Here is a 72089-nt window from a genome sequence, read left to right on the forward strand (position 1 = left end):
TCATCTTAGGAGGGAGGAGTTCCCATTGTAGCTCAGTGGGTTAGGGACCCAACATTGTCTCTCTGAGGATGTGGTTTCAATCCCTGCCCTCATTCATTGCTTTAAGGATCTGGTGTTGCTTCAAGCTGTGGCACATGATGCAGATGTGGCACAGTTCAAACACTAGCCTGGGAACTTCCATATTACAAAGGTGCTGCCATTTAAAAAAAAAGAAGAAAAAACTGCCTTCTTTTTCAAGGTACTCAGAATGAGTAGAAAACTAGCACGGTCATTGAATTAGTAACTGCTCTAGCCACAATTCTCTCCTTCATCAATAATGAAATCTTTGCTCCTATGACTCTACTGTTCCTCCCTCTCTTTAGTTAGACAAATAGGCAGAACCTCAAGAAGAACTATTTCAGGATTTGAAGGAGTATTCCTGCTCAGGTAACTGTCCACACTCATATACTTGCAGCCCTTTAGTTTGCCAATGGCTTTCATAGGCCTTCAATGTCATTCAATGCATCAACACTTATTTGTGTCAGGGAAGTAAGGGGAGTGAATTTGTCCTTCATTTTACTAACAAGAGCAGTGAAATTGCTTAAACAGTCTCACACATGCATTGCATAGTGGAACCCTGGTCTCAAACATTGATTTTCTGATCATCTTTTCACTAGAGAGAGAATCCACCCATTTCATTTTATGGGGGTTAGAGAGGCTAAGTTCAAATGTTAAACATGAAAAGTTAAAGTTAAATGTTTAAGTATACTTGGGATAGGAACTTAACATTGTGTAAGAATCTGTCAGTAGACACTTTATCCAGACCAGGGAGTTGCTTGGGGTTATTAACTGACTCAGTTCATGGGGCACATGGAGGGACTAGGCACTCAACCCTCCTGTTAAGCACTGGCTTCTCACTGAAACCTGCTAAGTCAGACTTAGCCCAGTATCTCACAGATATCCTGCAGGAGAACTAGAGCTCCTAATGACACCCAGGAGCTGCAATGTAAACAGAAGGAAACAGTGTGGTTCTTTGATGTGGTACTTTGATTCCATCAGCACCATGTGCAGAGAGGTGGTTGGGAAATTGCTCAGCAGTGAGGAGGGGAAGATGGGTGTGACCTGGGTGTGAGGTGTTGAGTGACAGACTATGGATGGGGCTGCTTTTCCTCTATTCATACCAAATACACAATCAGGACATGGAGAGTCAGGTGCTTTGATCTTCAAGACCCAATTTGCTAGAATTGCTAAGTGATTACAATATGCTTGGCTTCTTAATCACCTCACAGACAAGATCTGTCAACAATTAGCATGATCCCATGTAAGAGCAATGGATGCTGAGAATCACCACAGCCAGTCCCAAGGCCATCAAGCTCTTAGGTGGGGTAAACACAAAGACTGAGTGTCGAAGTACATGATTCCAGAAGTGAGCATTTCATTTCTAGACTGTTTTGCTAAAAGTGAAGCAGAGTGTCAAAAACGATGAGATTACACTGGCCCTGCTGGAGTAGTCAAATCACAGAAAAAATAGATGGCAGTAGTTCTGCAAAGTCAGTTTCCTGTGGAGCCACCTGTGTGGACTCTGGTCTCAGGCACGTGGAGAGTAAAAAATGTGATAATGTCAAACACACATACACACACACAGATATTTATTTCTTCTGTGTGAAGGAAGTCAAGGTGTGGGTTTGTTACACAAAATTGTTCACACACTATCACAGGCACACACTTGCTGAATGGAGATTTATAGGTTTATCTGGTTTATACTCTAACTAGATAAATATAGTCAGGGTGTGAATCAACTTCACACAAATACATGCAAAATTCACAAACAAAATACACATGCACAGCACAGCTACACACCAGAACTGTCAAGCATCCTAGACCAGAGTCGTTGTGTTCATAAGAAGTCCTTCATATGCAAATCAGAAGCAATTCTCAAGATTTTACACACAGCAAATAAGCAGCAGATGCAAATAGAATAAACAAACACTGAGGAAATGTCCAGGCTTCTCTGACCTCTGTATATCCTAGTAAGTGTCATTCAGTGTGTTTTCACATGCACATAGATTCATACAACACAACCCCCACACACACAAATACACATAACTTCTCTTATGATTACACCAACTCTGACACACACACATGCACAACCATAGAGGTTTCTGGGCTCATTCTGAGCTATACCTGTGCTCTGAGTTCAAATACCTTCTGCTTCATTCTGTTACCTGAATCCTCACTTTCTGTCCAGAAGACTCAGGATCCAAAGAAAAAGATCAAACCTTGGAGGCCTGAGGATCTTTATAGATTCTCCTGTCAGTTCTCCAGGTTCAAAAAGGTGCAAAAATAGATCTGCCTTTCTCCATCTGAAAGAGACCCCAGAGGGAATACACCCCAGGCCCCAATAGAGAAGCGGTCCACTGGGGCAACTGCACACCTCCCTTCTGGCCCCTGGGAAGCAGGATGATTAGGGTCCACAGGGGCTGGGCTGCCCCTGGTTTCACAGGAGAAAGTTTCCTTGATATCAGTTGTACCTTGGATTTCTGGTCAAGTCTATGATGGGAAGCATGAGTTGCCTCATTGCCCATGGCCTCTGCATCATGAGCACAGTTTCTCTCAACAGCAGTCTAAGGGCTTTTGCATGTTTCTGAAGCCTCCCCAACACTCACACAGGCTTTCATTAGGATACAAAGCCCCTTAAAATGCACAGATCTCAGAGTTCCCATTGTGGCTCAGCACATTAATAACCTGACATAGTGTCCATGACAACACAGGTTCAATCCCTGTCATCACTCAGTGGGTTAAGGATCCCATGTTGCTGCCAGCTGCAGTGTAGCTGGCAGATGTGGCCCTGATCCAGTATGGCTGTGGCTTTGGCATACACTTGCTGCTACAGCTCTGAATTAACTCCTAGCCCAGGAACTTCCATGTTTATGCCAGGTGTGGCCATAAAAAAAAATGCTAAAGTCTACCCACTCCACTGGAAGTTTTGGAGGGTACATTCTGTGCTTCATTCAGGAGAAGGGGGATTGAACCTAAAACTCTGGAAAAAAAGACTCTGGGATCTTCCCCTACTAAGAGAGCATACTTGAACAACTTATCCAGGACAACTGAGACTCAGTTACTTCAAAGTGGAAATAATAATTGTTCTCTTCAAATGAATCTGTAGGATGGTTCAATGAGCACCTAATGAAAATTTACTAAATGCCAATGTTTATTATCAATGTCTTTGTATCACTAGAGGTAAGCTATGGTTCACAACAGACAATTGTGACTGGTAACTGTTGAATGAATTCATCTGTTCATTCATTCATTCATTCATTCATTCACTTAAATAATCATTAAGATTCCCACTAAAGTAGTAATGATATATCCTCTAGAGACATAGTAGAGAATAATATACAGAAATCCCTCTGTGAGAACACACATCTAAGTGGAGGTTGCTGCAAAAAAAAGTTATTAAGACAAAATGAGTGGTAGGTAAATGGTGAAAAGTGCTGGGATAGGATAAAAATCAGGCATGGAGCCAGGAATACCTTAGAAATTTAGGGAGTTCTCCAGTGGCCTAGTGGTTAAGGATGTGGAGTTTTCGCTGCTGTTATGCAGGTTGGATCCCTGGACTGGGAAATTTTGCATGCCACAAGTGTAGCCAAAAATATTTTTTTCAAAATGTATCCAATGTAATAAGATTCTTGTACAAGAAACCCAGACATCCCTCCAATCAAGTATAGTGAAGATACTGCAGAACTGGAACTTGCATATCATATACCTAGTATATGACTAGGTATTTAGGCAAAGGAAAAGAAAATATATAGTTATACATAGACTTGTACAAGAGTGTACAAAACAGCTTTATTTAATATCCATAAACTACAAACAGAGCAGAAGTTCATCTGCTTATGTGGACTTACTGTGTAGTGCAGGGAACAATACTCAGTATTTTGTAAAAACCAATCAGGGAAAAGAACCTAAGAATATATATGCATGTGTGTGAGTGTGTGATTGTATTCGTGTGTGTGTATAACTGAATCACTTCACTGCAGACTTGAAACTAACACAAGATGGTAAGTGAACTACACTTCATTAAAAAATAAAATTTAAGGAAGTTATAAAAACAAAAAAATAGGAAAATTTTAAAAATTAAAATGCATAAATAAAATTTTTAAAATAATTTTAAAAATTAAAACAATTTTGAGATGAATATACTCAACAGCTGTAGTATATCCATACAATGGAATACTACTCAGCAATAAAAAGAATGAGGTATTGACAAATACTACAACATGAATGAATCTCAAAATGTTCATGCTGAGTAAAAGAAGGCAGCAAGAAGAGAATTGACACCATATGGTTCCACTTAAATAAGCTTCTAGGAGATGCAAAAAATCCATGAGACAGAAACATACTAGTGTTTCCCCTGAGGACAGATGGGAGGAGCAAAGAGAGGGCAGGAGGATAGACATCACAGAAATTCATGATCTTGATGACTGTGATGATAGTTTCATGGGTCTACACATATATCAAAAGTAGTTTATTATACTTTAGTTATATGAATTTTATACTATGTCACTTACACCTCAAAAAATCTGACTGTTTTTAGAGAAATAATAACAAAATCAAGTATGGTCATGTTATTCTTCTATTGAATCCCTTCCAGTGGGTTCCCAAATCAGACAGAAAACCAAAAATTCTATCATAATGGTTAATTATATGTGTCAATGTGACTAAGCTACAATCCCCAGATATTTGGTCAAACACAATTCTAGATGTTTCCATGAAGGTATTTTTGTGGATGAGATTAACATTGCATTATCAGACTGTGAATAAAACAGATTGTTCTCCACAATGTTTGTGGGCCTCATCTAATCAGTTGAAAGCCTTAAGAAAAAGAATTATCTCTGGCAAAGAAGAAGCACTTCTGTCACCATGCTGCCTTCAGACTCAAACTACAACTTTTCCCTGGGTTTCCAACCTGACAATCTACCCTACAGACTACACTTGCCAGCCTCCACAATTAGCCAATTCTTTGAAATATATCAATCTCTCTCTCTCTCCTTCTCTTGAACTATCTTTTCCTTCTTTCTTGCCCACCCCTGTGGCTTATGGAAGTTCCCAGGTCTGGGGTCAGGTCCAAGCCACAGTTTCAACCTATGCCACAGTGGTGGCAATGCAGGAACATTTAAACCACTACAGAGATGGTGCCAACTATTTTGCATCACAATAGGATGTCCACAAATCTCTCTCTCTTGTACCCCTATTCCTCACCCACACATACATCCAATTGGTTCTATTTCTCTGGAGAAACTTGACTAATGCACCATCTATGACCTTCAGTGCCCTACAAACCTGGTCCTCTGATATTTCTAAAACTTTTCACCTACCACCCCTCTCCTAATCAGCACTGTCCAGCTGAAAGGCCCTATTAATGTCCCTGGAATAACTAGGTACCTTCTCATCTCAGAGTATTTCTATGTGCTGATCTCTATGCTTTTGCCCAGGTATCACCATGACTTGCTTACCTGTCCTCACTAATGTCTTCATTTGTCTTCATTGGAGCTTCCCAATGAGCTCTACCTGGACCACATGATGTTAAATTATGAACCCAAACCCAGTACTCATGCTCCCCCCTTTTTATGCATCCTTCATTCATAACATTTTTTACCTGCAAAAATCTCAGAATTTATTTCAGGCATAGAAACCCACCTTGCATAGAACTTTCATCCCAGTAAAGAAACAATGACATTTTAAAAATAAGTAAAGCTTATAGTATGTTAGAATGTTAAAACCTGCTATGGAAAAAAAAGGAGCAGGATGAGCTGAATCAGGAGTGCTGGAATGTAAACTCTACAAAGGGAAATTTTTTTTTAACATGTATTCCTAGAATGTAGAAAATTGTATGGCTCACAACAGTCATGCAGTAAAGATTTTTGTGTGCATAATTGTAAAGTCATGCATTTATATTTTTTTCACATTAGAAGTGATATCTCTGGGGGAAATACAACACACATTTTCCCAGATTACAATTAATCTGGTAGCTGTAGACTGTTTTTGACACAAAAATCCAATTATTGGGGGGAAAATCAGTATTCCTAGAATGAGGAAATATGCTAATTGAATTGTTCCTCTCTGCTTCCCTACTGTAACAAAAACAATCAAATTAAATTTATTTAAGTTTCAGCAAATCATCAAAGATACTTTATTAAGATACTGCACTGGAAAGATAAGCATTCTGAACTTTACTAAGACTAAATATTAGAAACTTACTGCTTATAGCTCTTGAAGAGAAGGAGCCAAGACATGGAAGCAACCTAAATGTCCGTCAATTGAGGATTGAATAAAGAACTCATGGTACATATATATATATACAATGGAATATTACTCAGACAAAAATCAGAATAAAATAATGTCATTTGCAGCAACATGGATGGATACAGACATTGTCATATTAAGTAAAGTAATCCAGACAGAGAAAGGCAAATATCATATGATATCACTTATATGTGGAATCTAAAAAAAAAGATACAAATGAACATATGTGCAAAACAGAAATACAATCACAGACATAAAAAAATTTATGTTTACTAAATTGGAAAGAAGGAAGGACATTGGGAGTTTGGAATTAACAGGTACACACTGCTATATATAAAATACATACCTAACAAGGACCATTTGTATAGCATAGGAAAATATACTCAATATTTTGTGATAACATATAAGGGAAAAGAATCTGAAAAAAATGTATACAAATGAATCACTTTTCTATATACTGGAAATTAACACAGCATTGTAAGTCAACTACAGATAAATAATATTCTCAAAATGTGGTGTATATATACAATGGAATACTACTCTTCCATATAAAAGGACAAAATAATGCCATTTGCAGCAATGTGCATGGAACTAGAGATTCATACTGAATGAAATAAGTCAGAAAGAGAATGACAAATACCATATGATATCACATATCTAGAATCTAAAATATAGCACAAATGAACTTTCCACAGAAAAGAAAATTATGGACTTGGAGAATAGACTTGTGGTTGCCAAGGGGGAGGAGGAGGGAGTGGGAGAAATTGGGAGCTTGTGGGTAAAGATGCAGACTATTGAATTTGGAACAGATTAGCAATGAGATCCTGCTGTGTAGCACTGGGAACTATGTGTAGTCACTTATAATGGAGTATGATTATGTGAGAGAAAAGAATCTATACATGTATGTGTAACTGGGTCACAAGGCTGTACAGTAGAAAATTGGCAGAACACTGTAAGCCAGTTATAATGGAAGAAAAAATCATTGTATAAAAAAATTAAAAAACCATTTCTCAAGAATAGATGACTATAATAAAACTACATATATACACATATATACATTTCAAAAAAGCTAAAAAAATCCAAACATAATAACATAACTCATCCAGAAAAAAAATTTAAACATATCTACATATACACACAGAGAAGTATGGTGATTTGAAGACCACAAGTTGAATGTGTATTGTGGGTAATATGTATTTAGGGTTATGAAAGAATAAATGGAGAAGAAATAGGACTAAAAGGAAAGGGATTGATCCATAACATAATGACCTTTTAAAAGACAGTTAGAAAATTTCTAGAGACATGGGTGACCAACACACAAACTTTTAAACATTTCTGACAAGGTCAGTGAGAGAAATAAGAACATGGTTATGTGATTCTCATTTGGCTAAAAGTTTACTGTCTCTGTAAAGTATCCCCATAGCCAAAGTCATGTCTCTGTTTCTCAGGCTATAGATGAAAGGGTTCAGCATGGGGGTGACCACTGTGTACATCATGGAAGCAATGATGTCTTTGTCATGGGACTGGCCTGATGAGGAGGAAATGTACACTGCCATTATTGTCCCATAGAATAGAGACACCACAGAGAGGTGGGAGCCACAGGTGGACAAGGCTTTGCAGAGCCCTTTAGTAGAGGGGACCCTCAGGATGGAAACCCCAATGTGGCCATAAGAGACCAGGATGCCACACAATGGAAGAAAGACAACTGCAGCCCCTGCAGTGAATATGATAAGCTCATTGAGAGAGGTATATGAGCAGGACAGCTTCAGCAGGGCAGCAAGATCACAGAAGAAGTGGGGGATGATGTTGTCAGCACAGAAGGACAGTTGAACCAGGAGAAAGGTGTGGGTCAGGACATTGGCACAGGAGAGGAGACAGGATCCAGCCAACAGACATATGCACAACTCCTTCCTCATGATGATGGTATAGTGTAGAGGGTGACAAATGGCCACATACCTGTCATAGGCCATCACTGAAAGAATAAGGTTATCAATGCAAGCAAAAAATATAAAAAAATACATTTGTGTTACACACCCTGCATAGGAGATGGATTGATCCTGAGTCTGCATGTTGATCAGCATTTTAGGGACAGTGACTGATGAAAAGGAGACATCCGTGAGGGCCAAGTGGCTGAGGAAAAAGTACATGGGGGTGTGGAGGCGAGGGTCCAGCCTGATGAGCAGGATGATGAGCAGGTTCCCCAGCACTGTGGTCAGGTACATGCCCAGGAAAAGGGCAAAAAACATACCCTGCTGCTCTGGCCAGATGGGGAGCCCCAGGAGGAGGAACTCAGACACGTTGCTCTGGTTCTCTCTCCTCATGGTGCTTTTCTCTCTTCTGGGAATGAAGAATGCTTGAAAATATTAAGTTCTCTGATTAATCAATTTTAGCAGTCAGAAAAAAAATATATATATGTTTTCTTTTGGAAAGTTGGAAACAATCTGTTTCTCATATATTCCTTAAACAGTTAACACGTAAATGATTTAGAAAAATTATCAATGAGTCTCCTTTTCTTGGTTCAGTGACAAAATAGAATTTTTGCATCTGTGTTGCTGAGTACTAGTGCATGGAAATGATGTCTTAGCCTGGTTTTGCCCCAAGAATGTTTAGTTGTTCAAATTCCAAATCATCAACCGCTGCACAGAAACTTGTAGAAAATGTGAACTCAACATCCACTGTTACATTTCAGATGGGAGGCAGACTTTTCAAAGAAAAGAATGCAAAATATGGTATTGTATTTTTTAAAGAACACTCATTGATATACATACACTTTGTTGTTTTTAATTCAGAGAGGGTCCTTAAGAAACTTGAAATTATGCTAACCCATTCTCCCTACTGCAGACAAAGAGGGATTTTAAAAAATATTCCTCTTTTAAAAGACTAAACAACTTTTCCTATTTAAAAGCGCTCAAATTATTCCCACTGACATCACAATGAAGTTTAAGGCCTTAATATGGCTTATAGACCCTGAGCAGACTGTGTCTCTGCTACTTTTCCAATCTTTTCCTCCACCACCACTGCACCAACTTTTGCTTATGTCTCCATTCCAACTTCCCTGGAAAAGTACCTTTCCATTTGATATTGTTTAGATGCCCTCCCCTTTGGTGTCTGTAGTTTCCCTGAGATGCTATGTCATGTTGGGAAAGCAAAGACCAATATGCCTCCCAGCAAATATTTTATGGGAATTTATTTATGGCTTATTTTCTACTGTTGACACATCGAAGGTTAAATGATAACAACATCTTAAACTATCTATTCAAAGTGTATTTTTAATACATTTCCTTTCCTCCGTATGCCACATAATAAACCCCATAACATTAACAAACTATGATTAAAAATGCCAAAATAAGTGAGATTTAGCTGTATCCCAAGTTTTCATGTCCCTATCAGGTGATCCTGCCATTTTTTAAACACTTGCTGGTTAGTTATATTAAACAGAAGTAATGACCCATGAAGATGTCCATGTCCTAATGCACAGAACATGTGGATCTGGTCTGGTACCTGGCAAGGGAGAATTAAGGTGCAGGTGGAATTAAGGTGCAAATTAACTGAATTAAATATGAATTATCCTAGATTATCTGTGTGAACCTCAGGTAATCACAGGCATCCCTAATTGTAGTAGAAAGAAGAAGAGTCAATTAGAGAGAGATTTTATGAAGTTATATTCCTGGCATAGAAGATGGAGAAAAGGGACACAAACATTGAATTCAGGCTACCTCAGGTGGTCTCTAGAAGCTGGAAAAGGAACAGAGACAATCCACCTTGAGAGGATTCAGAGGAAATACTAAAAAAAAAAGAATTCTGACCTCCAGAAGTGTAAGATAAATAAATTTGTGGGTTTTTTAAACCCTTATATTTGCAGTAATTTGTTAGACCAGCAATAAAAACTGATATGCCAGTAATAGGAAGATTTCAGGTATATTAAAATAATCTGGTTATTTGGGCACCAGTGAGCAGCAAAATCCTCGTGTCCATCCCCAAATTACACCTTGCATACAACAAAAAAATATGGCTTGGCTGAGCTAACTCCTACCTAAAATGGAAGGAAATGAGGATATTATCTCATTAGAAGTGTTTGCCATTGATCATAAATGTGACTCAAAAACAACCTCTCTTCTATATTCAGTAACTGGAATATGTAAGGATCTAAAGCAAGTGAAATTCCTCCTGAAAATATTTGCTTCCCTGTGTCTCTATTTTATCTCTTTTTTTCTTTTTTTCTCTTTTTCGTTTATCCCTTCTCTTTGTCATTCCTTCTCTCATTTTCTCCTTCCTCCTCTCTTAGTTCTCATTCTCTCTGCCACTACATCTTCATTCTTTGTCACTCCATGTCTTGAAATCTGCTCCCCACCCTCTCTCATTTTCTCTGGATTTTGTATTCTCTCTTCTCTTCCATGTCAAATTCAGCTTTCTTACATTTCCTCTTCTAGACTCACATATAAGCCCATATGTTGCTGAGAAACAATGTCCCATTCCATCCCCAATACTGACCTTGTTTGCATTTATGTTCCAGTGTGTGGTGGGTAAATATTCCCTGAGTTTTCTTTAAGGGACCTGAATTTTAGCTTCCAAGGTCCGCAACATCTCTTGATCATCAAAAAGAAAAGCAACAAGCGCAGACTCTCCAGATTCTCACTCCTGTCTACCACCCCAGATCTATGAATTGAGGATTATGAGTAGACAAGGAGAAAGCCCAAGGGGGCAGGGGATAGAACTTGTAATTTCCAGTTCAAGACATCCATAAGAACTGGATTTATTTCTTCATTTCCCCCTTGGTTCCACTAGAAAAATGTGTCCCACAGGAGAGCAGTTTTTGCTGAGAACCTTAGAGAATGAACCCATGGAGGAAAAACCTCAGGCATCATCACTTTTCCTTCTTTTCTGGGCTCTGTTTCCCAGCCTATTTCACCATTCAGCATAAATAAGATAAACTCCAGAGAGTTAAAAAAGAAGAATTATTACATCCAATGAGATCCAAATAGCCAAAGGACCAAATGACTTCTGAGAATTTGGCAGAAGAGTATCCTACTCAAAAGGATCTTATTGGGCCATACCCACAGGTGACCCAAAGGAAATGATCTCTTTTTCCTTCTTACTGGTCATCATTAGGAAATGCAAAGTGACAAGAGACAAGGATTATCACTTTATTTCTTTGGACTATCTTAGTTTTGGTTACATCAAAATACATACATACATACATACACACATACATACATACATACATACATATATACATACATAAATAACACTGAATAAAAATAGTTTAAAAGAAGGAAAGACAGGAAGAATAAATGAATAAATAAAAAATGATGAAAAATAACCCATAAAGGAAACATACTTGCACTAGGGGATAAAATGCTGAGGCACAAACTACCCAGAAAATTTGACTCAACTTTTAAAACTTCAAGCTCTTTAAAATTAACCTTTGGAAGAATGCTATTATTTGTTGTGGTATTAGTAATGCTTAGGTGTGAGATATACAGAACAAAGAAATATTGATAGCTTGAGATCATCTTTGAGGGATTATTTTGCCCTTTTTGAATTCTGAGTTTAAAAGATGGTAGGTAGAGCAAAGCTTTACCTGGGAAGCTTCTTTCCAGCTGTGATGACCCTGGGTTACTGACACAATGTCATGTATATCAGAGCAGAAGGACTGGAGAGACTCTCAACTCAGAATTGTTGAAGTCCAACAACAGTTTAGATACAAGCCAGAGAAGAAAGTTACCAGAATATTGGCCAGTAGCAGCTTTGCAAAATCAAAGTGGACAAATCTGAGCTGTGCTGGAGTCGAGTGTTTCCTCAGTGGAATTAGCTTCAGTTACCTGGGTGATGATTCTTTTCTATCTGTCATTTGTCTGTAGCCTTATTCTCCCAATATTCCTTTCCCACTCTCCTCTTGCTGCTTTCTTCAATCCCAAAATATAATCCTTGTCCTTAATTCTTAGTTCAGAATTGGCTCCTGGAGGAATGCAAGTTAATCAATCTTCTATGGCTTGGTGATTTTTATCATGGACTGATGAGAGTCAGCATTTCTATCTTCACTATGATTCAGGAAGCACTTTTAAATGTGGATCTTTTAGTGCTGCTTTAGGATAATACCCTTAGATGGTGCTATACACTCTGGTATTTTATGTTCTGTTCAATCTAGTTTATGTTTTTAAAAGCATAATTTTGACCTAGAAAAATGAATTATACATCTGCAAAAACACTATTCCAGATAAACTGACACATGGAGAACCTCCTAAATCCTACACACTCTGCTAAGCCAGATGAGAAAACCGAGACTGAGAAGGATCAACAACCATGCCCAAGGCCTCACAGTGGTGGATGTAAAGGGCTGAGGCCAGGATCTATGTGCAGGTGTTCACGATCTTCTATCAGGGCCTCACATATTAACATTTTACTGCACTGTTTGGCTTTTGCTGAGGCTCTGTGGAAATACAAATATAAAAAATAAGGGAAAAACACTGTAGGAGGATGGAGTGAGATGCAAAATAAGCAAATTCCCCCCACCCAAAAAAAATATGGTGGTATCTCATGGTACTTTTGATTTGCATTTCACTAATAATCAATGATGTTGAGCATTTTTTCATGTGATTATTGGCCATCTATATATCTTCCTTGGAGAAATGTCTTTTCTGTTGAGCAGTATAAGTTGTTTCTATATTTTAGAGTTGCAGCCTTTGAAATTTTTATCACCAATTCTGTAAGTTGTCTTTTTGTTTTCCTTTTGGTTTCCTTTGCTGTGCAAAAGCTTTTCAGTTTGATGAGGTCCCATTGGTTTATGTTTGCTTATATTTCTGTTGCTTTGGGAGACTGACATGAGAAAACATTTGTATGGTTGATGTCAGAGAATGCTTTGCCTATGTTCTCTTCTAGGAGTTTGATGGTGTCTTGTTTTATATTTAAGTCTTTCAGCCATTTTGAGTTTATTTTCATGCATGGTGTGAGGGTGTGTTCTTGTTTCATTGATTTTCATGCAGCTTCCCAGGTTTTCCAGAAATACTTGCTGAAAAGACTGCCTTTTTCCCATTTTATATTCCTGCCTCCTTTGTCAAAGATTAATTGACCATAGCTGTCTGGATTTATTTCTGGGTTCTATATTCTGGTCCATTGGTTGGAATATCAGTTTTGGTACCAGTACCACACTGTCTTGAGGAATGTGGCTTTGTAATATTGCCTGAAGTCTGGGAGAGTTATGCCCCCTGCTTAGTTTTTGTTCCTCAGAATTGCTATGGAAATTCTGGGTCTTTTGTGGTTCCATATAAATATTACAACTTATACAACTCAACAGGAAAAAAGCCAACAACCCAATGGAAAAATGGACAAAAGTTCTGAAAAGACATTTTTCTAAAAAATATATACTGTCGGCCAACTAGCACATGAAAAAATGCTCAGCATCATTGATTATTAGAGAAATGCAAATCAAAATTACCATGAGATACCACCTCACACCAGTCAGAATGGCCATCAATAATAAGCCCACAAATAAATCCTAGTGGGGGTGTGGAGAAAAGGGAAAACTCCTGCACTGTTGGTGGGAATGGCAGCTGGTACAACCACTATGGAAAACAGGATGGAAATACCTTAGAAAACTATACATAGAACTACCATATTACCAAGCAATGTCACTCTTGGGCATATATATGGACAAAACTTTCCTTAAAAATGCACATGCACCAACATGTTCATTGTAGCACTATTCACAATAGCCAGGACATGGAAACAACTCAAATGTTCATCGACAGATGGTTGGATTTGAAGATGTGCTATATATACACAATGGAATACTACTCAGCCATAAAAAAGAACAAAATAATGCCATTTACAGTAACATGGATGGAACTAGAGATTCTCATCCTGAGTGAAGTAAGTCAGAAAGAGATAGTCAAATACCATATGATAACACATATCTGCAATCTAATATATGGCACAAAGGAACTTTTTCACAGAAAAGAAAATCATTGATTTGGAGAATAGAATTCTGGTTTCCAAGGGAAGGGGCAGGGAGTGGGAGAATTTGGGAGCTTTGGGTTAATAGATGCAGATTATTGCCTTTGGAATGGATTAGCAATGAGAAACTGCTGTGCAGCACTGGGAAGTATGTCTAGTCACTTATGATGGAGCATTATAATGTGAGAAAAACAATGTATACATGTATTTGTAACTGGGTCACTATGCTGTACAGTAACAAAAATAATGTATTGGTGAATTAAAAAAAATAAAAAACAAAAACAAACAAAAATGTGGGTCTCTACATGTCTGATACTAACAGATAAAAATCCAGGGATAAATTAGACAAAGATCTTGCTTTCTCTCTCTCTGCACATGTATTTAGAAAGGTTGAGGGCCCAAAAGGCAGCAGAATACAAACAGTTTGCTAGCAGCAATAAGCATTTGCTTATTGGCTGCAAGTTATTTTTAGGAGAGGGACTCTTTCCTGAGGCTCAAGGAACTTGTCTTTTGACGGTTTCATACCTTGATGCTCAGGGTCCTATCTGAGTGGATGGGGGTGAGAAGCAGAGCCATCAGACACAGCAATGGTGCCTATTAGGATTGGCTTCCTTCTGTTTCTTACCATTTGTCAATCCATAGACTTCTCTTTCTGGATCAACTCTTTCCTGTGAAATTCACAAAACTACACAATATTTTCATTATTTACAAAAGAAAGGCATGATTACATAAATATTAGGGTTGGGAAATATTTTAATGTATAAATGTCTCCACTCCCAACAACACAATACTTTAACATTTTGGAGCACAGCCTTCTAGGTTTTAAGAAAATATTCTATATTTTGGCAAATGGTCATAAACATGCAAATTTTCTATTCTGCCTTTCAAAAATAACATCAAAACTTTTCATAAACATTTTAATGGTGTTGTAATATTCCTGGGCTGTGTACTATAGCTGCCTTAACCCCTCCCCTCATTGATGGAAACTAGGCTGTAACTACTTATTCTCTTTTAAAGTTATACCACAATGACATCTTTCCAAGTCTAGTTCTAATTGTAATTTTTTATAGTTGATTTACAATGTTCTGCCAATTCTAATTCTAACTCTAATGAAAGCTTTTTTCACTACTGAACAAAGGGTAGAAACTGTCCTATGTTGAAGCCAAGCCACCAACTACCAAACTCCACTGGCTCATATTTTGTTACAGATTTTGGCACTTGGATCAGTTTTCTTCTCTACAAATTAACTATCAGCTTGGGTGCATGCAACATCTGCATGTGTGAACCACTCAATATGTGGCATATATATCCTCTGATCTCATCTTCAGTCATTCGACCTCCATTGCACTTTAGTCATCTATTCTCATGGTTATATTAGGAGGACTGAGATTGCTTTACATATTAAATTTAAACTTTAAGGACGCTATTCTTGCATTCCCCTCTACTCATTCATTACACAGAATCTTTGGCCTCATAAATTGATCCAGTCTCTGATCCTGTCCATTTCCCCAAAATTAGTTTTCCTCTCCACTACAGATCTCATGGTTTCTCACTCTCTTACCTATTGCCAAAGTCTTTGCTCCAATGACCTCCACCCCACCCATCTAGCAAAACTTCCATGTTGGATCAATCCAACTCTTCACCTTCTACACTTCCTTGCTTTGCATTTATTCCTCTATCTGCTCGTCTAGATTCTAGTCTCACCACTCACTGACGTCGTTCCTGGTTACATCACCAAAATTCTCCTTATTACCAAATTCAGTGGGTCTTTTTCATCCCTTAACCTTCTCCTTCCCTATGTTCCCATGGTCCCATGCTTTTTTATTTTCCTTCCATATCTCTCATTCTCTGATACCTTTTGGGGATGATCTTTCTCTGTCATTTCCTTATTTGCCAGTGTTCTCTCTGCTCTGTGTTCATCTCTGTTCACCTCTCTTTCTCTTTGGTCTTTCTTTCCCTCCTTTCTTCCCCTATTTTTCTTCTTTCCACATTCATCCTCTTTTCTGAATATTTTTTATTCATCTCATTTCTTTTTACAATTTCACCCTCTTCTATAATAGTGGGCCATGAATATCAATCTGGATCCAAAATATATTCACCTACTTCCTGAATGTCTTGTGAATGAGCTGCAGGTACTTCTTATGTGGTGTGTTAGAAACTTCTCAAATCTGTTTCTCCTATGTCCCCTATATCAGTAAGTGGCACAAGCATACACTCAGCCTTTCAACCATAAATTTAGAGAAGTTTTTAATGCCTTCACTTTCCAGAGTCTCATAAAAGTCAGCTCCCTCCCAAATTATGCATCCTTTAAATTCTGATTCTGAAGGAAACTTAAATCCATAGAGTTCTCTCCACCTCCACTGCCTCAGACAGACTTCCATAATCTCTTACCTGAGCAATTGCGACCACTTCCAAACTGGTCTCCCTGCTACTGGTCTTATATCCCATCCCTCCATCCTTGCCCTGCCAACATTCCCTCCATCTACTGAAAATACCTGCTTATTACACATTCTTCACTTATAGACATACATTTGATCAAAACACTGTCAGTCTTTGACCAAATCCTTCTAGAGTTCTCCCTTTCCTTTGGAAAAAAGTGCAAATTGTTCAACATCCTCTTCGAGATTCTGCACCATTCATTCCTGCTAGTTTCTTTGGCCTCATCCTGAACCTCTTCCCCTGTTGATGTGGATATTTCACCTATTCTAATTTTCATGATAACTAATTCCTGTTTCCCTAATTTATCACCTTTTCTCTTCTCCATGTGTTTTCCTGTTATTCTCCCTTCCAAATGATGTCTCTGCACTGCCCACATCAACTTTTATTGTTTGGATTTTCTTGGGTCTGTGCTTACTTGTGACTTCCTGAAACATACTTTTCTTGACTCTGAAAATTTGGATTTATACCCTATCCTCACTGCTCCCATACAACTCAGCCCTTGCCTTCATTACATCATTTGACACACACTGTTATGTCTATTCTGCTCACTAGATTGGGAGATGTTTTAGAGAAAAAAAAGTGTTTTCAAATCTTAATTAACAGCATTTCACAAGATTCTTGATACCTGGTAGTTAGAAAATATTTTTATGAATGAGTAAATAGATGAATTTTTGAAAAGAATAATAAAATTCTATCTCTTGCACTTGATTCTGTGTCTTTATTTCTGTCAGTCTGAATGGAGTAGATTTCTTAAGTCTTCTCACACCCATTATTATGGTTAAAGAATATATTTTGAGCCCTATCACAACTATTATTATACATCATAATTTAAAAAAAACCTATATGCATTCAGGTGTATCTGTAAGAAGAAAAAAAAACTCTATTTCTTAGAAACATAAGCCAATCATTGCTGGCAAAATACTTTTATTCCCCAGGGATTAGTAGCAACTCTCCTCCCACTTCTGCACTGAATATAGAATGAAGGGGTCCACAGGAACCAGAGCCTGCTGCTGCAGGAGAGCCATTTGCTGCAACAGAACCAGGCTCTAGATGTGAAGTTAATGTGTTTTTGTTTGAAACCCCATCCTTTGCCCTTTTTCTTTTGAGCCAGTCTCAATGCAAAGAAATAGAATAAGTTCTATCTCCCACAGGAATGATTAGGAGCATTAAATGAGCTTTTATCAATGTGAACATTCTCTAAATGAATCTGCAAATAGTGAGTCCTCATTTATATACCCAAAGGAGTTGACTATATTTAGTATCTGGCAAACACACACCTCCACAGGGAATAGTTAAGGCAAGTTCATTTATCACTCCCAAATTGTCCCTCAACAGAATTTATTGAGCTTGGTCCCCTAGGTCCCATGCTGGCTGTTAAAAATGAATACATTTGTAATTGCTTTGGATCCAGTTAAAAAGAGAGTGTACCACCTCCTCACTTAATGGTTTCTCCACATTCTATATCAGTTTTTGGGGAGAAAATGAAAATTAGTTCATGCCCTGGAGCTAACATCTTTTGAATTGATGGAATCTAGGTAAGGAAAATGCTTTTAGACCTCACTCAGAAGTGTGTGTGTGCATGCACATTTGTGAATGGTCTATTACAAAATCTTGCAGATAATTAAAATTCTGCCAAGTAATTTTATAATTTTGTTGTATCATCTCAAGTAACTTAGGTAGACAATAATTATAATTCCTTGGGGTTTTTACTTTTCCTTTTAAGATGTTCTTTCACAGTTTTGCTGAGTATATGGCATGTATGCAAGCTGTGAACAAAACCTTCCAGGTTTAGGAGTTCCCATCATGGCGCAGTGGAAATGAATCTGACTAGGAACCATGAGGTTGCAGGTTCAATCCCTGGCCTTGCCCAGGGGGTTAGGTACCCAGCAGTGCTGTGAGCTGTGGTGTAGTTTGCAGATGCAGCTCAGATCTGGCATTGCTGTGGCTGTGGTGTAGGCTGGCGACTACAGTTCCAATTGGACCCCTAGCCTGGGAACCTCTATATGCCAAGGGTGTAGCCCTAAAAAGACAAAAAATAAATAAAAATAAAAAATTAAAAACATTACAGGTTTAAAAATAATGAACATGATGATGATGATGATGATATAATCTGCACTGCTTTTGCAAATAGTTGTAAACATGCCTGTATAAAATTTTCTATTATGTTTCTTCAAAAACTACATCAGAAACTTCATGAATTCATTTTACTAGCTATATGATGTTACTTCCAGTAGATGTGTATCATAATTGCCTTAACCTTTCACCTATTGATAGACATTAAGTAGATTTTGAAAACATTGACCAGGATTTTGTCTTGGAGCCCTGAGAAATTCATTTTATAAGCAGCTGTCTTTGTAAATCCAGTAGCTGGTCTCCTAGTCTCTCTAGTCACTTCTGGTCATCTGATTAAGGACTGAGGCAATACATCCACCCAAAAGCTTTGGGGAAATGACGCACCCCATCTTCTTCTCTTTAATGAGGGACACATACCCAGATGACTATTATCTGTTAAATCTTGCTCTAAGGGAATCAATGTATCATGGTGGTTAGAAACATTGGATTGAATGACCTGTCCATCATTTACATGATGAGTGATCTATAGCAAATTACTTTTGCTCTTAAGGCTGAGTTCCCAAAGGGTTAAGTGTGAATAATGCCTTTATTGTGGCACTGTTAGGCTGATATAAAGTACATATTACTGAAAGTAGCCTATATTATCCACACAGTAAACATTATTAATGATGATCATTATTATAATATTGTTATTGTGATTATTGATATTACCTTCTATGCACATATCTTGAGCCACAGATTTTTCACTCACCCTTGAACTTCCTGATTTACTTCCCCAAATTCTTTTTTTTAATTTTTTTTTTTTGGCTGCACTTGTGGTGTGTGGAAATTCCCAGACTAGGGGTTGAATCAGATCCACAGCTGTTGGCTACCTCCACAGCCACAGCAATGCTAGATCCAAGAAGAATCTGTGGGCTACACTACAGCTCACAGTAATGCTGGATCCTTAACCAGCACTAAGTGAGGCCAGGGATAGAACCTGAATCCTCATGGATATTAGTCGGGTCACTACTGCTGATCCAGGATGGGAACTCCCAATAATACATTATTTGTTGTAACAACATAGTTTTATAATAATCTTTGATAGGTTATCTGAATCTCCACCTTCTTTAAAAAAGATATAGACTAACGGTGTGTCATATGCATTCTGTGGTATATGGAATGATTGGCAATGGGAAACTGTTGTATAGCACAGGGAATTCTACCCAATATTTTGTGATTTTCTGTGTGGGAAAAGAATCTGAAGAAGAATGGATGAGTGAGTATGTATAACTGAATCACATTGTTGTACAGCAGAAATTATCACAATATTGTAGATCAACTATATGTCAATAAAACTTTTTAAAATACTTCAAAAGATAAAGATAAAAAATAAATTAAAAATACATATAAATTTTAAGAAATATTGTTTTATATTGGAAATAAATCTCTCATGGGCTACATTAGAGACTCTGAAAATATTAGAATTATTTTTATAGGGGGTTACATTTGGCTTTGGGGTTATATTTCTTTGAATGTGCAAACAAGTGACATGGGGACTTAGGATTACTAAGATTAAACCTGGGTCTTGAACAAGACCTAATGTAAGTTTCTTAAAGAGGTTGTCATGATGAATTGAATTGGATGTGACATCTTTTTTTTGATTCACAAATTTATATTGTGTGTGCATGAATCACCTTTGATAGACTCTGGGTCTACAACCAATGAACAAATTAGAAATGATCAAGGAATGTTGAGAGAAGAAGAGGATGCAGGATGGATTCAATAGATCATTACACACAAAATTACAAAGGACAAAGAGATTTATGATGTCAAATAATTTTTTTTGTTTCCAAAAAAACAAACTCTGGATGAAAATGCTTGGATCCAAATCCCAGCATCTCTTCTCACATCAGTGACTATGAGACTGCCTGGCTTCGCTATCCCATTTTGAAAGTAGAAATAATAAGCATCCCTACTTAGCTCAGATTCGGAAGACATTCACATCACTTAATACATGTAAACAATTAGAATATTGTATAAGGACAGCATTTAATAAACATTAACTCTTAGCATTGTCATTCACAGAGATTGGCTACAGACTAAGAAAGAAACCTACATTTTTTTTCATTTTTCCAGCAAAATACAGTAAATGTATGAAAATATGAATGAAGACCTTCCATAAGTCAAGAAAACATCTCTATTATTCTAGGCTAAACTGAAAATTTTTCTATCCAAAGACATTTCACTCTTCCCTTCAACTTTCTCCAATATTCCCCTCCAACTGATGTATCAGCATGAGGAGAACCAGAGACACATGTCCAATTTCCTCCTCCTGGTACTCCCCATCCAGCCAGAGTGGTAGGGAATGTTCTTTGCCCTGTTCCTGGGCATGTATCTGACCATGGTGCTGGGAGACCTACTCATCATCCTGCTCATCAGGCTGAACCCTCACCTCCATACCCCCATATACTTCTTCCTCAGCCACTTGGACCTCACAGACATCTCCTTTTCATCTGTCACCATCCCTAAGATGCTGATCAACATGCAGACTCAGGATCAACCCATTCCTTATTCCAGGTCCATTTCACAGACTTACTGTTTCATAACCTTTGCCAACCTGGACAGTTTCCTGATCACTTTGGCCTATGACAGGTATGTGGCCATCTGTCACCCTCTGCATTATGAGTCAGAGTGTGTGTATCATGCTGGTGGCTGGGTCTTGGGTCATTTGTTGTGCTTGTGCTCTTTTGCACACCCTTCTTCTAGCCCGACTTTCCTTCTGGGCTGACAACACCATCCCCCACTTCTTCTGGGACCTTGCTGCCCTGCTCAGATTGTTCTGCTCAGACACATCACTCAACTAATTGGTAATCTTCACTGCAGGATTGACAGCCATCATGCTTCCATTCGTACGTATCCTGGTTTATTATGGCCATATTGGGGTCACCATCCTCTGGGTTCCCTCTACCAAGGGCATCAGCAAAGCCTTGTCCATGTGTGGATCACATCTCTCAGTAGTGACTCTCTTCTATGGGGAAATTATTGGTCTATATTTTCTTCCCTCATCCAACAACACCAATGACAGTAACATAATTGCATCACTGATGTACACAGTGGTCATGCCCATGTTGCATCCTTCATTTATAGCCTGAGAAATAAAGACATGAAAGGGGCCTGGAGAAAACTCTGGAGTAAGAAAACTTATTCTTCCAACTGATACTTAACCTTTTTTTAAAACATCCCTGTGATTTTATTTCTTCATTTACATGTAAATACAAATTATTGAAAATATAGCTCACTTGTCTTCTTTCCTCAGCTGCCACTCAGAAATCTCTGCTGCTCTTATTCTTTCTTACAGCTGTCGGGGGGGATAGTAAAGGGGAATATGCATCATGGGGCTTAATTTGCTCTTTTCTATGATAACAGGGATTGTGAAGTACTTTGAGGATGCTATGTCCCCTTGGTTGGTATCATTAAATGGAAGTTGCCAGGTTTGGCCTTCCCCAAAATTTAAAAGTTTTATAAAACCTGTCTGGACTTTCACATCTCCATTTCTGAAGCATTTTCCATTTCAGTAAGAATGTGGCTTCTCCCTGCACCCAGTCACTCAGGCATCAAGGGACCCAGAGTTCTGCCAGAACTTGCAGGGAGAACATATTAAATTTTACTCTCCTTACATGAAAATGGATTGCTTTCTTGCCTTTCAGGAATACAGCCTACATTTCCTTTCTCCCCCAAAGCTTGTATATATTCAACAACAAAATAAATGTCATCTCCACTGATTCAGGTACTGTAAAAGAGCTTTTTTTTCTTTTGTCTTTTTAGGGCTGCACCCACAGCATATCGAGGTTCCCAGTCTAGTGGTCTAACTGGAACTACAGCTGCTGGTCTACAGCACAGCCACAGCAATGGAGGATCCAAGCCTTCTCTGTGACCTATACCAGAGCTCATGGCAATGCTGAAACCTTAACCCACTGAGCAAGGCTAGGGACCACAACCTCATAGTTCCTAGACAGATTCATTTCCACCATTCCATGATGGGAACTCCTCAAAGAGAAAAAACCATCTGCTTTTTTCTGGTGGCTATTTTTTCCTATATATCCACTGATACCCAAACCATATAATTTATTCCTGACAAAAACCCTGAGATATGTTAAGAAACTCAGGCTTAAATAGGCAAAGAAGGGATTTAGGATCATTACTAGTGAAAGGAGGACTTGAATCTTGGATGTCTGACACCAGAATGATTTAGCCAAGTACCAGAATCACTGATATACAATACTGTGTCCTGGGGAGGACTCATCAGGTCAGCCTAGTGGCAGAGGATATACTAAAGAATTTTCTAGAGAAGATGTTACTTTCCTTGAGACTTAACAAGTCTATATTATCCAAACACATGATGTTCTAGCTAGTCCTGATGATCACAGGGAGGGGAGCAATGTTTCAGGATGTCATACTGGAAGTTTCAACTGAGGCACCAAGATATGAGAGACAGCAGATGCCAAAATGAGTTGTACAACATAAAGATATTTATTGGACATGCCCAGTAATTGTCATAACTCTTGAGGCTCTCAACCTAGATGCAGATCTAAAACATGATTAAGAGTTGGAGATGAGAGGTTCTTATAAAGATGTTTCTTTCAGAGAAAGCATTTATATTACTTATGAATCTGAGGGTTTGTTGAGGCTTGGCTGATCTAGCCTGGGATGGTGGTTTTTCTGGACTTGGCTGCTCTCACTCATGCTTCTGTGGCCAGATGTATTTTAGTTCACCTAAAATTGCCTCATTTGTGGTGATTCTGCCTCACATATTCTTCATTCTGTTCCTGAGACTTGCATCTTCCTACCCAAGCCTCCTTCCTCATCCTTATGCACTATCAGATTGTCTATTAAGTTAGCATCATTAAAACCCACTTTTTTATTTTGTTTTGTTTTGTTTTGCTGCACCATAACTTGTGAAAGTTTTTAGGCCAGGGATCAAATCTGAGCTTCAGCCAAGACCTAAATCAAGTTGCAGCCAAGCTGGATCCTTAACCCACTGTGCCATAGTGGGAACTTCCCATATCACCCACCCATTTTTAAGGCTTCCCCTCCTTGTAGTGGTGAGGTTGGAAACTACATTTTCCAGTTTTTTCTTTTCTGGATTGCTCGTGTTTAATGTTTTCCAATGAGTGGAACTTGTGGGTAATTTAGAAGGTGGAAGAGAAAAAGCCATTACTCTTTGGAGGTAATTACATTACAGGCAGATACATAAGCTGAGGTGAGGTTCACCAAACTTTCTCAGTGGGCTTCTCAGAGCCACCTGTGTTACTACAGGAGACTGAGACAGTAGGGGAAGTTTTTCCATGTCTATTGAGATTTGCAGCTACTATCCATCAACCTTTTAAAACCAACTATTTTTTGTTTTAGGCTGAAATCATCAGCTGTAACAATTTTAATCCTCAAGGGCTATTTCCCTGACCTCCATTCCCCAGATTTTGTAACAACTGGAAAAGTATGCACTTTTGTTTTAGTCTTCTGGAAAAATCCTTACTGATGTACTTCCCCTTCAAAATTACCCACCATTTACCTGCATCTATGTTTTACAGTACAGGTGAAATTGCCTGATTGATATTTTTCATTTTTAGCCATGGATATCTATGGCAGAGTAGTGGAGAAAGAATGAACAATTTAAAAATTAATTAAATTTTAAAACTTCATTATTAATATGAAGAAATTTTAAAATAAATCTCTACCTTGTACTGCATTAAAAATAACTTCATGTATTTCAAGAAACTAAAGGCAAAGTTTTTAAATTTTACATGAGAATATAGCACACTAGTTCTATGTATATGAGACAGAGAAGTCCCTTTTATCTTTTTAAAAATTCAGTTGTGGTTTAAACTACACTGAAAAGCACACAATCTACTATGCTATTTCAAAAATGCTTTTGGGTCATGGAAATGTCCAAAGTGCTATAACAACTGGATTCTACTGAACTGTTAGCAAGGATACATAACTGATGTTCTATTATCCTATTCTGATAACACCAAACTCAGGTGTTTACCCTGTATTAATTAGGACAGGGGCATGGGTTTTATGCTAGACATTCAACTGGTTTATATTTTCCAAGGTCACAAACTTCCCCCAGATTCTGGAAAATGCCTTGCACATAAGAGCTATTACTCATAAGATGTTTGTGTTTTGTGTGTTTAATTGATATTAATACTCTAAATTTGAAATGTAACTGCAGTGCCATTTAAATCTTCTTGTAGATTGTTTTGTTAAACACCTCTAGCCTTTGAGCAAGAGTACAAAAGTGGATCCACCTAATGCTGAATTATCTACAGCAAACTGTTTTAGAGGGGATTGCACTGGGTTATTCCTCCTACTCTTTCTACAAATTCAAGATGCTCCTCCTGACAAGACATCTGAGGCCACCCTTCCTCAGTCTCTGCACTTTTTCTGATGCCATACCACCTCCTTGTTGTCTATATAATAGAATGGCTGTGTTTTTGAGGCAAATTTCTCAAGTAGGCAGTATAAAGGCATAAAGGCAAAATAGTACATTAAGAACTTCAATCACACTCAAATGAAAACATTGATAGATAGTAAAAAAAGAAAAAAGTAATAAGCTTCCAATAATGGTTGGCATTTTCAATGCAAACAACTGACAAAATATTATTTTTTAGATTCTATGAAGTCTGTCTACAATGCAATAAATAAAAGAGAAACAACTCGATAGAAAATCTGGAAAAGACAGAATCATGGATTTCACAGAGGAAAACTGTGTACCAGTAAGGATAATGGTGGCTGAACAAATGGCCCAGTGTGGGTCTTCTAGAGGGTAGATAGCATTGTGCTATGCAGTGACTCAGAGACCAAGTCCAATGACCTCTCAGGGCAGCAGGTAATTTGCTTCCAGACAATAAAGGGGAAGACACATATGCTTTTTTAAAATTCTGGCCATGAAATAATACACATTCTTTTCCACTGGGAAGAACATGCCATGTAGCCACACCCAGAGCAGTTGTAAATATGGCAGCCACCTCCCAGAGACAACTTCACACTTGGGAAGGAGGTCCTGACTTGCAGATGGACAGCCAGCTACCTCTGCCACAAAGAGCCAATAAGCATAAGCTAAGATGCTCTACCTCATAAATTATCAGGGAAAGAGAATGTAAAAACATGATGAGATATATATTTGCCAGAATTGTAAAAATTAAGAAATTTGTTAATGCCAAGTGTTGTTGAAGAAGTAAATTGATAGGAACTCTCATACTCAGGTGATGAAGATTTAAATTAGTATAACTTTTAAAAACTTAATAGACTGTATTTCTTAGAGTAGTTTTAGGTTTACAGGGAAACAGAGCAGAAAGTTTTGGTACACTTTTCCTCCAGCCTTACCCAGTTTTCCCTTAATTATTAACATCTTGCATCTGTGTGGTATATTTGTTATGACTGAACTATTATTAATACATTTTATTAAATAAATTCCATTGTTAACATTAGAATTCACTTTGTGTTGTTCAGTTTTAATAAATTTTTGACAAGTACATAATCATCTATTTTATACAGTAATCTGTATATGTTATTCCCACACTTTGGATTCTTCCCTCCCCCAGTGGTTCCACCTATGGTAACCATAAGATTGGTTTTGAAAGCTGTGAGTTTCTTTCTGTTTTATAAATAAGTTCTTTTGTATAATTTTTATTGAATCCCATGGAAAGAGCAACAAAGCCAGATTATCTTAATTCACCTGTGGGATCACCTAAGTCAGAAGTTTGGAATGAGCTAAATGCCTGATTAAGGAAAGTTGCTATCATAAATTCTCCACATGTATCAAATACCAAACTCCTTCAAAATATTTTGATTCTCATCTTCACATTCAAAACACAATAGAGTTTGGAACATCAGCACAGCCTTAAATGTCACTCCAAATGCTAGTTATATACTATTTAATTTTATATTTATGTATAAAATTTGTCTTTGTCCTTCTGGCTCATTTCACTCAGTATGAGATTCTCTAGTTCCATCCATGTTGCTGCAAATGGCATTATGTCATTCTTTTTTATGGCTGAGTAGTATTCCATTGTGTATATATACCACCTCTTCCGAATCCAATCATCTGTGGATGGACATTTGGATTGTTTCCATGTCCTGGCTATTGTGAATTGTGCTGCAATGAACATGTGGGTGCATGTGTCTCTGTTAAGTAGAGTTTTGTCCGGAGAGATGCCCAAGAGTGGGATTGTGGGGTCATATGGAAGTTGTATGTATAGATTTCTAAGGTATCTCCAAACTGTTCTCCATAGTGGCCATACCAGTTTACATTCCCACCAACAGTGCAGGAGGGTTCCCTTTTCTCCACAGCCCCTCCAGCACTTGTTATTTGTCGATTTATTAATGATGGCCATTCTGACTGGTGTGAGGTGATATCTCATGGTGGTTTTGATTTGCATTTCTCTTATAATCAGTGATGTTGAGCATTTTTTCATGTGTTTTCTGGCCATCTGTATATCTTCCTTGGAGAAATGTCTATTCAGGTCTTTTGCCCATTTTTCCATTGATTGATTGGCTTTTTTGCTGTTGGGTTGTATAAGTTGTTTATATAGTCTAGCATCATTTGAAACTATTTTCTCCCATTCTGTAAGTTTTATTTTTGTTTTCTTTTGGGTTTCCTTTGCTGTGCAAAAGCTTTTCAGTTTGATGACTGAAGTTGGGAGACTGACCTGAGAAAATATTCATGATGTTGATGTCATGTTGATGTCATGTTGATGTCTCTTGTTTTACCTAGTAATGTCAGGAACTTCTTGCCATTATTGGAGTTTAGGTTCTTCTGCCAGCGATTGGTTGCTGTTCTTTGTGAGTCATTTATCCTGTAGATGTGGGTTTTTTTGTTGTGTTTGTGGGAGAGGGCGAGCATATCCCCCTACTCTTCTGCCATCTTGTCTCCTCTATTATCAAGGAATAATTTGAATAGAGTGAATAATTATGAAACCGAACAATATATGTAAGGTAAAATAATATTTTACAAATGCACCAAGGCAATTGAAAGTGGAAATGATATTGTGTCAATAAATGGGGCTGGCATGATTCAATATCAATAATCCTTAATGGACATGGAGTCTTGTGTTGCATCACATACAAAACATATAACTAGAAATGGGTCAAATTATTAAGAATTATAAAGAGAAAACTATTTTGAATAGATCATTGGATACAATCTTGGAAAATTTGGGGTATCAAAATTTACTGAATAGGACAAAAATGTCATGAACTTTTTAAAGAAATAAATAATAAATTGGACTTCATAAAAAGATGCTCTTAGGCTACAAAAGAAACTCAATAGAATAAAACAACCAGCTTCAGACTGGCAGAAAATATTTATAAAATATATTTCTGATAAATTAAGAATCCAGAACACCTAGAGGAGACAAGAAAGCCAATTGTTTTTTTAAATTATGGGATAAAAGTTTGAAAATATATTTCACCAAAGAGGATAACAGATCAGTCTATAGAGAGATACCTAACATCCTTAGTCATTAGGTAAATGGAAATGAAAACCAGAGCAAGATACCACAGCAAACCCACTATAATGGCTGATATCTGATTATTGGCAATACCAGAGGCAGTGAGGATGTTATTAGAAAATGGAACTCTCATGCATGGTCAGCAGTAATGTATAATGTAGAACCTTGATGGGAAATTGTTGGTGAGTTTCTCTTAAAGTTCAACATACACTTGACCCAACAATTCCATTCCTAGGTAATTCGGCAAAAGAAATAAAAACTTTCTTCCCATAAAAAGTTGGATGTAGAGATATAAACATAAACATAAACATATAAATGGGAAAATTATACTGATACACAGGAAGGGAAAGCTAATGTTCATTATTCTTGGTCAGTGGTCACGTTAAGTTAAATTTAGTGTGGCATTTGTTTCAAATAAAACATATTTTAGATGTTTTAGAATGTTTTCAATTAGCACAGAAGAAGAAAGGGATATTCAGAGGAGTGAAGAGAATTGCCTCAGGCCACATACTCTGTCAGGTACAGGCTGCAATTGTAATCTGTTTTCCCAAATACTCTTCTCTTAATCTACGTGGTGCTGAGCCACAGAATCAGTTTTGATCATATTCATCTTTAACTAAGTATAGCCTGAAGAAGGAAAACTATGCATCTTTCAACAGATATAGAATAAAAGAGATTATTACTTAGGCTCATATCATAAAACTTGTGTCATGAAGCTGAGTAGAAAGGAGTTCCATGGAGATTCATAATGAAGACATTGAATGAGACAGACACAAAATTCAATGGGGGCAACAGAAGGCTCAAGACCATGGGTGCTTTCATTGTCTTTCTCATTCCCAGTCTGTACTGAGTGGGCATTTTGTTCAAACTCATGCATGCAGTCAGAACACCCCAGGGATGACTAGTCTGTGAGTGAACTGCTGAGTGTAGAGAACAGCAGTGTCTTAGAGTGATCATTGTTTCTAAAATCCAGAAGAAGCCTTGAGTCCCTAAGTGGAGGAGCTGAACTCATAGCTGTGGATGGTTTCCTGGAGAAATAAAGGCTGCTCTTCAGTTTCTTCTCCTGAGTCACCATCATCACCACAAGCAACCCAAAACATGGAAAGAATGTGAATGGAGAGCAAGGAGAGGAAAAGACATAATTTACTAAGTCCTATCTCTGCCACCTTTCTATGCCTCCAGAGCCTGGTTGGCCTGGAGCTTCCACCCATCCATAGTGACACACATTTCCTCCTCCCAACCCCTAGCAACCACCATCCTATCTTCTGCTCTATGAATTGGTTGTTTCAGTTTCCACATAAAAGTGAGATCATGCAGTATTCGTCTTGTTTTGAGTTTGACTTATTTCACTAGCATAATGGACAATGTTCCACTAAGTTCTTCTGAGGTATAATTTACAGCACAGTGACTATAGTGAACCAGACTGTATTGTACACTTGATATTTAATCCAATAGTACAGTGGATCTTAAATTCTCTCACCCCACACCAAAATAAATTAAAAAGGTAACTAAGTGGAGATGAAAAATATATACATTCATTTGATTATGGAGGTTATTTCACAATGTACACATATCAAAATAATAATCTGAACACTTTAACTGTGTCCTACATCTATAGGAAAATTTTACCTCAAAAAAGGTGTTTTATAACAAACGAATAAATTCACGTGATATAAGAAGAGAGACGTAAGTACTCCCAGATATATAAATTCTCAATGTTACAGACAAAAGCAGTAATCAATAAGGTCAGCTCAGAATTCACAATTTATACTAAGGTGTTGTTAAGAAAAGAAAGAATAACTGTAACAAATTGTGATTCAAGTTACCAAATATTTACTAAGTATTCATTCCAGGCCAGGCTCAAGATTAGATATGTAGGATATGGGATAATGTGACTACATGTGTCTGTTATAAAGATGAGCAAACACCATTGAGACAAGACTGCTGCCTTGTGGAAGAGTTTCTTCAGGGCCCCCTTCATGTCCCTGTTTCATATTCTATAAATTAAGGTGTTCAGAAATGGGGTGACCACTGTGTACATCACAGAGGAAATTATGTCCTTGTCACTGGAGGTGCTGGATGAGGGGACCAAATACAACCCAATAATTGTTCCGTAATAGAGAGAAATCACAGAGAGATGGGAGCCACATGTGGACAAGGCCTTTCAGATGCCCTTGGTGGATGGTACCTTGAGGATGGTGGCCCTGATGTGGCCATAAGAGACCAAGATGTATATTAGTGGGAGGATGATGACTGCCAGTCCTACTGTGAAAATGACCATCTCATTGAGGTACATGTCTGAGCAGGAGAATTTGAGCAGGGCACTAAGGTCACAGAAGAAGTGAGTGATGATATTGTCAGCAAAAAAGGACAGCTGGGCCAGGAGGAGAGTGTGACAAAGGGCACTGGCCCTGGAGAGAATCCAAGATACAGTGGATACAGTGAGGAGTAAGGTATAGAGTCATTCTCTCATGACAATGGTGTAATTGAGAGGATGGAAGATGGCCACATACTGATCATACACCATTGAGGTGAGAAGGAAATTGTCTAGATCAGTAAAAAATATGAAAAAATACATCTGTGCTATACCCCTGGTATAGTCGATTGATTTTTACACAGTGGGCATGTCTCTCAGCATCTGTGGGACAGTGACAAATGAAAAGGAGATGTCCAGGAAGGCCAAGTGGCTGAGGAAGATGAACATGGGGGTGTGGAGGTGAGGGTCCAACCTGATGAGCAGGATGATGAGCAGGTTCCCCAGAAACACAGTCAGGTACATGCCCAGGAACAGGAACAAAACACACCTTTCTGCTATGGCTGGATGGGGAGCCCCAGAAGGAGGAACTCAGACATGCTGCTCTGGTTTTCCATCCTCATGCTATTCTTACCTCAGCTGGGAATTGGCTAATGTGGATAATGACAATTAACATGCCACAATATTAGAGTCTTGTCCTTTGTCAGCTGAAAAGTCTTAATTTTGGCTACAATTTCCCTTTATTTCTCTTAAATGTTTGTGAATGAATCAGTCTTTACAATTTTGGCTTCAATAATATATCAAATTCTCACATTAAACAAATCTTTTCCCTATGAAAACAATGGAAATTTATTTTTCATTCAGTAATGAATTATTGAACAACACTTTGCCCCATATTGAGTACATAGGAGTCAACAAGAACTGAGAAGTCTCTGTGTTCAAGTTTATATCTTTACATCAAGCCAGGTTCACACATCTGTCATTTGCTAAGATTAAAATGTGAAAATGGCACTGGGAAAGATGTATCAATCATTCATTTCCTCTTAAAACAAACATGAAACTCCTTACATTTGCAGATAATTACTAAAGCTATGGCATGGGCTTCCAGTATAGTTCACTGCATCCTATCTGTTTTGAGTCACTTAAAATGCCCTATTATCAAAAATGTCCAATCCAGGCTTCCAAACCAATGTCAATAGTTCCAGGCACTGTTTAAGGTTTTATATGCACTTTCAAATTAAATCTTCACCATAGCTCTAATAAATATTATTACACATTTTTTAACCAGAAGAAAACAAAAGCATATATTATTTAAATGTTCAAATATAGACACAATTAAGTGCATCAGGTGGAATCACAACACAGGTCTGTCTGACCAAGATCCATGTTCTTGACCACTCAGCTTGGAAAATACACCCTTAGCAGTTCAAATGTCCACAGAAGCTCTATTATGTCAGCTGCCTTTCTCCAAAATGTTCCCAACTGCCTCTAAGAAAATCTTATGACCCCTACTTATATATCATACAAAGGATTTTCACATGCTTTAACCACTCACAACAATAATTATATTTTAGGACTGCTTGGTTCACAAGGCAAATCTTATGTCTTCATTTGATAAATATGGAAAGTATAGCTATGAGATAAATTACTTACCTCAGGTGACTTAGCTTTCTGATGGTCGATTCCAGGTTAATATATAGTGGGAGGTGGTTGAGCCCTCCTAGATCAAAGGGAAGGTTTGGTGCAGCACTTCCAGCATCTGTGTGCACATGCATAGTTCTGTGGTAATGCACCACAAACTACTTCCATGAGCACAGGTGCATCTATAGTTGTCTGCCCACAATTTATAGTATTCCTGATAAGGGGAACAAAGAAACTTAGATGTAGCAGGAAAACAAGCAGACTATATAAGGCATTTGGTGCCAGCCTTGAATACTAATCACCTGAGCCAGTGCTGGGATGAATAAACACTGCTTCCCAGTAAAAAAAAAAAAGCTTAGTGTCTTGTTTCTCTGTACATAACCCCGCTAACATATTCTGGGGGCTCAACCAGGATTCGGAGACAGTGATTTCACCTCCATTGTCCTAGGGACAACCCCTGGGATGCCAGGAGAGGTGATCTCCCTGGAGCCAGCAGACCTATTGGTCCATATGGTACTAGCACTCTGGACATGTCAGGACAAGAACCTGGGAGCACAACAGAACCCAGGGAGGCACAGGAACCTGCCTAGGGAGCACTTGCCAATCAGACTGGTAAGAACCCAGGTTCAATTAGGAGGACTGCCCCTAAGAGGAAGAAGGGGAGCCTGATCACCTCCCAGAGTTGCCCTAGTAGTCTCACAGGAGTTTTCCTAGAAGAGACAAGACAGGAAGCCACAAGTCTAAGGTGCTTGGTTGCAGGTGGCAGATGTCCTTTGAATGTGAGTAATGTGAGTGAATAAGATAGATGTTGGGAGAGTTCTGACTCAACAAGACAGGCCAAAGAAAGTGTTGAGTCCCCATCCATGGGTCCATGGCAACCTCATATTGCTTTAAGTGACTCTCTTCAGGAGTTCCCATCATGGTCCAATGGTAAATTAATCTGACTAGGAAGTATGAGGTTGTGGGTTCAGTCCCTGGCTTTGCTCAGTGGGTTAAGGATCCGGCATTGCCATGAGCTAGGGTGTAGGTCACAGACATGGCTTGTATCTTACATTGCTGTGGCTCTGGCATAGGCCAGTGGCTATAGCTCCAATTAGACCCCTAGCCTGGTAACCTCCATATGCTGCAGGAGTGGACTTAGAAATGGCAAAAAGACAAAAATAAAAAATAAAAAAATAAAGTGACTCTCTTCAGAGGGGTCCTGATATGGGGTTTATACAGTCTGACCAATGCTAAGATGTGCTTGAAATATCTTGCTAGGGAGAGCACTGGAGACAGAGGAAGAGATTGTTGACTTCTTCCCTTTTCTCCTCCCTCCTCCCCTTGTGCTGTCTGGTACTCCTCTTTCAGGGGAGGAAATGGGTGGAAACCAGAGTAAACAAAACCCCTTGGAGTGCAGGGTAAAGAATTTCAAGAAGGGATATTCAGGAAATTAAGGTAAGGATGGGATTAAGATGGCAGAATAGAAGGACTGGAGCTCAACTTCTCTCCTAAAAACAACAAAATTCACAAGTAAAGGCTGAGCAATCTTCACCCAAATGGACCTGAAACCTTAAAAAAGATATCATACTCCAGAAGAAAAAGAGGAGGTCACATGAAGAGGTAGGAAGGGCAATTTCACGATATAAACAACTCCATATCTCCCAGATGGGAAGCCCCACAGACTGGAAACTAACTGGTTCACAGAGACTCACCTACAGGAGGGAGAGTTCTGAGCCACACATCAAACTCTCACATGTGCAGATCTGGCACTGGGAGAAAGAGCCCCTGGAGCATCTGGCATTGAAGGCCAGTGGGGCTTGTGTGCAGGAGCTCCAAGGGACTGGGGGAAATGGAGACCCCATTCTTAAAAGGCACATACGGACTTTCATGTGCACTGGGACCTAGGGAAAAGCAAAGTCTCCATGGTAATCTGGGTCAAACCTGACTGATGTTCTTGGAGGACATCCTGGGAAAACAGGGGTGAATGTGACTTGTTGTGAGGGAAGGACATTGAAAGCAAAGCTCTCAGAAATACTGAGCAACATGCCATTCTCTGTAGGTGGCCTTTTTAGGAAAATCTGGCCCCACCCATCAGTCAGTGATGATAAGCCCCAGGGCAAGCAACAACACAGGTGGGATCACAGCCCCACCCCTCTGTAAACAGGATGCCTAAAGACCCTTCAGGCACACAGCTGCCTCTAATCCCATCCAGAGACTAAGCCCTACCCACAAGAGGGAGTAGAATCCACTCCACCTACCAGTGGGCAGTCATCAGCCCCTCCCATCAGGAATCCTACAGCAAGCCCCCATATCAACTTCAGCCACATGGGGGCAGACACCAGAAGTAAGAGAGGCTACAACTCAACTATCTATAAAAAGGTCACCACACCAAAAACCTATAAAAATGTAAAGACAGAGACCTATAACTCATATGAGGGAGAAAGGAAAAACCCCAGAAAATCAGCTGAGTGATGAGGAGATTCTCAGCCTCCAGGGAAAAGACTTTAAACTGTTGATGCTGAAGATGAAGCAAGACATTGGAAATAAACTGGAGGCAAAGATGGATAACTTAAAGGAAACACTGATCAAAGAGATACAAGATATAAAACTTAAGCAAGAAGAGATGCAAAATACAATAACTGAAATAAAAAATTCACCAGAAGTAGCAAACAGCAGAATACAGGAGGCAGAAGAATGAATAAGCAAGGTGGAGGACAGATTAGTGGAAATTACGGATGCAGAACAGAAAAGAGAAAGAAGATTGAAAAGAAATGAAGAGAGTCTCAGAGAACTCTGGGACAACATGAAACGCACCAACATCCATATTATAGGGGTGCCAGAAGGAGAAGAGAGAGAGAAAGGGACAGAGATAATAGCCTAAAACTTCCCTAACATGGGTCAGGAAACACTCACTCAAATTCAGGAAGCACAACAAGTACCATATAAAATTAACCAAAGGAAAAATACACCAAGACACATATTAATCAAACTGACCAAAATGAAAGACAAAGAGAAAATCTTGAAAGCAGCTAGGGAAAAGATACAAATAACATACAAGGGAACCTTAATAAGGTTATCAGCAGATTTTTCAGCAGACACTCTGCAGGCCAGAAGCATGATATACTCAACATGAGGAAAGGAAAAATACTCCAAACAAGATTACTCTATCCAGCAAGGCTCTCATTCAGATTTGAAGGAGAAATCAAAACCTTCACTGATAAGCAAAAGCTGAGAGAATTCAGCAACACTAAACCAGCTGTACAACAAACACCAAAGGAACTTCTCTAGGCAGAAAAGAAAAGATAGCAACAGGAAACAAAAATTCCACAAATGACAAGGATGACAAGTAAAGCTACATACACAGTAAAGATATGAAATCATCCATGCACAATTATATCACCAAATTCAGAAATCATGAGAAGAGGAGTGTACAAATGCAGGACACTGGAGATGAACTTGCAATCAAGAGAACAACAACTTAAAACAATCTCATATACATATAGACTCATATCAAAACTTCAGAATAACTGCAAACCAAAAATCTACAATTGATACACAAATAAAGAAAAATCAACTCAAATACAACACTAAAGAGAGTCATCAAACCACAAGAGGAGGGAACAAGAGAAGAAGGAAAGAAAAAAGAGCAACAAAAACAAATTCAAAGCAATTAATAAAATGGCAATAAGAACATACATATCAATAATTACCTTAAAAGTTAATGGACTAAACGCCCCAACCAAAAGACATAGACTGGCTGAATGGATGCAAAAACAAGACCACCATATATATGCTGTCTTCAAGAGACCCACTTCACTTCTAGGGACACATACAAATGGAAAGTGAGAGGATGGAAGAAAATATTTCATGCAAATGGAGATCAAAAGAAAGTTAGAGTAACAATACTCATATCAGATAAAATAGACTTTAAAATGAAGAATATTTTAAGGGACAAAGAAGGTCATTATATAATGATCCAAGGATCAATCCAAGAAGATATAACAATTTTAAATAACTACGGACCCAACGTAGGTTCACCACAATATATAAGGCAATTGCTAACAACCTGAAAAAGACAAATCAACAATAACACAATAATAGATGGGGACTTTATCACCCCACTTACAGCAATGGACAGATCAACCAGACAGAAAATCAATAAGGAAACACAGGCCCTAAATGATTCATTAAACCAGATGGACTTCATAGATATTTATACGACATTCCACCTAAAAGCAACATTCTTTTACTCATTCTTCTCAAGTACACATTGAACATTCTCTAAGATTGATCATATCCTGGGCTACAAATCAAACCTCAGTAACTTTAAGAAAATTTAAATCTTATTAAGCATCTTTTCTGACCACAACGCTCTCTGACTGGAAATCAACAACAAGAAAAAAATCTGCAAAAGACACAAACAAGTGGAGACTCAACAATATGCTACTGAACAACCAATGGATCACTGAAGAAATCAAAGAGGAAATTAAAAAATACCTAGAAGCAAATGACAACAAAGATATGACACTCCAAAACCTATGGGGTGCAGCAAAAGCCATTGTAAGGGGAAAATTTATAGCAAGACAAGCCCACCTCAGTAAAAAAGAAAAAGCTCAAACAAGCTTACTAAACCTTTGAATCCATGTGATTTCAGAATCTTTAACTCAAAATACTGTTAATTATGAACTAACTTCAGCTAAAAAAATTTGCTTACAAAAATTTGCTTGCAATTTTTAGTTGTTGTGAGAGTATTGTATAGAGAAAATTCAGTGTTCAATAATAACATATATTTTATTTTCACCTTTAGTCTGATTATGGTATAAACTCAAAATATAGCTATGCCCATTTTTTGTCATTCTATATTTTTAATTTTCTATCACTGTCTTTTTATTTTTAGTAGGTTAAAGATAACACAGTCAAAACTATACAAATAAATGTACTCATCTATATATCTTTTCTATCCTATTCCCACCCCACCCCCTGTAGATAACAAGTCTCATTAGTTTCAAATTGATTTCTCATGTGTTTCTTCTTTTAAATGGAATGATACAGGTACATATTATTTTCCCTTCTTTCTCACATAGAAAGTCACATGCTATACATGCTATTTTATGCATTGCTTTTTTCCATCTAATAATATATCTTGGAAATCCCTCCACATTGATTCATAGGTATCTTTGTTATTATTTGTTCATAGCTGTGACATAATCAAATGCATTGATGTTGTGTAGTTTTGAAGCCCTAGAATAAAACAGCAGTGATGAATGTACTAAATGCCACCTAATTGTATACCTCAAGGGGTTAAAATGGGAAATTTAATGTTGTGTAGTACATTCTATCACAATAAAATTTTTAAGAAAAAGCCATAATCTCTACATAAAGCACAGAGAAGAAGAATAAAATAATAATGATGTATGATTAATAAGTTAATGTAGGGGCTATGGAATAACAAAGTATGAAGAGAAGCAAGAATAAATACAAAATCTGTTCTCTCAATTAGAAAACATATAGAAACATGGAAAAATAAATTCAAATACATTCTGATGATGTTAGATGTTAATAGATCAAGTTATTCAGAAATACAATGATGGTCAAACTACCTAAAAAGAGCAAAACCAAAACCAAGAATTAACACTCTCCAGATAAAAGGACATCATAGGAAAGTTTAAAGTGATGGAAAAGAAATACATGTAAATACTAACTAAAAGAAAGCTGTATATCTAAACTAACATCAAGGAAGTAAATGAGTTGTGAGGGTTAAGAGCCATGGCTAAGGAGAAATCTCCACTCAACTGTAAATGTACTGATGTGCTGTTCAATGAATAAAAAAATGGCTCCCTCTCATAGGAGAGCATTACTGTGTAGCATTTGCCAATATCCATAGTGTAATTAGGCCCATAATGGATGATTTCAATCCACCAGCTTGGTGTTACTGACTTTGGAGTTGAAAAGAGATGTTCCCAATCAGCCTGAAGCCAATGCAAGCCAATTTCAGCAAATCTTACAGAAAAGAATCAGTCCACAAGGAGCAGAATATGATGCTAATTTGGTATGTTCTCAATAACAATGTATTAAAAAAATATAAGTAATTGATATATACAAGAAAAATACAAAACCAAAATCACAATTACCTGATATATTTTGTATAGGAATTTTCACATAGTGATGAGATGAAGAAGAAAAAATTAAAGATCAAGAATATTTAACAATGCAAGTAACAAACTGGACCTTATTTACATATTGACACTATATAAGGCAGCTGAATGCATTTCATTTAAATTTACAGAGTTGCCGAACTTGTGATAATTTTAGGTAATAATTTAACTGTGTTAATGACTGCAATAAGAGGATTTAGTGATTGTCACTTCAATAAGTTAGCCCTATTGAAAAATATCTCTAAGGACTGTTTTATGTCTCTGTTCCTGATGCTTTCTTTAGATGAAGGGGTTCAGCTTGGCAATAACTACTGCATTTATGAAAGAAGCAGTTATGTCTTTGTCACTGGAGTCCCATGATGAGGAGAAAAAGTAAACACTATCATGTGTCCCATAGTATAAAGACACCATAAAGAGATAGAAGCTACAGGTGGAACAAATTTTAAAGAGTCTCTTGGTGGAAGAGACACTCAGAACTGTGGTCTCTATACAAATATATGAGCCTACTATACTACTCAAAGGCAGGACAAAAAGTGTTCCTCCCACAGTAAATTGACAAGCTCATTGGGGGGGGGGTTGAACAGCTCAACTTCAGGAGGCCAGTGAGGTCACAGAAGTGGAAGATGGTATTCTCCACACAGAAGGACAGTTGAACAAAGAGGAGGATGTGAAACAGGGTGTGGATACAACAGAGGAACCAGGACCCTGCTACTAAGAAGACACACAGTTCCTGCCTTGTGATGGTACTATAGCGGAGAGGCTGACGAATGGCCACATACCTGTCATAAGTCATAACTGTGAGAAGGAAATTGTCAAGGCTCCAATAGTACATCAACCACTCACATTAAGCAAGTATTTTCCCAAAGAAACACATGTACATTTATTTTTCATTCAATAAACAGTTATTGAACAACTGCTTTGTCCCATATTGAGTACAAAGTTGTCAACAAGAACTGAGATGTCACTGTGTTCAAGTTCCTATCTTTACATCAAGCCAGGTTCAAACCTCTGTAACTTGCTAAAATGAAAATGGGAAAAGGGCACAAAGAGGCACCTCTTAAAAAGGATATGAAGCTCCTTACATTTTAAGAGAATTATTGAAGCTATGTCATGGGCTTTCAGTATAGTTTTCTGCACCCTACCTGTTTTGAGTCACATAAAATCCCCTATTATCAAAATTGTCCAATCCAGGCTTCCAAGCCAATGTTGATAGTTTGAGGCACTTTTCCAAGGGTTTTACACACACTTTCAAATTATATCTTCCCAGTAGCCCAAACAAAGATTCTTATGTACATTTTAACCATAGGAAAACAAAACTATCCATTATTTAACTGTGCCAATATGCACACAATTAATTGCAACAGGTGGAATTTCAATATAGTAAACCATTAAGCGTACTTTATTAACTTGATACTGCATTGAAAAAATAAGCATTTTGGACTTTTCTAAAATAAACAATAGAATTTTAACTGAATGTTTGTAGCTTTGGAAACCAAGAAGCCAAGACATGGAAGCAACATTAATGTCCTTCAACAAATAAATGATAAAGAAGAAGTGATATGTATATTTAATAGAATAGGCACTCAGCCATATAAAAAATGAAATAATGACATTTGTAGCAACATGGATGGAGATAGAGATTAATATAGTGAATGAAGTAAACCAGACATAAAATAAAACATATGATATTGCTTATATGTGGTATCTAAAAAAATGATCCAAATGAACTTATACACAAAACAGAAATATACCCATGGACATAGAAAACAAGCTTATGAGTACCAAAAGGATAAAGGGGGGAGGTATAGCTCATGAGTTTTGGGTTAACATATACCCACTTCTATACATAAAATAGATAACTAACATGTACAAATTATATATAATGTGGAAATATACTCAATATTTTATAATTACATATAGGGAAAATTCTGAATATATATACACTATATAAAATATTTAAAACTGTTACTACTTTGCTCTATACCTAAAACTAACACAACATTTTTGGTCAACTATACTTCAAATTAATTAATTAATTAATTATTTGAAAACCAAGTCCTAATAGATGATCTTAAGAAGACTTAAATACAAATACAATTCAAAATGCTGTTAAAAAAAAGCCAAATGTAATAATAATATAACACACTGAAAAAAGAAAATTTAAACACAATTATATATCTACACAATGGAGTTTGATGCTTTGAAGATGAAAATTTAAATGTGCATGGTGGGTAATGACATATTTAGGGTTATGGAGGAATAAAGGGACAAATGATATGACCTAAGTGAAAGAGATTGATCCAATAACAAGGATGATTTAAGGACAGTGATGAAAATTGCTAGAGACATGGTGCTCAATTCACCATTTTTAAGGCAAGGGTAGTGAGTGAAATAAGAATATGATTAGGTGATTCTCACTTGGAAAAAATGTTAATATTTCTGAAAAGAATCCCCAGAGCCAATGTCATGTCTCTGTTTCTCAGGCTGTAGATGAAAGGGTTCAGCATGGGGGTGACCACTGTGTACATCACAGAAACAATGATGTCTTTGTCATGGAACTGGCCTGATGAGGAAAGGTACACTGCCATACTTGTCCTATAGAATAGAGACACCACAGAGAGGTGGGAGCCACAGGTGGACAAGGCTTTGCAGATCCCTTTCGTAGAGGGGACCCTCAGGATGGAGAGCCCAATGTGGCCATAAGAGACCAGGATGCCAATAAAAGGAAAAATGACAACTGCAGCCCCTGCAGTGAATGTGACCAGCTCACTGAGTGAAGTGTCTGAGCAGGAGAGCTTAAGCAGGGCATCAAGGTCACAGAAGAAGTGGGGGATGATGTCAGCACAGAAGGACAGTTGAGCAAGGAGGAGGGTGTGGGTCAGGGCATAGGCACAGGACAGGAGCCAGGATAAAACCAACAGACACAGACACAGCTCCTCCCTCATGATGATGGCATAGTGCAGAGGGTGACAAATAGCAACATACCTGTCATAAGCCATCACAGCAAGAAGAAGGTTATCAATGCAAGCCAAAAATATGAAAAAGTATGTCTGTGTTACACACCCTGCATAGGGAATGGATTGATCCTGAGTCTGCATGTTCATCAACATCTTAGGGACAGTGACTGATGAAAAGGAGACATCCGTGAGGGCCAAGTGGCTGAGGAAGAAGTACATGGGAGTGTGGAGGCGAGGGTCCAGCCTGATGAGCAGGATGATGAGCAGGTTCCCCAGCACTGTGGTCAGGTACATGACCAGGAACAGAACAAAGAACATGCCCTGATGCTCTGGCTGTATGGGGAGCCCCAGGAGGAGGAACTTGGAAATACTGCTCTGGTTCTCCCTCCTCATGCTCCTCTCCTGTCTGCTGGGAAATGAAGGGGAGTAGAAAATGTCAGAGACATTGAGGTCAGGATTGTGGCCACCACACTAGTTCTCTCAGCTTCTAAAGAAGAAAAGGAATAACTGGCTGCATTTCCTTTATCACCTAGTGTTGCCAAAGCAAATCAAACACCCTCAAAACTCATCATGCTTCCTTTTAACTAAATCCATAGAAAATTCTGCCTTTTTTCTTTTTACTCAACCATGGTTCTGACACTAAGCTACTCTTTGGACATAGAGTAATAAATATGACCTCCAGAACATCTTCCCTCTGGAGACTAACCCTTAAGGGATCATATGACCAAGAACTAAGTAAAGGTTTGAACAAGAAGCCCAATTCACTGAGTTATGATTTTGGTCCCACCAATTTCTTGCTCTAGGGCTTGGGATGCTAAATCCCTCTTGACCTTGTCATGTCCCTCTAAAGGTGAAGATGCCATAATCACATTTGCATAGACTTGATATAAAGGATTCTAATTCACTAGGCATAATATCTAAAAACAGCATCCTGCATCAAATGAACACCAAAAATTGCAGTTTATTTTTAGGAGAGGATCCGTATCCCCCCCCCCAAACTGGTATCAAGTTTAGGAATTTCATAAAACAGTATTATGAGGTGGTCACCATAAAGGACCAAGAAGCTGACCTAAAATTTATATTAAAGTATGAGATCTAAGACACTTAAGGTAAATTTCTGAACTCATATCCTATCACTGGAGTAAATTCCATGCTGGATCTTTCCTAAATGCTTGTTTATCTTCTTGACATGAAATAAACCTTAATTCAGTGTGTGTACTACATCAATCACATCTAAACTGGTTCCTCCAATTTGGCTCAGGCTGGATATTCATCATTAGGAAAATACTTGTAGTCTGAGATGGGGTCTGAGAACTAAGAGGTACTGAAGGACTAGGGTGTCTCTTAGAAGCCAGTGACCTGATTAACCAGCACTATTTCCCAACATTGATCTTTACACTGATAAGTGACCATTAATGAACACAATGGCAGACAAATATATTTTTCCATGATTGCCTCATTAAACTTTTCAATAGTCCAAGGATGGTGGTACTTTTAAAATGTCACTCTTTGGAGTTCCCATTGTAGCTCAGTGTTTTAAGTACCTGAAGAGTATCCATGAGGAAGCAAGTTCAATCCCTAGCCACCCTCAATTCATTAAGGATATGGCATTGCCATGAGCTGTGGTGTAGCCTCCAGACAGTGCTCAGATCTGGTGTGGCTGTGGCTGGGTGGAGGCCAGCAGCTACAGTTCTGATTCAACCCCTAGCCTGGGAACTGCCATATGCTCAGGTGCAGCCCCCCCAAAAAATTAAATATTAAAAAAGTCTTCACTATCAACATACTCGGAAGGAGTAGGAAATGAGCATGATCATAGAGTTAGTAACAGCTGTGGCCACACTTCTCTCTGAAGCATTTAAAAATACCTTGGAAACTTTGCTCCTATGACCTACTATTCTTCCCTATCTTCAGTTAGACAAAGAGGCAGGATGTTAAGAAGAAATATTTCAGGATTTGAAGGAATCCACCTGCTCAGATAACTGTCCACACTCATATTCTTGCATCCCTTTAGTTTGCTAATGTCTTATATATGTACTCAATTTCATTCAATCCATCATTATATATTTGTGTCTGTGAAGAAAGAAGACAGTCTTATTTCCCTGCATTTTACCAATAGGAATAGTGAAATCGCTTAAACAATCTCACATAGATATTACATACTGGAACCAGGTCTCAAATATTGATTTTCTGATCATCTTCTTGCTATAGAGAGAATCCACCCATTTCTTCTTATGGGGGGTAGAGAGTCTAAGGTGAAATATTAAAGTGAAAAGGTAAATGTTAAAATATGCCTGGGAGATAAAACTGACATTAATGCTCTGTAAGAATCTGTCAGAAGATGCTTGCTCCAGACCAGGGAGTTTCTGAGGATTCACAGGGCACAAGGAGGGACCAGGCACTTGACCCTCCTGCTAAGCACAGTCCTCTCACTGAAAGCTGCTAAGTCAGACATAGCCCAGGATCTCACAAATTTCCTGCAGGAGAACTGGAGTTCCTAATGACTCACAGGAGCTGCAATGTGATCAGAAGGGTACAATACAGACATGGTACCTTAAATCCATCAGCACAGTGTGCAATGAGGTCGGTGAAATATTGTTTAGTACCAAGGAAGGGAAGATGTATGTGACCTTGGGGTAGGGCTCTCATTTCAAGAGAGGCTATGGATGGGGCATATTGTCCTGTCTTCATACAAATATTGGCACCTCCACAGTCAGGACATGGAGATTCAGGTCTTTGGGACTCCAATAAGCTATAATTAACTAAGTGATTTTGGTGTGAGTAGCTTCTTAAGCACCTTACATGCAATATCTACCAGCAATTAATGTGATCCCATGTAAGAGCATTGGATGCTGAGAATAACAAGGGCCAAGCCCAAGGCCATCAAGCAATTAAGTGGGGGAAAAGATAAAGATCAGAGTGTCAAAGTACATGATTCCAGAAATGAGCATTTCATTTCTAAACAGTTAGACCAAAACTAAAGCAGAGTGTTGAAAACATTGGGCTTTGAGGAATCCCGCTAGAGTCAAATCATTGAAAAATGGGTGCCAATAGCTCTGTAAAGTCAGTTTCCTGTGGAGCTGCCTCTGTGGATTCTGATCTCAGGCAGGTGGAGAGTAAAAAAATGGGAGAATGTCACAGACACACACACACACACAAACACACAGATTTATAACTTCTGTGTGAGAGAAGTCAAGGTGTGGGGTTTTTTTTACATAAAAAAACTAACACCATCAAAGAAATTCACTTGCCAAATGGAGATTTATAGATTTCTCTGGCTTATACTCTCCTTAGATAAAAACAGTCAGGGTGTGAGTCAGCTTCACGTAAACTCTGTGAAACTCAAAAACAAAATACACATATACAACACAGCTACACACATAGAACTGTCAAGCATCCTAGACCAGAGGTTTTATCATAACAAAAAGTCATTCATATTCAAATTACAAACAGTGCACAAAGTCTTACACATGGCACGCAAGCAGCAGATGCAAGTAGAATAAGCACACACTGAGGAAATGTCCAGGCTACCCTGGCCTCTGTATATCCTAGTGTGTGTCATTCAGTGTATTTGTCAGTTACACATATGCACGGAGACTTGCACAGCACAACACACACCCAAATATACATAAATTTTCTGATGGTCACACAGACACACATGCATGACTGGTGAGGATTCTGGGCTCCTTCTGAGCTATACCTTTGCTCTGAGCTCAAATACCTTCTGTTTAATTCTGTTACCTGAATCCTCACTTTCTGTCCAGAATATCCAGGATCCAAAGAAAAAGAGTAAACCTCAGTGGCCTAAGGACCTTTACACACTCGCATGTCATTTCTCCAGCTTCAAAATGATGCACAAGGAGATCTCCATTTCTCCATCATCAATAGACCCAAGAGGGAATCCACCCTGACCCAACTAGAGATGTAGTCCACTGGGGCAACTGTCCAACTCCCTCCTGGCCCCACAGGAACAAGGATGTTTAGGGTCCACAGGGGCTGAGCTGCACCTGGTTTCACAGGAGAAAGATATCCCTGATATGAATGGTACCTTGGGCTTCTGGTCAAGTCTCTGATGAGAAGAAGGAGTTCCCCCATTGCCCATGGCCTCTGTGTCATGAGCATAACTTCTCCCATGGGCAGTGTGTGGCACAGGCAGTGGAAGGGCTTCAGCAGTATCCTCAACACTGACACAGGCTTTATTAGAACAGAAAGACCCTTAAAATGCTCATGTCTCCCCACTCCCCTGGAAAGTGTTGTAGGGCATGGTCTATGCCTTTCTCAGGAGAAGGGGTATTGAATATAAAACTCTGGAAAAAAGGCTCTGGGTTCTTCCCCTGCTTACTTTAGCAATTTATCAAAACAACTGGGACTCAGTTTCTATAAAGTGGAAATAATAATCATTGTCATTGTTGAGTTTGAAGAATGGTTTAATGAGTACCTAATGAAAGATTACTAATTGTCACTGTCTTTGCATCACTAGAGATCAGCTATATCTAACAGGCAATTCTTATTGGTAACTGTTGAATGAATTCATTCATTCACTCATTCACTTAAATAATCATTGTTTCCCATAAATGTAATACTGATATATCCTCTAGAGACATAACAGATAATAATATAAACAGAAATCCCTCACTTAGAATAAACATACACCTGGAAGTCGCACAGAAACAAATTTTAAGGCAAAATGAATGGCAGGTAAATAGTGACAATTGCTGTGGAATGATGAAAATCATGCATGGAGCTAGGGAGAGTCAAGAAGTTTAAAAAATACCCAATGTAAAGGATTCTTTTCCAAAGGAACTAAGACACCCCTTCAATCAAGGGGCTCCAGCTCTGTAAACTGGTTTAAACACTACACCCCTATTAGACTTGCTAAAGTTGAAAAGAATGCTGCTCCCATTATCACTGAAGACATGATGGAACTGGAACACGCATACACTGCCTTTGGTAACACAAAACATTTTGCACATTTTTAAAAAAGTTAAACATACACTTAGCGAGTAGGTATTTGCCCAAAGTAAAATAATGTATATAGTCATACATAGGTTTATACAAGAATGTTCACAAGAGCTTTATTTAATAGTCAGAATCTGGAAACACCCCAGATGTTCACCAATGGACTTGCTGTTAGTAATGAATGGACTTACTACATAGCACATAAAACTATACTGAATATGTAATAACTGATCAGGCAAAAAATCTGAGAAGATGCATTTGTGTGTGTGTGTTTGTATAATTGCATCACTTTGTTACATTTTAAACTAACACAATGTTGTAAATCAACTACATTTGGATAAAAAATAAAGTCTAATGAATGTTTTAAAAGATAAACTGAAATATATTAAAATTAAAAATAATTTTAATATTAACAGTAATAAAAAATATAAATATATTTGTGCATGGATGCAACAGCCCTTGTATATCCATGCAATGGAATACCACTCAGCAGTAAAAAGAATGAACTCTTAGAACACAGTAGAACATGAATGAATCTCAAAATGCATATACTCAGTGAAAGAAGACGGCAAGAAAAGAATACACACTGTATGATTCCATTGCAATAATCTCCTAGGAAATGCAAACTAATCCATGTGACAGAAACAGAATAGTGGTTTCCCTGAGGACAGATGATAGGAACAGAGGGCAGGAGGGTAGACATCAGGGAAATTCATGATCTTGATGGCTGTGATGACAGTTTCATGGGTGTGTATATATTTCAAAAGTGGTCAAATGGTATACATATTTTTACCTTTTTAAAAATTAAAATACATTTGATTTAAAATTTTGGCCAATTTCTGCAGGATAGCAAGGTGTTACAGTGTGTGTGTGTGTGTGTGTGTGTGTGTGTGTGTGTGTGTGTGTATACATTAACTTTCTTATATTCTCTTTTGTCATGGTCTATCCAAAGAGACTGTATATAGTTCACTGGACTATACAGTAGGACCTCACTGCTTATCTATTCTTATTATTTTTCTCCCCACTGTACAGCTTGGGGACCAAGTTACACTTACATGTATACATTTTTCCCACCCTTTGTTCTATTTCAATATGAGTAACTAGACATAATTTTCAATGTTATTCAGCAGGATCTCATTGTAAATCATTCCAAGTTGTATCAAATAGCCCCAACCTCCTGATCCCTCCAACTCCCTCCCTCTCCCCACGGGTGGCCACAAATCATTCTCCAAGTCCATGATTTTCTATTCTGTGGAGATGTTCATTTGTGCTGGATATTAGATTCTGGTTATAAGTGATACCATATGGTGTTTTTCTTTCTGAGTTACTTCACTCAGGATGAGAGTCTCTAGTTCCATCCATGTTGCTGTAAATGAAATTATGTCATTATTTTGATGGCTGAGTAGTATTCCATTATATATATATATAACATCTTCCTAATCCAATCATCTGTCAATGGACATCTGGCTATTGTAAATAGTGCTGCAATGAACATGCAGGTGATGTGCTTTTTCCCAGGAAGATTTTTTCCAGATATATGCCCACAAGTGGGATTGCAGGGTCATATGGAAGTTCCATGTATATATTTCTGAGGTATCTCCAAACTGTTCTCCATAGTGGCTGTACCAGTTTACATTCCCACCAACAGTGCAGGAGGGTTCCCTTGTCTCCACACCCCCTCCAGCACTTGTAATTTGTGGACTTATGAATGATGGCCATTCTGACTGGTGTGAGGTGGTATCTCATGGTAGTTTTGATTTGCATTTCTCTTATAATCAGCGATGTTGAGCATTGTTTCATGTGTTTGCTGGCCATCTGTATATCTTCCTTGGAGAAATGTCTATTCACGTCTTTTGCCCATTTTTCCTTTGGGTGATTGGCTTTTTTGCTGTTGGGTTGTATAAGTTGCTTCTATATTCTAGAGATTAAGCCCTTGTCGGTTGCATCATTTGAAACTACTTTCTCCCATTCTGTAAGTTGTCCTTTTGTTTTCTTTTGGGTTTCCTTTGATGTGCAAAAGCTTGTCAGTTTGATGAGGTCCCACGGGGTTATTTTTGCTCTAATTTCTATTGCTTTGGGAGACTGACCTGAGAAAATATTCATGATGTTGATGTCAGAGAGTGTTTTGCCTATGTTTTCTTCTAGGAGGTTGATGGTGTCCTGTCGTATATTTAAGTCTTTCAGCCATTTGGGGTTTATTTTTGTGCATGGTGTGAGGGTGTGTTCTAGTTTCATTGCTTTGCATGCAGCTGTCCAGGTTTCCCAGCAATGCTTGCTGAATAGACTTTCTTTTTCCCATTTTATGTTCTTGCCTCCCTTGTCAAAGATTAATTGACCATAGGTGTCAGGATTTATTTCCGGGTTCTCTATTCTGTTCCATTGGTCTGTCTGTCTGTTTTGATACCAGTACCACGCTGTTTTGATGACTGTGGCTTTTGAATATTACTTGAAATCTGGGAGAGTTATGCCTCCAGCTTGGTTTTTGTTTTTCAGGATTGCTTTGGCAATACTGGGTGTTTTGTGGTTCCATATAAATGTTTGGATTGTTTGTTCTAGTTCTGTGAAAAATGTCATGGGTAATTTGAAAGGGATTGCATTGAATCTGTAGACTGCTTTGTGTAGTATGGCCATTTTTACAATATTGACTTTTCCAATCCAGGAACTTGTAACATCTTTCCATTAATTACATCTTCTTTGATTTCTTTGATTATAGTTTTATACTTCTCAGCATATAAGTCTTTTACCTCCTTGGTCAGGTGTATTCCGAGGTATTTGCTTTTGTGAGGTGCAATTTGAAAGATACTGTATTTTTGTATTCCTTTTCTAATATTTCATTGCTGGTATACAGAAATGTGACTGACTTCTGAATGTTAATCTTATAGCCTGCTACTTTGCTGAATTTATGAATCAGTTCAAGTAGTTTTGGGGTTGAGTCCTTAGGGTTTTCTATGTATAGTATCATGTTATCTGCATACAGGGACAGTTTTATCTCTTCTCTTCCTATCTGGATGCCTTTTATTTCTTTTGTCTAATTGCTGTGGCTAGGATTACAAATCTATGTTGAATAGCATTGGTAAGAGTGGGCATCCCTGTCTTGTTCCAGGTTTGAGTGAGAAGGCTTTCAGTTTTTCCCCATGGAGTATTATATTTGCTGTGAGATTGTCATAAGTCGCTTTGATTATGTTCAGGAATGTTCCCTCTATACCCACTTTGGTAAGAGTTTTAATGAATGGATGTTGAACTTTATCAAATGCTTTTTCTGCGTCTATTGAGATGATCATATGATTTTTTACTTTTCTTTTGTTAATGTGGTATATGACGTTGATTTATTTGCATACATTGAACCATCCTGGTGAACCTGGGATGAACCCAACCTGGTCATGGTGTATGATCTTTTTGATATGTTGTTGGATTCGGTTGGCTAAAATGTTGTTGAGAATTTTTTCATCTATATTCATCAAAGATATTGGCCAATAGTTTTTTTTGGTGGTATCTCTGTCTGGTTTTGGAATGAGGGTGATGGTGGCATCATAGAATGTCTTTGGGAGTATTCCTTCTACTTCAACCTTTTGAAAACAGTTTAAGGAGGATGGGCACTGGATGCTCTTTGTATGTGTGGCAGAATTCACCTGTGAAGCCATCTGGTCTTGGACTTTTATTTGTAGGGAGTATTTTTATGACTTCTTCAATTTCATTTCTAGTGATCAGTTTGTTCAGTTGGTCTGTTTCTTCTTGATTCAGTTTTGGCAGGCTGTAAGATTCTAGAAAATTTTCTATTTCTTCCAGATTGTCAAATTTGCTTGCATATAGTTGTTCATAGTATTCGCTTATGTTTTTTTATGTTTCTGCAGTATCTGTTGTGATTTCTCCTTTTTCATTTCTAATTTTGTTTGAGTTCTTTCTCTCCTCTTCTTAGGGAGTTTAGCCAGGGGTTTGTCAATTTTGTTTACCTTTTCAAAGAACCAGCTCTTGGTTTTATTGATTTTGTCTATTGTTTTTTGAATCTCTATTTTATGGATTTCTTCTTTGATCTTTATGATTTCCTTCCTTCTGCTGACTTTAGGTATTTTTGTTCTTCTTTTTCTATTTCGTTTATGTGGAGGGTTAAGTTGTCAATTTGAGATCTTTCCTCTTTTTGAGGAAGGCCTGTATCACTATGCATTTCCCTCTGACCACTGCTTTTGTGGCCTCCCATAGATTTTGAGAAGTTTAGTCTTCATTTTCGTTTGTCTCGAGGTATTTTTTAATTTCCTTCTTGATTTCCTCATTGACCCACTGTTTTTTTAGTAGCATTTAGTTTAGTCTCCATGTAGGAGATTTTTTCTCATTTACTTTCCTGTGGTTGTTTCCTAGTTTCATGCCATTGTGGTAAGAGAAGGTACTTGATATAATTTCTATGCTCCTAAATTTGTTGAGTTTAGCTTTGTTTCCCAATATGTGGTCGATTCTTGAGAATATTCCATACACACTTGGGAAGAATGTGTATTCTGATGTTTTTTTGGATATAATATGCTGAATATGTCAATTATGTCTAACTTTTCTATTGTTTCCTTTAGGATCTCTGTTGCTTTATTGATTTTCTCTCTAGAGGGTCTGTCTATTGATGTGAGTGGGGTATTAAAGTCTCCTACTATGATGTCTTCCCATCAATTTCTCCATAAATGTCTGTTAATATTTGTTGTATGTATCTGGGTGCTCCTGTGCTTGGGGCATATATGTCAATGATAGTAACATCCTCTCCTTGGATGGGCCCTTTAATCATTAAATAGTGTCCTTCCTTGTCTTTCTTTATGTCTTTTGTTTTAAAGTCTATTATGTATGATATGAGTGTTGTAACATCTGCTTTCATGTCATGTCTATTGGCAAGAAATGTTTTTTCCCACCCCTTCACTTTCAATCTACATGTGTCCTTTGTCCTACAGTGAGTTTCTTGTAGGCAGAAGATTGAAGGTTTTTGCTTTTTTATCCACTCAGCCACTCTGTCTTTTGATCAGATCATTCAGTCCATTGACATTTAAGGCAACATTTTGCTTTTCTCTTGCTGCCTTTAGGATCCTCTCTTTATCATTAACTTTTGCCATTTTTATTATTATTTGTCTTGATGTGGATCTATTTGGATTTAACTTCTTTGGGGACCTCTGTGCTTCCTTTATCTTGAAATCAGTATCCTTTACATTTAGGAAGTTTCCAGTGATAATTTCTTCAAATACATTTTCCATCCCTTTATATTTTCTACTCCTTCTGGAATTCCTATTATGTGTAGATTGGCCTGCTTTATATTATCCCATAGGTATCTTATATTGTCTTAATGCTTTTTCATTTGGTTTTCTGTCTGCTGTCCTATTTGGCTGATTTCTATTATTCTATTATTTCTATTATTCCATGTCACTAATTCATTCTTCTGCATTATTCATTCTTGTTTTAATTTCCCTTATCTCAGTTTGTATCTCTGCAAATGAATTTTCTAGTTTTTCTTGGCTCCTCCTTATATTTTCTATTTCTTTTCTGAGGGTGTCTGCATTACTGTTCATATCTTCTCTAAATTCCTTCAGTATTTTCAATATCTCCCTTTTGAACTCGAAGTCTGTCAGACTGCAGAGGTCTGTTTCATTGTTGACTGATTTAGGTGAGTTCTCCTGTTGGTTTAACTGGAGGTAGTTTCTGAGCTTCTTCATCTTGCTTGTTTTCTTTTTCCTGGTGGAGTTGTACTCCACATGGCAGGGCAGTGTTTGCCTTGGCACTGCTGTGGCATATTTCCTGAGGGCTGGCATTGTTGGTCAGTCTTCCTTGAGGCAGCATGGCTTTCCCTGAGGGTGGGCAGGGCTGACAGGGTCTCTCCAAAGCAAAGTAGGATTTCCTGAGGGCAGACAGGACCGGGAGGTCTGCACCGTGATGGGAGCAGATTTCACACAGCCAGGCAGAGTTTGCTCTGGTGTTTCTGGGCTCTGAGGCTCTTCAAGGGGGCTTGCAGTGCTGGACAGCTATTCCACAGGAGTGCTGCACCCCCCCAAAGGGTGGGAGAAGATAGCTGGGCCACTTAGAACCCAAGGGGCTCTTCCCCAGGGCAGCCAGAATTGGCAGGACCACCCCGCAATGGAGGCATAGTTTGCATGGCTGGGCCAAGCTTGTTCTAGCTTTTTTGGGCTGTGGGCCATTTCCAGTAGGCTGGTGATGCTGGGTGCTGCTCCATGAGGGTGTAGCCCCTCCAGAGGGCAGGCAGGCCAGGGCAGGGAAAGCCCCTCTAGTGGTCAGCTTCCCACAAATGGTGAGGCCAGCCCTCCAAAATGGCAGGCAGCCTCAGGTCTGGTGTGTGCACATGGGGTAGGGGGAAGGGGGATGCACTGGGAAGCACAGCTTTCTGATAGCTGGTGGGCAAGTGAGCTCGCTGTGGCATGGGAAGTATTCTATGGTGGCCCACCCCTACTCCTCTCCCCACTCCAACACTGGCACCTTGTCTCTCCTGCTGATACAGCTCTTCTCCCAGGTTCCCTCTGATGTGGCTTTCCAATCCCCAGCCCTTAGCATATTGCTCCCTCCATACTTGATGCTCTGCTTTCTAGTCTCCCAGGAAGTTTCTGCCCTGCCAACCTGACAAATCACTTCCTAGTACCTTGGGGTGGTCTCTGCCCTTCCAACCTGACCAACCAGTTCCTAGTCCCCCAAGCAGTCTCTGCACCACCCACTCCAGCCTGCTCCTGGGGACTAACCACTGGAGGTGAGGTCTCAGTGCCCAGCCCCCACCCAAGCATCTCCATTTTTGGTGACTGTGCCAGTAGTTCAGATGATCTGTTCGGTTCTCACTCTGCTCTTCGGATCTCAAACTTACTGCTGTGCTCTTCTCTGCATCTGGAGATCCCTCTGATTCAGTTGATCTTTCCATCAAGTAGGTGAGTTTCCAGGGTGTGGGATCACTCTCTCCTCCACAGTTCCCTTTTGGGAGCACCCTTCCAGCCCCAATTCCCCTTCTCTAACTCTTTTTCTCTTGTTTTACCCAGTTATGTCACAAGATTATTGCCATAATTGGAGTTTATCTTCTTCTGCCTGTGATTTATGGCTGTTCTGTGCACGTTGTTTAACCTGTAGACGTGTTTTGTTGTTGTTGTGTTTGTGGGAGAGGGCGAGCATGTCCCCCTACCTTCCACATCTTTGCTTATCCATTCTTAATGCAGTATTTTGCATCTACTAACCCTAAATTCCCCATCCATACCACTCTCCCCTCCTCCCCCTTGGAAACCACAAGTCTATTTTATATGTCTATGAGTCTGCTTCTATTATGTAGATTTGTTCATTTGTGACATATTTTAGCTTCCACATGTAAATGATATCATATGATGTTTGTCTTCCAGTCTTACTTCTCTTAGTAGCAGACTATCTAGTTGCATCATGTTGATGCAAATGGCATTACTAGATTCTTTTCTATGGCTGAGTAGTATTCCATTATCTATATGTACAACATCTTCTGAATCCATTCATCTCTTGGTGGACATATAGGTTATTTCCAATTCTTGGCTATTGTGAACAGTGCTTCTATGAACATAAGGGTGCATGTATCTTTCTGTATTGTAGTTTTATCTGGATATGTGCCCAGGAGTGGGATGACTAGGTCATATTGTAGTTCTATATTCTGTTTATGAGTCAAATGGTATACTTATGTATATGAAGTTTGTTGTATGTCATTTATACCCCCCAAACTCTGGGTGTTTTTAAAGTAACAATAACAAAATCAAGTATGGCCTTGTTATTCCTGTATTGAATCCCTTCCAGCTGGTTCCTAGATGAGACTGAGAACTAAAAACTCAAATATAATGCTTAATTTCACATGTCAAATTGGCTAAACTACAGTACCCAGATATTTGGTCAAACACACTTCTAGGTCTTCCCATGGCAGTATCTTTGGAGATGAGATTAGCATTGTAATCTGCAGACTCTGAATAAAGCAGACTGTCCTTCATAATGATGGTGCCCATTATCCAATAAGTTAAGGACCTTAAGAAAAAGAATGACCTCACACAAAGAAGAGGCACTTCTGTCAGCAGCCTTCATTCAGACTCCAACCACAACTTTTCCCTGGGTTTCCATCCTGCCAACATACCCTTCAGACTTTACACTTGCTAGCTTCCACAATTATGTTAGCCAATTTTTTGAAATAAATTTCTCTCTATCTCTCTTTTTTCTTCTCTTTTGACCACCCTGTAGCATATGGATATTCCCAGCCCAGGCATCAGATCAGAGCCACAGTAGCATCCAACACCACAGCTGCAGCAATAGAATAGATGCTACTAATCCCATAATGCCACAACAGGAACACCATAAATCTCTCTCTCACACACACACATACACACACACACACACACACACACACACACACACACACACACACACTATTGATTCCACTTCTCTGGAAAATCTTGACTAACACATACTATGACCTGAAGTGCCCTAACAAACTGGTCCTCTGATATCTCTGAACTCACCGCCCACCACCCCTCCCCCCAGTAGTACTGTCCACATACAAAGGCCCAATTAATGTCCCTGAGATAGGCCAGGCATCATCTCACCTGAGAGTATTTATAGAGGCTGATCTCCATGCTTTTGTGCAGGCAGCCCCATGGCTCACTTCCCTGTCCTCATTAATGTCTTTGGATGTTACCTTCCCAATGAGCTTTACCTGTTCCACATGGTGTTAAATTATGAACCTTATCCCAGCACTCTTTCTCCCCTGCCTTTTTTTTTATTTTTAGGGCCACACATGGGGCATATGGAAATTGCCTGACTAGGGGTAGATTTGGAGCTGTAGCTTCCAGCCTACTCCACAGCCACAAAAATCCAGATCTGAGCCCAACTTGGACCTACACCACAGCTCACCACAATGCTGGATCCTTAATCCACTAAGTGAGGTCAGAGATTGAACCCATGTACTCATGGATATTAGTCAGGTTTGTAATTGCTGAGCCATGACAGGGACTTATTGCTCTACCATTTTTATGCCTCTTTATTCATAGATGTATTTACCTACCAAAAACTTAGAATATATGTATTTCAGACACAGAAACCTATCTACCATAGAACTTTAAGCTCAGTAATGAAATTATGTCAGTTATATAAATAATTTTATAGTGTTAGAAGTTTAAATCCTGCTATGGAAAAAGGATCATGATGAGCTGGATCAGGATTGGTGAAATGTTACCTCTACAAGAGGATACATATTTTTTACTTGGATTCTCAAAATATAGAAAATTTCCTGGCACATAGTAGTTATGAAGTAGCTGTTTTGTGTGCAGAAATTATAAATTCATGCACTTTTTCACATTATAATTGAGATCTCTGGGGGGAAATACAACACTCATTTCCAAGGTTAAAATTAATCCAATTGCTGTGGGCTATTCTCAACATAATCATCCAATTTAGAGGGGGAAATTTAGTCTTCCTGGATTGGGGAAATTTGGTAATTGGATTGAAGACTCTGTGCTCCCTGATTGTCAAAAACACAACCAAATTAAAGTTTATTTAGGTTTAGCAAACCATCAAAAATACTATATTAACTTGATATGGCATTGAGAAGATCAGCATTTTGGACTTTATTAAAAAGAAACATTATAATCATAACTCAATGTTTGTAGCTTTGGAAGGCGAGAAGCCAAGACATGAAAGCAACCAAATGCCCATCAACAGATGAATGATAAAGAAGATGTGGTACATCTATATGATAGAATATTTCTCAGCCAAAAAAAAGAATGAAATAATGCATTTGTAGCAATATGGATTGAAGGAGAGATTATCATACAAAGCAAAGTACACCAGACAGAGAAAAACATATATCATATGATATAGCTTATATGTGGTATCTGAACAAAATGACACAGGGAGTTCCTCTTGTGGCTCAAGGGAAATGAATCTGACTAGTATCCATGAGGATGTAGTTCAATTCCTGGCCTTCCTCAGTTGGTTGTGGAAGCAGGGTTACCTTGACCTGTGGTATGGGTCATAGGCATAGATTGGATCCCACGTTGCTGTGGCTGTGGTATAGGCCAACAACTATAGCTCCACTTTGACCCCTAGCCTGGGAATTTACATATGCTGTCAGAGTGATGCAAAAAATGCCAAAAACAAAAAGGATACAAATGAACTTATAGGAAAAACAGAAATAGACACACAAACATAGAAAATAAACTTATGGTTCCCAAAGGGTTAAGGGGGAATGGACAAATTATGTGTTTGGGATTAACATATACACACTGCTATATACAAAATAGATAACAAGGACCAATTCTTTAGCACAGAGAAATATATTCATAATTTTGGATAACATATAAAGGAAAACACCCTGAAAATATACATATATACTATGTAATATATAATAGATCTAATCAATTCGTACTGCACTTGAAACTAACACAATATTTTAAGTAAACTATATTTCAAATTAATTAATTAATCAAATAATTTAAAAACCAATTCTCAAGAATAGATAACCATAATAAAACTTAAAATATAAATACTTCAAAAAGATTTTAAAAAGCCAAATGTTATAATAATAAAACATATTAAAAAAAACAAAATTTAAACATACTTACACATATAAACAAAGGAGTTTGGTGCATTGAAGACCACACAATAAATGTGTGTTGTGGGTAATGTCATATATAGGGTTATGGAGAAATAAATGGACAATAGATGTGACTAAAGGGAAAGAGATTGACCCAATAACAATGACTATTTAAAGGACAGTTAGTAACATGCTAGAGCCATGGGTGACCAACACACAAATTTTTAATGCTTTCCTAGCAAGGTCAGTGAGTGAAATAATAACATGGTTAGGTGATTCTCACTTGGCAAAAAGGTGAGAGTTTCTGAAAATAATCCCCAGAGCCAATGTCATGTCTCTGTTTCTCAGGCTGTAGATGAAAGTGTTCAGCATGGGGGTGACCAATGTGTACATCATGGAATCAGTGATGTCTGTGTCATGGGATTGGCCTGATGAAGAGGAAAAGTACACTGCCATCATTGTCCCATAGAATAGAGACACCACAGAGAGGTAGGAGTCACAGGTGGACAAGACTTTGCAGATCACCTTAGTTAGAGGGTACCCTCAGAATGGAGACCCAAATGCAGCCATAAGAGACTAAGATGCCACTCAAAGGAAAAATGACAACTGCAAGCACTAGAGTGAACAGGACCATCTCATTGAGAGAGTTGTCTGAGCAGGAGAGCTTAAGCAGGGCAGTAAGGTCACAGAAGAAGTGGGGGATGATGTTGTCAGCACAGAAGGACAGTTGATCCAGGAGGATGGTGTGGGTTAGGGTACTGGCACAGGACAGGAGCCAAGATTCAGCCAACATACATAGACATAGTTCTTCCCTCATGATGATGGCATAGCGGAGAGGGTGACAAATAGCAACATATCTGTCATAGGCCATCACTGCTGGAAGTAGGTTATCAAAACAAGTAAAAAATATGAAAAAATACATCTCTGTTACATACCCTGCATAGGGCGTTTATTGATCATGATTCATCAGCATCTTACGGACAGTGACAAATGTAAAGGAGATATCCGTTAGGGCCAACTGGCTTAGGAAGAAGTACATGGGGGTGTGAAGGTGAGGGTCCAGCCTGATGAGCAGGATGATGAGCAGGTTCATTAGCACCATGGTCAGGTACACCCCCAGACACAGGGCAAAGAATATTCCTTGCTGCTCTGGCCAGATGGGGAGACCCACTAGGAGGAACTCTGACATGCAGCTCTGGTTCTCCCCCCTCATTCTGATATATTATCTTCTGGGAATGAAGAGAAAGCAGAAATGCAAGGAACCTAGACATACAGAGCATTGCAGTTACCATGTGGTCAGCGGGTTTCTCAGAGTGACTGTGTCAGTGTGCAGACAGATCTCACTGCACTGTACTCACACACTCATGCCTCATCCAGTCTGGTGAGAGGAACACAACATTACTTGTCAGAACACTGACAGTCACATGGAGAAAGTATGTGACTTTGATCAAGACCTTCAGTGGAAATACGGAACAGCACATTCTCTTTTTTTTTAAAGTGGAGACATCATGATAAACACTAGGTAGAGAGTAATAACTAAGACACAATCCCTGCCATAATCCCTCTACTGTCAGATGGCTTATGTATTTGTGTCTGTATTACACACATACACATACACACACACACACACACTACAGATACCACTTAAAGTATTATTGGGAACATTAATGTACCCTGTACAAAATAAAGTGCTGAACACATAAACTTATTTTTATCATTAGAATGACTATAATAAATACAAAGGAAAGAGAGAATGAAAGACAGAAAGAAGGAAAGAAGCAAGGAAGGAAAGAAATATGAAAGAAAGAGAAAGAAATAAAGGAAGGAAGGATGGAAATAAGGTAGGAAGGAAGAGAGGAAGGATGGGAGGGAGGGAGGAAGTAAAAGACAAACATTATGTTCACTTCTGAAGGTTCACTCTCACATCCAGAAAACAGCACAGTTCCAGAACATGCTCCTTGAAGATTAGCAGGTCTGCAAATCTTGAATCATTTTCTTTATAAAAAACTTTCCAAAAAAAACTTCCTTCATATCTGCCATTGTCTCTCTCCCTGCTTCCATCACTGAGGATTTAAAATAGCTCAGTTCTGAGCATACAGGCAAAGGGAGAGTCATGAGAATTTGCCTGATGAGGTGACCAGAGAGCCAAGATATTACAAATGCTGTAGGACAAAGGACTTATATCAGAATTCACAGTTGGCTAGACAAGATTCCAAAATTTACCCCACCTTGTTCCTGGGAGTGCAAATGTGGAAATAATTAAACATCAGAGAGGAACATTGGGAGATGTTCAATAACCTTCAAATCATCTGGACAAAGTGCCACCAACTTAGCATAAAGAGAACTTTGTTGCCTGTTTATCTAGAGCTGAGACAAAGGAATAGTCAGGCTGTGAGGCTATATGACCAAGTCAAATGCATACATATATTTCCAAGGCTGTCATATGGGCCTCTCTGTGCTACAGCCATCCAAGGAGAGGGCAAGTAGTTTGTGAGTATGTTATACACACAAACAGACACTCAGCATGAAACATAGTGACACAAAAACAAAACCCCAGGTGCTGCTTTTTGGGGGCTCTCTAACACATACTCATCCTATTCAGAAGTATGGAGGTTTGTATGGACTCATAACAACTTACTTATGACTTTAAAATGAAATTTTTTGCACACAGGACTTAAATATCACACAAACAAGAATTATTCTACACTGTTGGTAGAGAGGTAGAAGGTGTGACCATTACAGAAAACAGTATGGAGATTCCCCAAGACATTCAAAATAGAACTACAACATGATCCATCAGTCTCAATTCTAAGGTGTGGACCATAAAGGACTGGAATAAGAATCTCAGAGATATATCTACTCTCCCATATGCACTGAAACTCTGGGCACAATAGATAAGCTATGAAAACAAGCTGCATGTCCATCGACAGATGAATGGATAAATGTGGCATATACTTACAATGGATTATAAATTTTGCTTCAAAAGTGGAAATCCTGCCTTTTCTGATAACAAGGATGAAGCAGGAAGACATTATGCTAAGTGAAATAAGCCAGTCCTGCAAGGACAATTATTGCATAATTTCACTTTGAAAAACTCACAGAAGAGGAGAATGAATGGCAGTCACCAAGGAATGGGGGGAGGAGAAATGGACTGTTGTTATTTAATTGAAATAAAGTGTCAGTTTTGCAAGATGAATTAGTTCTACAGACCTGCTATACAGCATAATGCCTAAAGTCAAAAAGACTATACTGCGAAACTAAAATTCCTTAAAATAGGAGATATCATGTTAAGTTTTATTACCACATCAAAAGGATGCAAAGACATTTTGAAAGGAGACAGACATGTTGATGACCTTGACTGTGGCGATAGCTCCACAAGTGTGTGCACATGTCTAAACTCCTCAAATTATATACATTAAATATGTGCACTTTTGGTATATCAATTGTACCTCACAAGCTGTATAAAAACAACTTGCAAAAAGCACAGTCACCCACACAACTTTCAAACCATACACACACACACACACACAGAAACAACTACACACACTGAGAATCACTTGTGATCAAACCCAACACACAAATAACATAAAAGGAAGCAACATGTACACAGTAACCCAAGCACACACACCTGTATTGCAGATGTCCAGCCACCATGTTCTATCATTAACATTGTATACTAGCACTATCCACAAGGATGAAAACACTCTATAGCTATGTTGCCCAATACAGAAGCCCCAGTCCCCTGTGGCTACCAGACACTTGAAATATAGCTATTGCAACTGAGGAACCCACATGTTAACTTCAGGTCATTTTAATTAATTTTAATGCATGGCCCCTTGAGGCTGGTGGCACCATGTAGGTCAGTGTGTGAATCAGTCACTAAAAATACATGGTTATAGGAGCAATGTAAACACAATTTTTCTATACCTCTTCTTCATAGTCCTCACAGTATGTACACATCTAGGCCAAGGGATGGTTCCCCACCATGCTCCAGTCTCTGCTTGTCCAGGCTACTACTTGAGGACTCATCTCTTATGCCTCCATGGCCTCAGGATATTTAGCACTTCCCCAACTGTTTACAAGATGGAGAACAATAAGCAGGAAGATCCACATTTACCAACAGGACTGACACCCCAGGGAACATACCCCCAAGCTCATGGTGAGAGAAGAACAAAACTGAGTTAATTGCCAAATTTCTTGTGCCCCTCTTGAGATGGATCCAGTGCAGGGACCAAAAGGGCTGAGCTACAGGAGTCCCAGAAGGTGTCTCTAATATCAGTGACACATTGGTCTTCCCTCTGCCTGCTTGTGAGGAGAAGGAGAGGCCATGAACACCCTTGAACTTGGAAGAAGCCACAATGGAATCTGCCATATCATTCAATGCATAAAGGACCAAAGTAGAACCAGATGTTGAGATTCCCACACCACTGACCCTGAAGTGTGTTAGAGCTCACATCACATCACCATCATTTATTCCATCCATGTGAAACCAAAAAAGACCCACAAAATCAAAGCCATCTTTGAGGAAAATGGACAAAACTTTAGGCATTACAATTCCTGATTGCAAACGATACTTCAAACTTCTAGTAATCATCACAGTAAATTACTGACATTAAAATATACATTTAAACAAATGGAAGAGAATATGGAGCCCAGAAATAATCATACACATATACTCGATGGACCTTTGAAAAGGGAGCCAAAAACACACAATGGGGAAAGGTGAGTCTCTTTCATAAATGGTGCTGGGAAACTGGTTATCCATATACAAACTGGTTATCAATTTAGTGCCTGTTAGAAGACACTGATACTCAAAAATAACATTTGGCATTACCTGAATTTGTTGCTTACAAGGCTGCTAAGTGATCTCAGAGAATACAGACAGGAAGCAAATATAAAAGAAACCAAAGAGGTGGGATTAAGATGGCAGAATAAAAGAACTTTAGCTCATCTCCTCTCCTAAAAACAAGAAAATTTACAACCAAATACTGAGCAATCTTCAACCAAATGGACCAGAAACTTTCAAAAAGATATCCTAATCCAGAAGACAAAGATGAGGCCTTATCAAGAGATAGGAGGAGTGATTACATGATATAAGCAACCCCATACCTCCCAGGTCAGAAGCCCCACAGACTGGTAAGCAACTGTTACACAGGAGTGAGACTTATGAGTCCCACATCAAAATCCCATATGTGGGGATCTAGCACTGGGAGAAAGAGCAGAATACAGGAAGCAGAAGAACAAACAAGTGAGGTGGAAGACAGATTATTAGAAATTATGGATGCAGAACAGAAAAGAGAAAAAAGATTGAAAAACAAACGAAGACAGTCTCAGAGAACTCTGGGACAATGTTAAATTCACCAACATCCATATTATATGGGGATACCAGAAGGAGAAGAGAGAGATAAAGGGACAGAAAAAGTATTTGAAGAGATAAGAGCTGAAAAACTACCCTTACATGCAAATGGAATCACTCACTCAAATCCAGGAAGCACAACAAGTACCATATAAAATTAACCCAAGGAAGAACACCCTGAGACACATATTCATCAAACTGACCAAAATTATAGACAAAGAGAAAATCTTGAAAGCAGCTAGGGAAAAGAAACAAATAACATACAAGGGAACCCTGATAAGGTTATCATCAGATTTTTCAGCAGACACTCTGCAGGCCAGAAGGGAGTGGCATGATATACTTAACATGAAGAAAGGAAAAAACCTCCAACCAAGATTACACTACCCAGCAAGGCTCTCATTCAGATTTGAAGGAGAATGTAAAAGCTTCACTGATAAGCAAAAGCCAAGAGAATTCAACAGCACTAAACCAGCTGTACAACAAATACTTCTTTAGGCAAAAAAGAAAAGGCCACAACCAGAAACAAAAGTACAACAAATGACAAGGCTAAACAGTGAAGGCAAATATACAGTAAAAATAGGAAATCATCCACACACAATTATGCCACCAAAATCAGAAATCATGAGGAGGACACTGGAGATGCACTTGCAATTAAGAGACCAACAACTTAAAACAACTTAAAACAATCTCATATATATATATATATATATATATATATATATATATATATATATATAAATACACACACACTCTTACATCAAAACTTCAGAATAACTGCAAACCAAAAATCTACAATTGATACAGAAACAAATAAAAATAAACTCAAATACAACACTAAAGAAAGTCTTCAAACCACAAGAGTAGAGAACAAGAGAAGAAGGGAAGAAAAAAGAGCAACAAAAACAAATCCAAAACACTCAATGAGATGGCAATAAGAACATACATATCAATAGCTACCTTAAATGTTAATGGACTAAATGACCCAACCAAAAGACATAGACTGGCTGACTGCCTACAAAAACAAGACATAAATATATATACGAAAACAAGTTCAAGTGACCAACTGCACTTCTAGGGACACATACAAATTGAAAGTGAGAGGATGGAAGAAAATATTCAATGCAAAGGGGAATCAAGAGAAAGGTGGAGTAGTAATACTCATATTAGACAAAATAGACCTTAACATGGAGAATACTTAAAGAGATAAGGAAGGATACTACATAGTGATCAAAGGATTAATCCAAAAAGAAGATATAACAATTTTAAATATCTATGCACCCAAGACAGAATAACCATAATATATAAGGCAACTGCTAACAACCTTAAAAAGAGAAATCAACAAAAGCACAATAAGAGTAGGGATGTTAACACTCACTTACAGCAATGGACAGATCATCCAGACAGAAAATCAATAAGAAAACACAGGCTCTGAATGAAGCATTAGATAACATGGACTTAATGGATATTTATAGGACATTCCATCCAAAAGCAACAGAATATTCTTCTCAAGTGCTCAGAACATTCTTTAAGATTGATCACATCCTGGGGTACAAATCAAACCTTGGTAACTTAAAAAAAAATTGAAATCATATCAAGCATCATTTCTGACCACAACTCTGTATGACTGGACATCAACACAAAGAAAAAAAACTGCAAAAGACACAAACACATGGAGACTAAACAACATGCTATTAAAAAAACCAATGGATCACTGAAGAAATCAAAGAGAAAATTAAAAAATGCCTAGAAGCAAATGACAACAAAGATATGACACTCCAAAATCTATGGGATGCAGCAAAAACTGTTCTAAGAGGAAAGTTTATAGTAATACAAGCCCACCTCAGGATTAAAAAAAAAAAAGCTCAAATAAACAAGCTAACTTTACATCTAAAGCATACAAAAAAACATAAAAGACCTAAAGTTAGTAGAAGGAAAGAATTCATAAAGATCAGAACAGAAAACAGTGAAATAGAAATGAAGAAAACCATAGAAAAGATCAATGAAATGAAAAGCTGGTTCTTTGAAAAGATCAATAAAATTGATAACTTTAGCCAGACATATCAAGCAAAAAAGAGAGAAGACTCAAGTCAATAAAATTAGAAATGAAAAAGGAGAAGTAACAACAGACATCACAGAAATACAAAGGATCATAACAAACTACTATATGCAACTATATGCCAAAAAAACAAACAACCTAGAAGAAATGGACAAATTCTTAGAAAAGTACAATCTTCCAAGAATAAACAAACAAGAAATACAAAAGATTAATGGACCAATCACAAGTAGTGAAATTGAAACTGTGATTTAAAAACTTCCAACAAACAAAAGTCCAGGACCAGATGGCTTCACAGATGAATTCTATCAAACATTCAGAGAAGAGCTAACACCTATTCATCTGAAATTATTCCACAAAAATCACAGAGGACACTCCCAAACTCATTCTGTGAGGCCACCATCACCCTGATACCAAAACCAGACAAAGATACCACGAAAAAAGAAAACTACAGGCCAATTTCACTGATGAACATCGATGTAAAAATCCTCAACAAAATACTAGCAAACCACATCCAACAATACATTAAAAGGATCGTACATCATGATCAAGTGGCATTTACTCCAGGGATGCAAGCGTTCTTCAACATCCACAAATCAATCAGTATGAAACACCACATTAACAAACTGAAGGAAAAAAACCATAGGGTCCACTCAATACATGCTGAAAAAGACTTTGACACAATCCAACACCCATTTCTGATAAAAACCCTTCAGAAAGTGGGCATAACTGAAGCCTACCTCAACATAATAAAGGCCATATATGACAAACCCACAGCAAACATCATTCTCAATGGTGAAAAGCTGAAAGAACTCATGCTGAGATAAGGAACAAGACAAGAATGTTTGCTCTTGCAACTACTATTCAACATAGTTCTGGAAGTCCTAGCCACAGCAATTAGAGAAGTAAAACAAATAAAAGGAATCCAAATTGCAAGGGAAGAAGTAAAACTATCACTATTTACAGATGACATGATACTATACCTAGAGAATCCCAAAGACTCTACCAGAAAACTGTTAGAGCTCAGCCATGAATTTGGCAAAGTCGCAGAATAGAAAATTAATACACAGAAATCAACAGCATTTCTATATGCTAACAATGAAAGATCAGAAAGAGAAATTAGGGATGCAATCCCATTTACCATCACATCAAAAAGAATAAAATACTGGGAGTAAACCAACCTAAAGAGACACAAGACCTGTACTCTGAAAACTATAAGCCACTGATGAGAGAATTCAAAGATGACACAAAGAGATGGAAAGATATACCATGCTCATGGATTGGAAGAGTCAATATTATCAAAATGACTATACTACCCAAGGCAATCTACAGATCCACTGCAATCCCTATCAAATTACCAAGGACATTTTTCACAGAACTTGAAAAAAAATATTTTAAAGTTTGTTTGGAAGTACAAAAGACCCAGAAGAGCCAAAGACATCCTGAAAAAGAAAAATGGAGCTGGAGGAATCAGGCTCCCGGACTTCAGACTAGACTACAAAGCAACAGTCATCAAAACCATATGGTACTGACACAAACACAGATATATACATCAGTGGAACAGGATAGAAAGCCCAGAATTCAACCCACGCACCTACAGCCAACTAATCTATGACAAAGGATGCAAGGATATACAATGGAGAAAGGACAGCTTGTTCAATAAGTGGTGCTGGCAAAACTGGACAGCCACATGGAAAAGAATGAAATGAGAACACTCCCTAACACCATACACAAAAATAAACTCAACATGGATTCAAGACCTACATATAAGACCAGACACTATAAAACTCCTAGAGGAAAACCTAGGCCAAACACTTTCTGACATAAATGACAGCAACATCTCAGATCCACCTCTTTTAGTAATAACAGTAAAAACAGAAATAAACAAATGGGACCTAATTATACTGAAATGTTTCTGCAAAGCAAAGGAAACCCTAAACAAAACAAAGAGAACCCACAGAATGGGAGAAAATCTCTGCAAATAAATCAACTGACAAGGGATTAATCTCCAAAATTTATAAACATCTCCTGCAGCTCAATACCAATAAAACAAATGATCCCATCAAAAAATGAGCAAAGGAATTCCCGTCGTGGCTCAGTGGTTAATGAATCCGACTAGGAACCATGATGTTGCGGGTTTGATAACTGGCCTTGCTCAGTGGGTTAAGGATCTGGCATTGATGTGATCTGTGGTGTAGTTTGCAGATGCTGCTTGGATCCTGCATTGCTGTGGCTCTGGTGTAGGCCGGCGGCTACAGCTCCAATTCAACGCCTAGCCTGGGAACCTCCATATGCCATGGGAGCGGCCCAAGAAATGCCAAAAATACAAAAAAAAAAAAAAAGAGCAAAAGATCTAAAGAGACAATTCTCCAAAGAAGACAATGGATGGCCAAAAAAATACATGAAAAGATGTTCAGCATCACCAATTATCAGAGAAATGCCAATCAAAACAACTATGAGGTACCACCTTACACCAGCCAGAATGGCCATCATCAAAAAGTCTACAGATTATATGTGCTGGAGAGGGTGTGGAGAAAAAGGAACCCTAGACACTGTTGGTGGGAATGTATATGCAACCACTGAGGAAAACACTATGGAGAGTCCTCAGAAATCTAAACACAGAATTATCACTGGATCCAGCAATCCCACTTTTGGACATCTATCCAGAGAAAACCCTGACTCAAAAAGATACATACACTGCAAAGTTCATTGCAGCACTACATACACTAGCCAAGACATGGAAACAACCTATATATCCATCAATTGAGGAGTGGATAAAGAAGATGTGATACATATACAAAATGGAGTGTTACTCATCCATTAAAAGGAAAGAAATAACGGCATTTGTAGCTGCATCGATGGACCTAGAAATTACCACGCTAAGTGAAGTCAGTCAGTCCAACATCAAATGCTATCACTTATATGTGGATTCTAAAAAAAGGACACAATGAACTCCATTGCAGAACAGATACTCAGTCACAGATATTGAAAAGCTTATGGTTTCCAAATTAGACAGGTTGTGGGTAGGGGGATGCACTGAGAGTTTGAGATGGAAATGCTGTAAAATTTGGTTGTGATGATTGTTGTACACCTGCAAAAGTAATTGAATACATTAAGAAGTAAAAAAAATTAAAAATAAAAATGAAAATAAAAGTAAATTACATGGTCTTTGTAGAAAAAAAAATCCTTGCCTTGCAGAATTCAAAGAAATAATCAACTTTTTAGTTTGGTTACTTAAAAATTCTCATAATTATTTAATTTACTTATCAGTTTTCTTATTAAAATTATTTTATTTTCTTATATTATTTTTAATTTAACCACATATTAATTTAGAATGAAACATATCATTAACGTCATTCTCTCTAACACAGAACAGCATTACCTCTGATATTAAAATAAAGAGAATATTATGAATAATGTCACAGGAATAAATTTTAAATTTTGATTAAATAAGACAAATTTATAAAAATATATAACCCATCAAAAAATTTATTAAGATACTAGACCTGTAACTATTGAGGAAATTGAAATAGTAGCCAAAAACCTATCATCCTCAAAGAAAATTTCAGGGCTAGATGGCTGCAAAAGTGAATTTAGTTTTACAAATAGTCAAGAAAGAAATAATTTCTAGCTTACAAAACTCTTTCAGGAAATAGAAATTAAAGGCGCACCCACCAATTCCCATTTATAGATTAGCACAACCTTGACAACTAAAGCTACAAGAACACTGAAAAAGAGTACAGAACAGGGTGATCTCATTTGAGACTTAAATGTGCTGATTCAAAGTAAAATATTAGTAAGACAATTAAAAACAACTCAGAAGCAAATATGATATTATCTCTACCAAGTTGAGTTTTCCCAGGAATGCATGTTGATTTAACATTCAAAAATCAAAGTAATTTGCTACAATGAAAAAACAGAGGACAAAAATCATGTGATGCAAGAATAATATCTCAACATATGCAAGAAAAAAACTTTTGATATAACTCAACATATGCTCATTAAAAAAGGTCTGTTAGCAAATAGACATAGAAGAAAATTTTTTTCATCTGAATAAAAGGAGCTCTTTTTTTCAAATATACATCACAGATAATATGTATGCTTATGTATTTAATTCCTTCCCATTCCATGAGGAGCAAGATGAAACACCAGCTCTTACCACAATGATCCCACATTGTACTTGAGGTCACAGTAGGATAAGAAAAAGATAAAAGAAATAAATTCTCTAAAAAAAGAAACAAAGCTGCATTTTAGTCACAGCTGACAGTTTCATACTATTGCAATTCAGAGGAGTCTATACATGAACCATACAAGTTACTGTATCTTGATGCAAACAAGAATAATTTAAAACAAAAAAAGACATCCCCACCATCACTTCACAACATGCACAAAAGTCAATTCCAGGTAGACTAAAGCACTAATTTTGAAAAGAAAAAGTATACAGTTTTTAGAAGAAAATGCTGAAAAAGTACTTTCCTTAACTCAGGGAAAATGGACTTTTTTTTCTTTTGTCTTTTTAGGACCACAACCACAGCATATGGAAGTTCCCAGGATATGGGTCAAGTTGGAGCTACAGCTGCCAGCCTATACCACAGCCACAGAAACACAGGATCCAAGCTGTGTCTTAGACCTACACCATAGCTCAAGGCAACACAGGATCCTTAACCCACTGAGCGAAGCCAAGAATAGTACCCACATCTTCATGGACACTAGTCAGATTCCTTTCAGCTGCACCGCAATGGAAACTCCAGAAAAATAAAAATTTAGACAAGCAGTTTCAAAATTAGGAAATAAAAATGCTAATAAGTATTTAAAAGGTACTCAATTTCATGATTAATTGCTTAAATACAAAATCAAACCACCAGGAGATGCTCCCCCCAGCATACACACACGAACTGACTGCAGTGAAAAAGTCTGGCACCACCAAGTGTTGTAAGAATGAGCTACAACCATACCCTCATACATTGACGGCAGAAGTGCAACTTGGTACAATCTCTTTGGAAGTCAATTTCACAGTGTGGTCTAAAATTAAAGATGGGGACCTTCTAAAACCAATAAATTCCACTCCTAGATATGTAGGAAAGTGAAGGAAATGCATGCGTGCACTGAGAAACATATATAGGAATGATCATGGCAGCATTATTCCTAATAACCCCCAAAAATTATTCCGTGAAGAATAGGTTGCATAAGTAATGAGTGCGACAATCCTACAATGGGGCAACTCTCAGCAATAGAAATGAACAAATTACCACTCCATACCGCTACCTAGAAGACCTTGCAAATGTAAGACTGGAACAAAAGATCCAGAAAAAGAATACATAATATCTAAGGGCATTAATATAACCCGCCAAAACAGACAAAACTAAAATACTATATTTGTAAGACAGTAAGGTTGATTTTACTTGCGACAAAGAGAAATGACTTACAGGATATACAAAAGGAGATTCAGCCCTGCTGGTAATAATGTTCTCCTTCTAAATCTGGGAAGTGATACACAGGTGATTGGTTTCTAATAATTTGAGGGGCCCTGTGCTAAAACAAATATGTCAGACAGAGGAAGACAAACACTGTATATGATATCACTTATATGTGAAATCTAAAAAATACAATAAACAACTGAATAAAACAAAAGATTCAGACACAGATATAGAGAACAAACTAGTGGTTACTAACAAGGAGGGTTTGAAGGGGGAATGTGGGGAATGAGAGATACAAATTATGGGGTGTAAGATAGGCTAAAGTATGTATTGTATAGCACAGGGACTGTAGCCAGTATTTTGTAATAATTGTAAATGGAAAGGAACTTTTAAATATTGAATTAAAATTTTTTAATTAAAAAAATTCACATGGAATCATAAAAGACCCAGAATTGCCAAAGAAATCCTGAGGAAGAAAGCTATAGGACTCAAGACAATGAGGTGCTGGTACCAAAATAGACATACAGACCAATGGAACAGAATAGAGAACCCAGAAATAAACCTAGATACCTATGGTTAATTAATCTTTGACAAAGGAGGCAAGAATATAAAATGGGAAAAAGACTGTCTCTTCTGGACAGCCACATGTAAATCAATGAAACTGGAACACACCCATACACCATACACAAAAATAAATTCTATATGGATTAAAGACTTAAACACAAAACAAAAGACCATAAAACTCCTAGAAGAGAACACAGGCAAAACATTATGTGACATCAACCAAACAAATGTTTTCTTAGGTCAGTCTCCTGAAGCCATAGAAATAAAAACAAAAATAAACCAATGGGAACTACTCAAACTGACAAGATTTTGCACAGCAAAGGAAACCATTAAAAACACCAAAAAAAAAACTTATGGAATGGGAGAAAATACTTTCAAATGATGCAATTAAAAAGGGTTTAATCTCCAAAATACATAAAAAATCCATACCACTCAACAGCAAAAAAAAAAAAAAAAATTAAAAATGTACAGAATCCCTGAATAGACATTTTTCCAAAGAAGACATTCCTAAGGCCAACAGGCACAGGAAAAAATGTTCAACATCACTAATTATTAGAGAAAGACAAATAAAATCTACAATAAGGTACCACACAATGTCAGAATGGCTATCATTGATAAATCTACAAATAACAAAACCTGGAGAGGGTGTAGAGAAAAAGGAACCCTCCTACACTGTTAGTAGGAATGTAAATTGGTAAAACCACTATGGAAAACAGCATGGAGGTATCTCAGAAAACTAAATATAGAACTGAAATATGACCCAGCAATCCCACTCCTAGGCATATATCAAATAAAACTATCATTCAAAAGATACATACACTCCTTTGTTCATTTCAGCACTATTCATAATAGCCAAGTCATGGAAACAACCTAAATGTCCATCAACAGATGAATGGATTAAGAAGATGTGTTATATATACACAATGGAATACTAGTCAGTCATAAAAAGAACAAAATAATGTCATTTCCAGCAACATGGATGGAACTAGACCATACTAAGTGAAGTAAGTCAGAAAAGCAAAAGACAAATACCATATGATATCCCTTTTATGTGGAATATAATATGTGGCAAAAATGAACTTTTTACAGAAAAGAAACAAACTCATGGACATTAAAAAAAAACTCGTAGAGAAGAGAACAGACTTGTGGTTGCCAAGGGGGAGGGGGAGAGAGGAGGATGGACTGGGAGTTTGGGGTTAGCAGATGCAAACTATTGCATTTGGAATGGATAAGCAATGAGGTCCTTCTGTATAGCACAAGGAGCTAAATAAAATCAGTTGTGATGAAACATGACAGAAGATACTACAAGAAAAACAATGTATATATATGTATAACTGGATCACTTTGCTGTACGTAAGTGATAGAACATTGTAAATCAACTATAATTTAAATTTTTAAAAAATAATATCCAGGAGTTCCCATCGTGGCACAGTGGTTAACGAATCTGACTAGGAACCATGGGGTTGCAAGTTTGGTCCTTGGCCTTGCTCAGTGGGTTAAGGATCCAGCGTGGCCGTGAGCTGTGGTGTGGGTCACAGACGCAGCTCATATCCTGCACTGCTGTGGCTCTGGTGTAGGCTGGCGGCTACAGCTCCAATTCAACCTCTAGCCTGGGAACCTCCATATGCTGTGGGAGTGGCCTAAGAAATGGCAAAAAGCCAAAAAAAATCCAAAAAAGAAAAAAATTAAAAATTAAAAAAATTTAAAACTATCTTAGTGAAATTAATTATTAAAGATTGACCCATACATTATTTAAGCTGAGTAATAGGAGAATAGGCATTAATTTTATTAACAGTTAATAGATGATACATGTTTCACACACTTTTATACGTAGCATATATTTAAATAAAAACAAATGTACTAAGCCAAAATTAATTTACTTTTATAAATATATTATTAGGCACCCTGGCCCAAGGCACAATCTAAATATTATTCATATCTTGGTTCTCTGAGATCATTAAATA

The 72089-nt window shown here is 38.0% G+C and overlaps 2 protein-coding genes and 2 pseudogenes across 2 annotated transcripts; 1 reads left to right on the forward strand and 3 right to left on the reverse strand.

Moving 5' to 3' along the window:
* Nucleotides 1-7599: 7599 nt before the first annotated feature.
* LOC110257108 (olfactory receptor 1J4-like) lies at nucleotides 7600-8606 on the reverse strand. Its single transcript, XM_021075845.2, has one exon. The coding sequence runs from the start codon at nucleotides 8604-8606 to the stop codon at nucleotides 7665-7667; it is 942 nt and encodes a 313-aa protein (XP_020931504.1). The 3' UTR covers nucleotides 7600-7664.
* A 12410-nt stretch (nucleotides 8607-21016) lies between these two features.
* LOC110259687 (olfactory receptor 1J1-like) lies at nucleotides 21017-21949 on the forward strand (annotated as a pseudogene).
* Nucleotides 21950-30234: 8285 nt separating this feature from the next.
* On the reverse strand, nucleotides 30235-39069 carry LOC110257109 (olfactory receptor 1J4-like; annotated as a pseudogene).
* Nucleotides 39070-40690: 1621 nt separating this feature from the next.
* LOC110259690 (olfactory receptor 1J4-like) lies at nucleotides 40691-57948 on the reverse strand. The gene is made up of 2 exons (XM_085012781.1): nucleotides 57461-57948; nucleotides 40691-41627 (listed from the first exon to the last, which is right to left on the reverse strand). Exons 1-2 carry the CDS (start codon nucleotides 57655-57657, stop codon nucleotides 40691-40693), a joined length of 1134 nt encoding a protein of 377 aa, XP_084868907.1. The 5' UTR covers nucleotides 57658-57948.
* Nucleotides 57949-72089: the final 14141 nt, after the last annotated feature.

This window comes from Sus scrofa, chromosome 1 (assembly GCF_054392235.1).
Source record: "Sus scrofa isolate SSC_HxYL_T2T_F1_AM1 chromosome 1, Sscrofa_HxYL_maternal_Yorkshire_Landrace_v2.0, whole genome shotgun sequence".
Classification (NCBI taxonomy): Eukaryota; Metazoa; Chordata; class Mammalia; order Artiodactyla; family Suidae; genus Sus; species Sus scrofa.

What these genes read in the sequence shown, in the direction of transcription:
- LOC110259690 (XM_085012781.1), bottom strand. Translation starts at nt 57,657, where the DNA reads ATGTATTTTTTCATATTTTTTACTTGTTTTGATAACCTACTTCCAGCA. An exon ending in ACCATCCTCCTGGATCAACT is followed by an intron (nt 41,628 to 57,460) that starts GTCCTTCTGTGC and finishes ACAGGAGAGGAG; the next exon opens with CATGAGGAGGGAGAACCAGA.
- LOC110257108 (XM_021075845.2), bottom strand. Translation starts at nt 8,606, where the DNA reads ATGAGGAGAGAGAACCAGAGCAACGTGTCTGAGTTCCTCCTCCTGGGG.